This window comes from Eschrichtius robustus, chromosome 16 (assembly GCF_028021215.1).
Source record: "Eschrichtius robustus isolate mEscRob2 chromosome 16, mEscRob2.pri, whole genome shotgun sequence".
NCBI classification, from domain to species: domain Eukaryota; kingdom Metazoa; phylum Chordata; class Mammalia; order Artiodactyla; family Eschrichtiidae; genus Eschrichtius; species Eschrichtius robustus.
The window spans coordinates 73,313,167-73,385,255 of NC_090839.1; the positions used below are offsets into that span (position 1 = coordinate 73,313,167).

The following is a 72,089-nucleotide window of genomic DNA, read 5'->3' on the forward strand; positions in this document are numbered from 1 at the left end:
GCTGGATGATATGATAGTTCTATTTTTAATTTTTTGAGGCATCTCCATACTGTTTTCCATAGTGGCTCCACCAGTTTACATTCCCACCAACAGTGCCCCAGGGTTTCCTTTTCTCCACAGCCATACCAACACTTGTTGTCTCTTGTCTTTTTGTTAATAGCCATTCTAACAGGTGTGAGGTGATATCTCACTGTAGTTTTTATTTGCATTCCCCTGATGATTAGTGATGTTGAGCATCTTTTTATGTACCTGTTGGTCATTTGTGTGCCTTCTTTGGAAAAATGTCTATTTAAGTCCTTAGTCCTTAGATTTTTAAATCAGGTTATTTGTTATTTTGATATTGAGTTATACAAGTTCCTTATATATTTTAGATATTAATCTCTGATCAGATAGATGGTTAGCATAATTGGGAAAAGAATTTGAAAAAGAATAGGTACATGTATACGTATAACTGAATCAATCTGCTATGCACCTGAAATTAACAAAACGTTGTTAACTGTATGCCAATGTAAAATAAAAAATTTTTTAAAGATAGGGGAAAAAAAAAAAAAAAAAAGATAGTTAGGGGGCTTCCCTGGTGGCGCAGTGGTTGAGAGTCTGCCTGCCAATGCGGGGGACATGGGTTTGAGCCCTGGTCTGGAAGGATCCCACATGCCGCGGAGCAACTGGGCCCATGAGCCACAATTACTGAGCCTGCGCGTCTGGAGCCTGTGCTCCTTAACAAGAGAGGCCGCGATAATGAGAGGCCCGCGCACTGCGATGAGGAGTGGCCCCCACTTGCCGCAACTAGAGAAAGCCCTTGCACAGAAACGAAGACCCAACACAGCCATAAATAAATAAATAAATAAATAAATAAATAAATAAAAAGATAGTTAGCAAATATTTCCCCCCATTCTGGAGGTTGCCTTTGCCTTTTGCTGATTGTTGCTTTTGCTGTGCAGAAATTTTCAGTTTGATCTAGTCCGCCCTGTTGATTTTTGCTTTTGTTGCCTGTGCTTTTGTTGTCATATACTAAAAATTGTTGCTAAGACCAATGTCAAGGAGCTTTTTCCCTGTGCTTTCTTCTTGTAGTTTTAAAGTTTTGGATCTTCTATTTGAATCTTTAATCCATTTCCAGATAATTTTTGTGGGTTATATAAGATAGGAGTCTAATTTTATTATTTTGCATGTGAATATCCAGTTTTCCCAACACCATTTATTGAAGAGAGACTGTCCTTTCCCTATTGAGTATTCTTGGCTCTCTTCTAAAATATTAGTTGACTGTATATGCATGGGTTTGTTTCTAGAATAAATAATCAAGAGATTCTTTTTCATTGATCTGTGTGTCTGTCATTATGCCAGTACCAAACTGTTTTATTACTATAGCTTTGTAATAAATCAGTAAGTGTAATGCCTCCAGCTTTGTTCTTCCTTCTCAGAATTGCTTTGGCTCTTCAGGGTCTTTGTGGTTCCATACACATTTTAGGATTGCTTTTTCTATGTTTGTGGAAAATGCATTGGGATTTTGATAGGGATTGCATTGAATCTACAAATGCCTTTGGGTAGAATGAACTTTTAACAATATCAATTCTTTTGATCCACAAACACAGGATATCTTTCCATTATTTGTGTCTTCCTCAGTTTCTTTCATCAATGCTTTATAATTTGCAGTGTACAAACCTTTCACATCCTTGGTTAAATTTGTCCCTAAGTATTTTATTATTTGTAATGCTACTGTAAATGGGATTGTTTTCTTTACTTCTTCTTCAGATAGTTAATTGTTGTTGTATAGAAATGCGACTGATTTTTGTAGGTTGATTTTGTATCTTCAACTTTACTGAATTCATTTATTAGTTCTAACATTTTTTTTTTTTTTGGTGGAGTCTTCAGGATTTTCTGTATATAAGATTATATCATCTGCAAACAAAGACACTTTTACGTCTTCCTTTCTGATTTGTATGCTTTTTATTTATTTTTCTTGCCTAACTGTTCTATCTAGGACTTCTAGGACTCTGTTGAATAAAAATGTTGAGAGGGGACACCCTTGTTTTGTTCTTAATCTTATTGGGAAAGCTTTCAACCTTTTACTGTTGAGGATGATGTTAGCTGTGGGTTTGTCATGTATGGCCTTTATTATGTTGAGGTACATTCCTTCTATACCCAATTTGTTGAGATTTTTTATCATGAAAGGATGTTGAATTTTGTCAAGTATTTTTCTGCATCTATTGAGATGATCATATGATTTTTATCTTTCATTCTATTAATGTGGTGTATCACATTTATTGATTTGCATATGTTAAACCATCCTTGCATCCCAGACATAAATCCCACTTGATCATGTTGTATGATCCTTTTAATGTGCTGCTGAATTCAGTTTGTGAGTATTTTGTTGAGAATATTTGTATCTATATTCATCAGTGAAACTGGCCTTTGGTTTTCTTTTCTTGTAGCATCCTTATCTGGCTTTGGCATCATGGTCATGCTAGCTTTTGAAATGAATTTAAGAGTGTTCTGTCCTCTTCAATTTTTTGGAAGAGTTTGAGAAAAATTGGTGTTAATTCTTCTTTAAATATTTGTTAGAATTCATCAGGGAAACCATCTGGTCCTGGAATTTTCTGTGTTGGGAGGTTTTTGATTGCTGATACAATCTCCTTACTTGTTACTGGTCTGTTCATATTTTCTATTTCTTCATGGTTCAGTCTTGTTAGTTTGAATGTTTCTAGGAATTTGTCCATTTTTTCTAGATTATCCAGTTTGTTGGCATATAATTGCTCATAGTAGTCTCTTATAATCGTTTGCATTACTGTGGTATCAGCTGTAATGTCTCTTCTTTCATTTCTAATTTCAGTTATTTGGGTCCTCTCTTTTTTTCTTAATTAGTCTAGCTAAAGGTTGGTCAACTTTTTATCTTTAAAAAAAAACCCAGCTCTTAATTGTGTTATCTTTTCTATTGTTTTTCTGGTCTTCATTTCATTTATTTCTGCTCCAATCTTTGTTGTTTCCTTCCTTCTGCTAATTTTGGGCTTAGTTTGTTCTTCTTTTTCTCGTTCCTTAAGGTATAAAGTTTTGTAATCTTTCTCTTTTTTGGGGGGGTGGTTCTTGTCATTTTTTAAAATTTAATTTAATTTAATTTTTTTAACATCTTTTTTGGAGTATAATTGCTTTACAGTGTACAGTGGTGTGTTAGTTTCTGCTTTATAACAAAGTGAATCAGCTATACATATACATATATCCCCATATCTCCTCCCTCTTGCCTCTCCCTCCCACCCTCCCTATCCCATCCCTCTAGGTGATCACAAAGCACCTAGCTGATCTCCCTGTGCTATGTGGCTGCTTCCCACTAGTTATCTATTTTACACTTGGTAGTATATGTATGTCCATGCCACTCTCTCACATCGTCCCAGCTTACCCTTCCCCCTCGCCATGTCCTCAAGTCCATTTTCTACGTCTGCATCTTTATTCCTGTCCTACCTCTAGGTTCTTCAGAACCTTTTTTTTTTTTTTTAGATTCCATATATATGTGTTAGCATACAGTATTTGTTTTTCTCTTTCTGACTTACTTCACTCTGTATGACAGTAATCAAGACAGTATGGTACTGGCACAAAAAGAGAAATATAGATCAATGGAACAGGATAGAAAGCCCAAAGGTAAACCCACGCACATATGGTCACCTTATCTTTGATAAAAGAGGCAAGAATATACAATGGAGAAAAGACAGCCTCTTCAATAAGTGGTGCTGGGAAAACTGGACAGCTACATGTAAAAGAATGAAATTAGGACACTCCCTAACACCATACACAAAAATAAACTCAAAATGGATTAAAGACCTAAATGTAAGGCCAGACACTATAAAACTCTTAGAGGAAAACATAGGCAGAACACTCTATGACATAAATGACAGCAAGATCCTTTTTGACCCACCTCCTAGAGAAATGGAAATAAAAACAAAAATAAACAAATGGGACCTAATGAAACTTAAAAGCTTTTGCACAGCAAAGGAAAACATAAACAGGATGAAAAGACAACCCTCAGGATGGGTTCTTGTCATTTTAATTAGGTTCACCATGAAAAGCAATAACCTCAGCTAACCACTCTGCCCTCTTCTTCCACCTAACTCCCATCTCCCTTCACATGCATACAGCATAGACACCCCAAAACCCTCCTCCAATGATCCACCCCACTCCCATTGTGGGAAGAAATGTCACAAAATGAATTTAGCCTCTTTCATCCAACATGAAACAGGATGAATGAAAATATCTTTATGAAGAGTTTTATGGTGCTATTATCTTATAGTGGAGTCAGAGGCAGAGATAGAGGCTAAGGCTAAGTGAAGCCCAGGGATCTCTTAGAGATCAGAATTTTCTGGGGGGGCACAGAGCCCATAGTTTGCCCAGAAAGGGGGATATGAATAAAAGGATAGGAACTAGGATGGGCTAGACTGAAAGTTTTTCTGAGTACTGTGAGGATAAGGACACCTAAAAATTTATTCTCCTTCCTTTCCCCATGCATTCTCCAGCTCCCAGGTAGAAGGGTAGGGGGACTCCTGAGCAAGGAAGACTCACCGGGTTTTATCTGTGATTCCCAGAGCTTTAGGCAGGCAGTGAGTGGGGCACATCCGCTGGTGCTGCCTGCCCTCTCCCTTCAGCTCAGGGCTGCTTCTCTCTGCCCGTGAGCACTAGGTCCTACAGGTTGTCAGATAGTGATACAATTCCCTTGACCACATCACTCTCATCCACCACTGCAAGTCGGTGAACCTCTGCTTCCACCAGCCTATTGATGATGGTCTCCAGAGTCTCATGCAGGTAGCACTTGAGGACACATTTAAAGTAATGTGATTGACGTTGCAGGGCTTTGGCTACAGACACATCTAGGTTGTTGTAGATCTTTTCTGCTGCCTGGTGGATAGCATCAAACTTGTAAAAGATGTTTACCACATGACCTTTCTCATTCACCACTGGCAGGGCTGAGAATTGATGCTGTACAGAGATGCCCAGAGCCACATACAGCAGATCATAGCAGTGTTGGCATAGAAGCTGATTTGTAGCTCTTCCAGAGACTTAGACATGAACTCTGGCTTGGGAACTTAGTGATAAACAATTTGAGGAACTTGAGACTGCATTTGTGGATGAGGATATACAAGATGTTGCCTGATTCTGGGTTAACAACTGGCAGCCTGTGGATCTTGTTTTGAATTAATGAAGAGACAGCATCAAACATGCTGGCATTAGGAGAAATGCAGGCAAGTGGTTTAAAGAAGTCCTGTATGTACACCTTCCAAGTTTCTATCTTGTGTTCTTCCAACTCATAGATCTGTACCAAGGCTGATTTATAGTAATGGTGCAGGATATTGATGAAATTAGTGATAGTACACATGCCCACAAGTCCTTGCTTTTTGCTATCCCAGAAAGGGGCAGCTTGTATACCATTAGTCACCAAAGCAAAGAAAGCTTTCATCACCTGCAGGGAAGTAGCAAATACAACCAAACTGGAGCTTGTGATAATCAAGTCATAGCAGCAAGAGACTCTATAAAGGAAGTGTATATGCTATTGTTAGATTCTGGGGTCTCTTGAGGATGCTCATTTTTCCGGAGTTGGAAACTCTCAAGACGTGGCCATCTCCATTGCAAGAGGCACTGGCTGGGTTCATTCACTTTAGGAACCTTGCTTTTTTTTTTTTTTTTTTTTAAATAGAGATGTTTATCGCATTATACTTCCCTCTTAGAACTAGTCTTGCTGTATCCCATAAGTTCTGGTATGTTGTGTTTTCATTTTTGTTTGTGTCAAGATATTGTTTGGTTTCTCTTGTGATTTCTTCTTTGACCTATTGGTTGCTCAAGAGTGTGTTGTTTCATTTCCACACATTTGTGAATTTTCCAGTTTTCCTCTTGTAACTGATTTCTAGTTTCATATCAGTCAAAAAATATACTTGGTATGATTTCAATCATCTTACATTTGCTATTTGCTAGGCTTGTTTTGTAATCTAACATATGATCTATCCTGGAGAATGTTCCATGTGTGCTTTAGAAGAATGTGTATTCTGCTGCTGTTGGGTAGAATATTCTATACATGTCTGTTAGGTCTATTTGGTCTAAGGTGTAGTTCAAGTCCAACGTTTCATATTTATTTTCTGTCTGGATAATCTATCCATCATTGAAAGTCGGGTACTGAAGTCTCCTACTCTTATTGTAGTGTTGTCTATTTCTCCCTTCACATCTACTAGTATTTGCTTAATATATTTAGGTGCTCTGATTTGGGTTGTATATATATTTACAATTGCTGTATTTTCTTGATTAATTAACCCCTTTATCATTATATAATGACCTTCTTTGTCTCTTGTTAACACTTTTGACTTAAAGTCTATTTTGTCTGATATAGGTATAGCCACTCCTGCTCTCTTTTGGTTTCCATTTGCATGGAATATATTTTTCCACCCCTTCAGTTTGAGCTTGTTCATGTCCTTAAGTCTGAAGTAAGTCTCTTGGAGGCAGCATAAAGTTGGATTCTGTTTTTTAATCCATTCAGCCACTTTGAGCCTTTTGATTGGAGAATTTAATCCATTTACATTGAAAGTAACTATTGATAGGTAAGGACTTAACTAATGCCATCTCATTGTTTTCCAGCTGTTATGTAGTTCCCTTTTTCCTTTCTTTCTCTTTTGCTGTCTTTCTTTGTGAACTGGTGATTTTCCATAATTGAATGCTTTGACTCCCTTCTCTTTATCTTTTGTGTATCTACTGTAGGTTTTTGCTCTGTAGTTATCACGAGTATTAAATAAAACATCTTATAGACGTAACAGTCTATTTAAAGCTGATAACTTAACTTTGACTGCATACAAAAACTCTTATTCTTTTATTCCCACCCTATATTTTATGTTTTTGATGTCACAGTGTACCTCTTTTATATTGTATATTCACTAACAAATTATTGTAGCTATTGTTATTTTTAATACTTTTGTCCTTTAAACCTTTATACTAGAGTTAATTGATTAACACACCACCATATTACAGTATTAGAGTATTCTGAATTTGACTATATACTTAACCTTTACCAGTATCTTTTATATTTTCATATATTTTCATGTTATTTCATTTCTGCTTGAAGAACTCATTTCAGCATTTCTTGTAAGACAGGTTTAGTCATGATGAACTCCCTCAGCTTCTGTTTGTTTGGGAAAATCTTTCTCTCTCCATTTCTCAAAGACAACTTTGCTAGGTAAAGTATTCTTGACAGTTTTTTTTTTTCTTTTAGTAATTTGAATATATTATCCCACTTTCTTCTGCCCTACAGAGTTTCTGCTGAGAAATTCATTAATAGCCTTATGGGGGTTCCCATATAGGTGAGATTTTTTTTTTCTCTTGCTGCTTTAAAATTTATCTCATTTTCTTTGATTTTAGACAATCTTATTCTAAGTTGTCTTGGAAAACATGATTTGGGTGTTGAAATTTTAGAGTCACCTATTAGCTTCATGAACTTGGATGTCCAAATCTCTCCCCAGGTTTGGGAAGTTCTCAGCCATTGTTTCTTTAAATAAGCTTTCTTTTCCCCCTTTCCCCCTCTTCTTCTGGGACTCCAATAATGCATAGACTGTTTCTTTTAATGGTATATCACGATTCACATAGGCTTTCTTGACTCTTTCATTCTTTTTTCTTTGACTTCTCTGACTGGATGATTTCAAATGATCTGCCTTCTAGCTCACTAATTCTTTTTTCTGCTTGGTCAAATCTGCCAAAGCTCTCTATTGAATTCTTCAGTTCAATTATTGTGTTCTTCAACTCTAGAATTTCTACTTTTTTTTAATACATAGTTTCTGTTTCTTTGTTGAACCTCTCATTTTGTTCATGCATTGTTTTCCTAATTTCATTTATTTGTATATCTGTGTTTTCTTGTAGTTCCTTGAATTTCTTTAAGAGGATTATTCTGAATTCTTTGTCAGACAGTTCATAGATCTCCATTTCTTTAGGGTCAGTCATTGGAGTTTTATTAGTTTCTTTTGGTGGTGTCATGTTTTCTTCATTATTCATGATCCTGTGGCCTTGTGTTGGTGTCTACACACTTGAAGAATGGCTTTATAGACTGGCTTCAGTAGGCAAAGCCCTTCACCAGTCAGCCCATCCAGAGATTCTAGGTGATATCCATAAGTGGGCAGGCCTGGTGCCTGGGTCAGCAGGTGGGAAGACCTGGTGCCTGGGTCCTTGGGGGTGGACCTGGAGCCCGGATTCACCAGGCAGGCCTGGTGCTTGGGTCTGCAGTGATGGGTCTGGGACCAGAGTCTGCATGGTTGGACCTGGATCCTGGGTCCACAGGGGCGAACCAGGTGCTGGGGACCACTAGGGTGAGCCCAGCATCTGGATCCACCGGGGCCAGTTGGTATTTGTCCAGTGACTGATCTGTAGACTGTTGGTCTTCAGTAGTAGTGTGAATGTATCCCAGCAGGTACACAAGATGATCCACTGGGTAAGGAAGGAAAATAGTGGAACTTCTATTTTTATTTATTCCTTACCTCATTCCTTTTCGTTTCCATTTCATGAATGTTTTGTAATATACTGTATGTTAATTCAGTAGTACACATACATAAACTATAAATAAATACACACATTTGCAGGGGTGCAGGTTCAAATGTCTACTGCTGAAGTGAGTGTTCAAAAGAGTTTAGAAACCGTTGCTCTAAACCACCACCTTCTACTTTCTCTCTTTTTTAATTAATTAATTTATTTATTTATTTTTGGCTGCATTGGGTCTTCGTTGCTGCACGTGGGCTTTCTCTAGTTGCGGTGAGCAGGGGCTATCCTTCGTTGCGGTGTGCAGGCTTCTCATTGCAGTGGTTTCTCTTGTTGCAGAGCACAGGCTCTAGATGCACGGGCTTCAGTGGTTGTGGCTCGTGGGCTTTAGAGTGCAGGCTCAGTAGTTGTGACACGTGGGCTCAGTAGTTGTGGCTCGTGGTCTCTAGAGAGCAGGCTCAGTAGTTGTGTCACGTGAGCTTAGTTGCTCCGCAGCATGTGTGATCTTCCTGGACCAGGGCTCGAACCCACGTCCCCTGCGTTGGCAGGTGGATTCTTAACCACTGCGCCACCAGGGAAGCCCCTACTTTCTCTTCAGAGAGAATATAACTGATTAACTTACAGCTTCCTTAATTACCAGTAGACCTAAAGATATATTCTTGCCACCTTGATAGAGCTGTGTTTTCTAAGTATCCATAAAACAATATCCCTACCAGTTCTTAGCGCCAGTGAATTTAGAAATTTTACTTATTATCATGGATCTCACTCTCCGATAGTAAATTGGAGAGGGTAAAATAGAGAATGTATTCCCTGTGCCTCATGAAGTTAACTAGTTGCTATTATAGATGCAATAAAAATTAATTCTGTCCTCTGGCCACCTGAGAATAACATTTTAAGGTAAGGAATTGCCTATTCATTGAGGCATAAATCAATAACTGGAGTCGACTAATGATAGACCAGGGAACAATCAGGTACAATGTAGTAAATTATGTTCCGTCATCTTATAATTCTTAGTAACTCAGCTGTCACTCTAGACATTTTTGCATTTTTGTCTGGAGAATGGAAAGAAATAAAATTTAGGCTGATATTACAGACAAGGTAAAAATCTGGGGTGTGGGTGGAAGGAAAGCCTTCATAGAGGAGACTCTTAAATTGGGTGCTGAAGGGTGAATGAAAGCTCACAAGGGTGACGTGAGGAAAAACGGAGGGCATTCCAGACAGAAGGAACAAGATGGGCACAGACACAGGTGGAAGACCTCTTCTCTGGGGAATGGAAGGTAGTGTGGCCTGGCTGGGGCATACAGAGGCTGTGTGCATTTGTGAGAGAGTACAGGAAGGGGAGGTTGAAGAGGCAGGGTGGGGCCAGGTAATATAGTCCTTAAGAGTTAGACAAGCCTGGAATCAGATTCCTGCTCAGCGTCTTACTAGCTCTGTGATCTTGAGCAAGTACCTCTGTAATATTCATAATTCCCTATCTGTAAATTCATAATAACAAACTAGTACCTACCTCCTAGGGTTACTGTGAGTTTGAAATAAGAGAATCCCTTTTAAATGCTTAGAAAGGCACCTGATCACATGGCATCATCTCAGTAAATAGAAAGTGTTGTTGTTGCTATTGTTATTGTTATACTAATAACAACGTGTGTGTGTGTGTATACACACTAATAACGACTATTGTTTTATATGAATCAAGGGACTAGATTATGAAGTGGCTTATATATCATGTCAAAGAGTTCAGGCCTTTTAGGTCAGTGTTTCTAAAATGTGATCAATTAACCTGTAAAACTAATGGTCCTCAAGCAGCTTCTGTGGCGCAAGTAATAAAAAGATATGTTCTTTAAAATTTTATGAATTTGAAATGGAAGAAAAATTATCAAATACCATTATGTTCTTAATAATGGTTCATGCATATGGATGGATCAAATTGGTCAGACACTTAACAAGGTGTAGTTAAAATCAGTTACTAGGATATAGTTTATTTTAGCTATATCATTGGAATATTATTGTTTATGTGTGTAAAATTTGCATTTTTTGTTGTTACTATTGTGTTATGGCTCTGATTAACAAAAATAGATTAATGACTAAAAAGTGGTTCATTGAAGTATAAAAGCAATGATAAAAACAGTAGTATAAACTCTACAGTTCAGAAGCATAATTAGTGAACAGGACTTCAGGATCTATTGGGACAAGAGCATCTGTGAACGTGATGATTTCACCCAAGCAGCTGAAAGGGAAAGTGGGAACGGGAAGTGTGGCTATGAATATCTAAAAACTGGATTTTATTGAACAAGGGATTTATCCCCCCTTGCGCACTCTGTATTAGAAAACTCTGTCAGAGAGCTTCGTGATGCTCTCAGAGATTTTGCATCATTTCCAAAATAGCATAACCTTATGGGTCAACCAGTAGTTTTTCTGGGACCAAGCACAAAATAATATTTTCTAGTATGAAATTGATTAATTTTATTTCTAAGTGCAAAGATGCCAAGGCAGCAGCACCAACAGATACAAGTCATGCTATGGCCAACATGCTTATAAAGCCAGCCTCAAATTCAGGACAAATAAAATGCTGAGAGAGAAAGCCAAAGTAGCCATAAGCAAACCTAATGTCAGGATAGTATGCTGCATAGCACAAATGGCACACAAAGATGGTGGAACTATTACTGTTGTACTGATGACAGCCAATATTTTGTTTTACAGTTGAGTAAAACCACTTGTGGGAAAAGAATGAACCAGCTTTTTGCATCTCCGTGGTAGCTATATGAATGAGAAAGACATAATTTATAATTTTGAATTCTCATTATCAATTAATCTAATATTTTTGTGAGATATGATGCAGGTTAGAAGTGTATTTGAGATAATGCTGATGGAGGACCAGCCATGTGTCCAGCAAAAAGAGGTTTGGTGTGTCAGTATCTATTGCTACAAAAATGTAAAACAACTACAAACCCTAGTCACTTAAATAACAGGAATTTATTAATCTCATTAGTCTGTAGGCCAGTGAGGTGGTTCTTCCCATCTCAGCTAGGCTCATCCAGGTGTCATGCTAAAATGTGGGCAAGACCAGCTACATAATTTGTGGAGCTCAGTGCAAAATAAAAATGCATGGCCCCTTATTCAGAAGTTATTAAGAATCTCAAGGTCATGACAGCAGAACATTAAACCAAGCATGGGACTTTTCTTAGCGCAGGACCCTGTGTGACTACAAAGGCCCCATAGCCATGAAGCCAGTCCTGGCTGTGGGTGCTGTGGGCAGCTCTGCTCCTCTCAGCTGGGTTCTTTCATGTGTCTGGGTATCAGCATGACTAGTCTGGGATAGACTTGGCTGGGACAAGTGGGGTAACTCTACTCTATGCATCTCATCTTCTAGCAGGCTAGCCCAAGCATGTTCTTATGGCAAAGGCAGAGGAGCAAGAACGAGCAAGCCCAAACATGCAAGCACTTTTCAGGTCTCTGCTTTGTCACATTTGCTACCATCCCACTGGGCCCCAGCAAGTCCCATGGCCAGCTCAGATGTAGAGTGTGAGGGAGCTACCACACTGTGACAAAGGGCATGGACATAAGGAGGGATGAAGAATTAGGGCCATTTTTGCCATGTACCTCACTTGACTACTCAAAACTAGTTGTATCCAGGTGCTAAAATTGCACCCTGTTTTATTTACCAAGAACAGTTATGCATGCTGATCTTCACTAAGTGTTGAAGAAGTAACAAAAATTGTTAGCACAATCAAATCTCCATCAGGGAGCATATGTCTTTCCTGTGTGTTTTGTGAAGAAATGGGCGGCGTGTACTAAAACTGTTTTTCCACCCTAAAGCATGCTGTCTATCCAAGGGGAAGGTACTCATGTGAATAATTGAAAGGAGGGAGGAGATAAGACTTCTTTATAACACCAGTAATGCCAGGGTAAGCCAGAAACCATAAATCTGGTCCTTGTCATCATTACCAGTGTTGTAAGGAAATGTTACCTCAATGATTTCAAGTGGGTGTCAACACGCCCTGGGCAGTAGCTTGAAAAGCTCAAACCTCTCACTTCAGGCCCAACCTCTTAGGACATTCAGTGCCAAGGATAAGATATCAGGAAGTTGAACTGTGGTGAAGAGGCTTTGTTAGCAGGCATTGACTCTTTCCTAATACTTGATTTTTTTTCATTTTCTGGAGAAAGACATCAACAACATATTATTGGGCATATTTAAAAACCATTCACTATGCCAGAAAACATGGAGAAATTCTTTCCAGAGCTGAGCCCAAACAAAAAACATTAGAAATTCATTTGCAACTACCATCCAAGTTAAAACATCCAACCATCCAGCCTTTGAATAAGATATATTCTTTGACTTACCTGCTTGTAAAAGTGGCCTTTAGTGAAAGACTTCACAACTGTTTCTAGGTATAGGTCCCATCCAAATATACACAACCATCTGTAGGGCCACCAAGCATTTGCTGCCCATAATTCTTAGTTATGCTTTCTAGTTTAGCAGAACAAAATAAATGGAATCTGTCATTAATCCAGATGCACATATATATGTGTGTATGTTATATACTTTAATGATTGATTGCAAATAGCAGTATCCCTTTCGCTGACTTGATATTTCTCATCATCCTACTTTTGCTATTTCAACTCTCTCTACCCAAACTCAGGATCTGAGTATATTTGAATACTTCTTTTTAGTAAGCCTGGTATACTGCACTATCCAAACTCTTGCTACTTGTTATCCAGAATTCAGGTACCAAGTATATGTATCCCTTGCTATATGAACTTGATTTCCAAACTCAAACTCAGGAGATAAATAGGCTTGGATAACAAGGGATACTTGAATATTATTAATTTTTAAGTTAATTTATACTAAATTTATTATTTAAAAATTTTATGAATGTTTACCTAAAGTTGGAGGTTTTCAATATGCTCCAGACAGCTAATAAGTAGTTATTAGACACTGAAAGTTTAAGAAACACTGCTTTCCTTTAGGGAATGAGGGGTCATTGAAAGATGCAAAGATTTTAAACAGAGGGGAAAATATAGTCAGATCTGCATTTTCAGAAGATTACTCAGGTAGTAATATAGTGTTGAGTTTGGAAAATGGCACATAAAACTCGATGCTGGCAGACTTGATTTTAATCTTTCTACAAATACTCGCCAGTACTGAACGCCAGTAACAGAGCTCAGATTTGGGGATGCAAAAATGGAAAGACTGCAATGGGCCTATTGTCCTGGATCCAGCCTAGTGGGAGTGATCACTATTCAAACAAATTACCCAAAGATTAAATTACAATTGTGCTAAATCCTGATGAAGAATGGAGATAGAAACCATTCTTAGAGAAAGATGAGACATGGAGGTGAGAGAGGAAGGAATTAAAAGATGATTCTAGGTTCCTGGTTTAGAGCCTGAGGTAATTAATGAAGAAAAGGCATTTAAGAAGAGGAGGGTTGGCACCTTTTGATAATTAAGTTTTGGACATGATGAATTTGAACTGCCTCTCAGACATGTAGTATAGTTGTCCAGAAGGCAAGTGTGTATATAAATGTGGAGAGAGAAATCTGAGCTGCAGATACATATTTGGGGATATAGGATGGACTGGTAACCATGGAGATTGACTCAGCTTGTCCACTGTCCTTAATAGTTTCTTCTCTGGCCTCAGTCAAGGCCATAGACAACTGTTTCTGTAGGGCAGGATATTTTTCTTAACCAGTTTCCATCTCTTAACCTCCACTTTGAACCTACCCACTTTGGTTTAGTTTTTATTGTTTTCTAATGCCTTGAATCTATATTTCCATTATGGAATTTTTTTTTCTCTTTGGTTGCCCAGCTTCCATTCACTCTACTTCTGCTAACAGCTTCTGGGTTTTGCCTGAGGCTCCAGCTCTCCCCCATACTTTCATCCCATGTCGTTCTGGCAATATTGACTACACCCTGAGTTTGGGGCAGGGGGTGGGCATGCCTGTGATGTAGGCCTGGCCAACCAAAGTCTCCTGGTCACAGTGATTAGCTCAGGGTTAAGCACACGATCACAGTAGAAGAAAAGAGATGCCATGAAGGTTTTGCTGAGATATCTGGCATAAACTCAAGAGTTCTTTCCCTCTTAATATAAACCTAAAAGCACATAGGGATAACATTTCTACAGCAGTCCTGTAGCCACAAGGAATTTGAGAACAGAGCCAATACCGAGATAGGAAACCTGAGATATGAAGGAAACTTGGATCTCAGTGATCTTGTTGAGTTCTTTTACTTTGAGAATTTAACCCATTAACATTGATTGTGATTACTGTTTCCTCCTGTTGAATTTGTTTAGTTTTATTCTTTTAGTACAGTGGTTCTCAGATACATATGTCCCCATCCCAGAGATTCTAATTCATTTGGTCTGGGGTGTGCTCTGGCCATCAGTATTTTTAAACCTTCCCCATGTTGTATATGCAGCCAGGTTTGAAAATCCCAAATCTAGCAGTCACTCTTGATTTTTTAAATGTTTTTTTATAAAATACCATATGTACAGAAATATAAGACACTCAGGGAAAAAAAAACATAAAGCAAACAAAATTTAACATTTTTACGTTGAGAAATGAAATATTTCCAGCACCCCAGAAGCCTCCTACATGACCCATTCCAATTCATCTTAAATCTCCTGTCAGATATCTTCCCATTAGTATCTAGACTGACTTTGCCTCTACAGCCCCCTTGGAATAATTCAAGCCATAACCTACTTTCAAACCCTTTCCTGCCCCCTCCAATGTTGAAATCTTATGAAATTCTAGTTCCAGTTTTTAATTTTTCTCACAATAAACATATCCACATTTATTTAGATATAGTCATAAGTTTTACTAGTGTTTATAGACACTATGTTTCTTGTATCCACCACTCCTTTCTCTAGAATTTGCAGTGTTGGAAGCTGGAGCGTTGTTAGTCCAAATGAGAATCCCTGTTCTTATTTCAGGAGCCAATTCTTGGGATTTTAAGAGATGCGGTAAATGTACTGCCAGACCAGGTAGTTTATATTCTAGGGGTAGAGATATTCTATCCTTCTTTGTAGGTAGCTAAGTATGCTCCGGGGCACTGCTTGCCTCCTTCGGCTGCCCCTGCAGTTATTCTGAAGCATCCTACCTTGGAGAGCTACCCATGTAGCAATGACAGGACCAGGCACTGGGGACAACCTTTTCTCTTCCTCCCCAACCTCGGTCCCTATTGTTATGGAGACCCTGTTAAGAAAGGCTCTACTTCCCCATCCAGGCCAGCCTTCAAGTTTAGAGCCTTCTCCAAGAAAGGTATTTATTCCCCTGTTCAAAAAGTAGTCCTGGGGTCTTTAACCTGGGAACTTTATCTGCCTTGAGCTGCCAGCTAGAGGGCGATGTCTGATCCAGCCAGGCCAAATGCAGCCCTGTATTTAATTACTTTAACAACTGTCCAGGTGGACCTCTCTCTCTCTCTTCTATTTGTTTACTCTAATCTTGGATTTCCCCCTGGATTCCTTGGGAAGAGCTACCTTCCCTCAGGAGTGTTTAGTGTCAAGTTTCTCTACCCTAGTTTTGCCGTTGATTGGAACCCTTATATATTCTATCTTACAGGAATTCTTCATCATTTCTGATTTACTAATAGGACTCTTAGTTTTGGCAATTATAGATCTATATGCAAAATTTGCCAGACCATATAAATATTTTATATATAAATAATATATATTAAATATAAATGATTTTGTATATATAAATAATGCATATTTTTCTGTCATTTTAGTGGAATTTTGGAACATGGAAGGTAGATACCTGTGCTGAGAAAATAAAAGGGTGAGACTGGCATAAGATGGCATCTCATAGGGAACAGCCGTATTTTTAGCATCTAAATTTGGGCCTTAGTGAGTACAAGAGTATACTTACAGTTACTTGTATTTTAATTAATGCTCAATTTGCTAAATTTGTAAATGTAAAAACCCAATTTTCCCTAAGCCTTTAACATATAACTCACAGATGATTTTGTTGTATTTATAAGTCTTATCTAAAGTTAATGACTGATTTTCATTTGTTCTTATATCAGTGCTAACTTAGCTTGTAAATTTGACATAGTAAATTCTCCTAAATATTTAACATCACTTACAAACTTGATTAATAACATTCCCTTAGCTTTGGCATTTTTAACCACAATTACAGATTTGATTCTCTTCAGTGCTTCAAATGTCTGACAAGGCAGACTTATAAATGAAACAAACAAAATTGCTAAGCACTGAAACACTATTTACAAACCTAATAAATCTGAAATTGTTTACTAATCCAGAAGTTTTTAAGCGTTCAGTTTTAGTCTAAGTCAATCAAATTCTCTTAAATATTTTTTAATTAAAGTCACAAATCTTCTTACATCAATCAAACTCTCTTAACCCAACTTTCTGCCTGCTTCACCTGTTTGTACCCTGGCAACTGAAGGTAGCAGAGGAAAAACATGCACGATTAAGCTTATTGGTTTTGCTTTAAATTTATGTCCATAAATCTCCAGTAAGCTCCTAGTACTGCCTCTAATATTACATTTCCCTAATATATTTACTCTCCTGTTTTCCCAGGTAGCTTTTTTTTTTTTTGAAAAAAGGAAGGATGGTTATTTATTAGCCTTTTTTCACCTTTTGAAATTTTTTTTTCTTTTGGCTGAGTCACACGGCTTGCAGGATCTCAGTTCCCGACCAGAGATTGAACTGGGATATGGCAGTGAAAGCCCGGAAATCTAACCACTAAGCCACCAGGGAACTCCCTAAGATGATTATTATTTTTAATTATGGTAAAATACATAATAACATAAAATTTACCATCTTAACCATTAAGTGTCTCAGGTAACTTTTCACAACTTGTCTCTCCCTACTCTCAGTGGATGATCTCATTTACTAAGTAATTGTAAACATTAGAAGCAATTAGAAAAGAATGATTTTTCTTCTTCCCACTGCCAGATTTACGAGGCTACCTACATCTGTGCCCTTTGAATCTGCTCTCCCTCATCCAAAAGTGGAAGAACTGTCTGTACCAATCTCTCCCCCTGAGGCTTGGATCCTGTCCCTCTCACCTGCTGAAGGACTGTGGGCCCATCATTATCCCCATTCTCTCCTCCACTCATCCTTTCCATCACCATGCAAAAGTGCTGTCTTTAAAAAGCAAAAAGACTAAGTTTTCTTTGGCTTTTCCTTTCCTTCCAGCTACTTCCCCATTATAGGAAAAGTCCCTCCAAAGAGGACTACACTGCTTTCTCACCACTTCACCTCATATTCCCCATTCTCTCTTTAACCCACTCCAGTACTGCCCCTAAGCCCCATGCTTTAGAGGACCCCACTCGGGCCCCCCTCAGGCTATGCCCCTTCCCACAAGGGGAACACAAACCTTTGGACTTGCCGCCTCCCCAGACCTCACTCAGGATGCCTAGGACCCTGTCTAAATGGTCCCAAACCAGCTCCCAGGGCCTATTAGGGGCTGTTCCCCAGATCCAAGGGATGTGGTGTATATATCTCTATGCCTCAGAGATGGCTGTTGACTAGGGTGGAGGGTTGGGGAAGCATGCGTAGGTGGAACTTGGATATTCAATCTGGAGGGAGAGAAGAAAAAGCTGGGGGAGCAGGTCAGGGTACCAGTTCTCTCTATGCCAGTTCCTTCTGGTAAGGAACTCAAGGAGTTGGAGAATTCTAAATTTGAATCTCGCCTTCCAAAATGTAATAAACACAATAATATTTTATTTAGCAGTTTGCTCGATTGATAAAATTTAAATCTCAGCAGCATTTGACACAATGAATCACTTTCTTCTCCTGTGTTCCACAGCCCCGAAATCTTGGTGTGCCTCCTGTTCCCTCTCGGTTTGGCCCGTTTCTTTGTTCCTCCTCCTCTTCCCACTTACCCTAAATATGCCCCAGGGTTCAGGCCTCAGACCTCAACATCACTCCACTTAAATCCTTTCCTTTGTTATCTGAGGTCTCATGTCCGTAAATACCACCTGCGGCTGGGGTCCCCAACCCCTGGGCCTCGGACCGGCAGCGGTCCACGGCCTGTTAGGAACCGGGCCGCACAGCAGGAGGTGAGCCGTGGGCAAATGAGCGAAGCTTCATGTGCCGCTCCCCATCGCTCACATTGCCTCCTGAACAATCCCCCTCAACCCACATCCGTGGAAAAATGGTCTTCCACGAAACCGGTCCCTGGTGCCAAAAAGGTTGGGGACCGCTGACCTACGGGCTGATAACGCACTCCTAGTTTCCCTGCTTATCACCACCACTTGGGTATCTAATAGGCACCCCAAATTTTACATGTCCAAACTAGAATTCTTGATTTCCCTTTAACAAACCTGTCCCCCTGACCCCAGTATGTTCCCATCATCCACCCAGACGTTTGGTCCAAAGTGCTACATGTTTTTCCTGATTTCTCACGGCCTCACATGCCACACCCAGTCAAGGCATAGGTAAGTTCTTTGGTTCTGTCTTCATAACCTGTCTTCAGACTAGTCACTCCTCTCCAATTACACTGCTACCGTCCTCTTCCAAGCCAATATCATCTTCCACCTGGACTCTTTAAGGGGCCTCTCAACTGGCTGGCCTGCTCCCACTCATACCCCTCCTCACTACAGACTACAAATTCTTTTCTCTTTTTGGCTGCGCCTCGAAGCTTGAGGGATCTTAGTTTCCCGACCAGGGATCCAACCCGGGCCCCTGGCAGTGAAAGCGCTGAGTCCTAACTGGTGGACTGCCAGGGAATTCCCAACAGACTACTAATTCTTACAGCGGCCCCCATGGGCTTTTAAAAACCATAAATCAGACCACATGACACCCTTGTTCAAGACGTCCCAAAGACTTCCCTTCACATTAAAAATAAAATCCAGACTCTTCCACATGGTCTACAAGGCCCTACGTGACCTGACATCTGCTTTACTTTCTACCTCCTCTCCCCGTTGCTCACTCTGTTGCAGCCGTAGTGCTGCCTTGCAGAGTCTGGAACACACCAAGCTCGTTTCTGCCTCTGAAACTTTATACTCTCTCTTTGCTGTGCATGGATGCTTTGCTTCTGCATGGTTTGCTCCTTCATACATTTTAGATCTCAGTTCAAATACCTCCCCAGAGAAGTCTTCGATCCAAAGTACACTCTCTTTCGTGTCTATCACCTTAACCAGGTTTATTTTCTTCATAGTATCAATTACTTTTTAAAAATTGAAGTGTAGTTGATTTACAATATTATACTAGTTTCAGGTATATGAAACTAGTATTCAGTAACGATTCAGTATTTTTGTAGCTTATACTCCATTAAAAGCTATTACAAGGTAATGGCTATAATTCCCTGTTATCCAAAATAACCTTGTTGCTTACCTATTTTATACGTAGTAGTTTGTATCTGTTAATCCCATAACCCTAATTTTTCCCTCCCCCACTTCCCTCTTCCCTTTGGTAAACCACTAACTCATTTTCTATATTTGTGAGTCTGTTTCTGTTTTGCCTATACATTCATTTGTATTATTTTATAGACTTCACATATATGTGGTATCATACAGCATTTGTCTTTCTCTGAGTTATTTCACTAAGCATAATATTCTCTAGGTCCATCCATGTTGCTGCAAATGGCAGAATTTCATTCTTTTTTATGGCTGAGCAATATTCCATTGTGTGTGTGTGTGTGTGTGTGTGTGTGTGTGTGTGTGTGTGTGTATGACATCTTCTTTATTCATTCATCTGTTGTGGGCACTTGGATTGCTTCCCTGTCTTGGCTGTTCTTATAAATAATGCTGCTACTACATTGGAGCGCATGTATCTTTTTGAATTAGTGTTTTTGTTTTTTCTGGGTCTATACCCTGGAGTGAAATTGCTGGATCACACGGTAGCTCCAAGTTCTGTTTTTAGAGGACCCTCCATACTGTTTTCTGTAGTGGCTGTGTCAATTTAAGTTGCCACCAGCAGTGCACCAGGGCTCCCTTTTCTCTGTACCCTCTCCAACATTTATTATTTGTAGACTCTTTTGTGACACCCATTCTGACTGGTGTGAGGTGATATCTCATTGTAGTTTTGATTGGCATTTCTCTAATAATTAGTGATGCTGAGCATCTTTTCATGTGCTTGTTAGCCATCTGTATGTCTTCCTTGGAAAAAATATCTATTCAGGCCTTCTGCCCATTTTTTGATTGGGTTGTTTGGTTTTTTTAATGTTGAATTGTATGAGCTGTTTATATATTTTGGATATTAACCACTTGTCAGTCACATCATTTTCAAATATTTTCTCCCATTCTGTAGGGTTTTTTTTTTTTTTCGTTTTGTTGATTGTTTTCTTTGCTGTGCAAAAGATTTTAAGTTTAATTAGGTGCCATTTTTTAAATTTTTGCTTTTATTTCTTTTGCCCTAGGAGACAGATCCAAAAAACTATTGCTATTATTTATGTCAAAGAGTGTTCTGCCTATGTTCTCTTCTAGGAGTTTTATGGTTTCAGGTCTTACATTTAGGTCTCTAAACCATTTTGAGTTTATTTTTGTGTGAGGGAATGTTATAATCTCATTGTTTTACACGTGGCTGTCCAGTTTTCCCAGCACCACTTGTCGAAGAGATGGTTTTTCCTCCATTGTGTATTCTTGCCTCCTTTGTCATAGATTAATTGACCATAGGTGCATCAGTCACTTTTGAAATAATATTAGTTGTGTATTTGTTTGTTCTCTGTGTCCATCTCTGAGTAGAACTTAAGCTCACTTAAGGCAGGGATGAGATGCCCAGTACTTAGAATAGTGTGAAAATTCAAGCAATAACATTTCAAAATAAATGTACATTAGATAATAAAATTCTTTTAAGTATTTCACGCACCTCAAATAATATGCAAAAACCACAAATTATCACAAGGGCCGTGAAAACTTTCTGCTGAACCAAGGGGTTCAAGTTGGACCTAAATAGGGTCATCGTCCCGATTCTTGTTTTTAGACTTTCCCATGTTTGTCAAGTCACTTCTCTAAGAGAGCAGATTATCATCTAAGGGAAACTGAGGTTACAAGTATGGGAACTTCAGACAGTGATTACAAACAGTAACGGGAGAAGTGGGATATGCTTTCCAGGGTGGGGCAATATCAGCCCCATTTTAACAACCTTGACCCTCTCTCATAGTTAAGCTGTATGTGATCTGCTCATGATAGATATCTAGCCTGTCTCTTTCACCTAGAATTTAATGTTAAATTCACAACATAAGCATCATTTATTCTTCACATTTAGCCAATTATTTATTTATTATAAATGTATTTATTTTATTTATTTATTTTTGGCTGCATTGGGTCTTCATTGCTGCACGCGGGCTTTCTCTAGTTGCGGCAAGCGGGGGCTACTCTTCACTGCAGTGCGCGGGCTTCTCATTGCAGTGGCTTCTCTTGTTGCGGAGCACGGGCTCTAGGCATGCGGGCTTCAGTAGTTTGTAGCACACGGGCTCAGTAGTTGTGGCGCACAGGCTTAGTTGCTCTGCAGCATGTGGGATCTTCCCGGACCAGGGCTTGAACCCGTGCCCCCTGCACTGGCAGGCAGATTCTTAAGCACTGCACCACCAGGGAAGCCCCTAGTCAATTTTTTTAAAAAAATCTTATTCTCCATACAACTTTTTTCTTTTTAATTTGTAAAGCTAGGATTCTGTATCTTTCACCTAGACTGTTTTACTTTTTATTCATGGGATTCTGTGCCTTTTTTTTTCTGGCCGTGCCACACAGCTTGCAGGATCTTAGTTCCCCAACCAGGGATTGAACCTGGGCCACCACAGTGAAAGTGCCAAGTCTTAACCACTGGACTGCCAGGGAATTCCCTGTGCCTTCTTTATATTGTACTTTCTCAGCTATCTCATAACTCGTCATTCCATGGACATTCCATTTGCTGATTTGGGGGGAAAACTATTGCTCTTTTGAGTGTTTATTTTGTAAATTTCCAGAACGCTCTTCTTATTGCTGATAGTTTTTGGATGATTCTGCTAGGTTTCATGCAAGGAAAGATCATTTTTGTCTCCTTGCCAAGAGCTATACCATGTATTGTCTCCATGGTTTTTTGTTTGGTTTTGCTTGAGCTTCCAGAAAAACATCAAATGATAGTGGTAGCTCATATCCTGGTTTAGCTTCTGACTTTAAAGAGACAACTCCGGTGTTTTATTGTTAAGTATGATGTTGACTGTTGATCTGAGATTCTTTGATCATCCATTCCTTAATTCATTACATATTTATTGGTCCCCAGCCAAGTGCATTGGATTTGGCAATATGTAGGGCACTGAGAGCCTTGGGGAATGCAGTTTTCATGGCGTGGTGCCAGCAGAAGCCAGATTGCAGTGGTTTGCAGAGAGGCATATGATGGAAACCTTCTTTAACATGTGCCAAGGGTTTTCATCAGGAATGGATGCTGAATTCTTTTTTATTTTATTTATTATTTATTTATTTTTATTGAAGTATGGTTGACTTACAATGTTGTATTAATTTCTGCTGTACAGCAAAGTGATTCCTTTATACATATATATACTTGCTTCTTTTATGCTAAATTCTTTTTTAATGCTCTTTCAGCATTTATTAGTTCAATTATTTTTTTCTTATTTGACCTATAGGGATGATTTAACATATTAATATATTTTACATTCATTCATTCAAAAAATATTTGAGTGCTTACTCTAAGCCAGGCATTCTTCTATTATTGTGACATTAAATTTGTGCTTTTTATAAAACGCCGTAGGCCTTTGTGATATCTTTAATATCAGTTTGTAAATAGTCAGTGGTTTTTACAATGCTGGGATAACTTCTACTTAACCGTGGTGTGTTATTCTTTAAATTTTAATTACTAAAGCAATAGACCTTATTATTAATAATTCAATAGATGCAAAAGCATATAAAGACAGAAAGTTCACATCCAATTTTCCGATATCCCAAGGGATATTCCCTACTGATAGATGTTTCTGGACCTTTTTCTTTTTCAGTTTTAATAAACTTTAAAAAATCATTTGCAAGGATTTTATGTAGGATTTTCGCATCGGTATTCGTGGTCACGGTACAGATGTCACAGTAGGAGAGCCACACCTGGCTCCACATCAGGTTGGCGTCTCCTGCTAAATGACACTTTGTTGCAGTCCTGACCCATCTGTTCTTTCTGGGCGACATGGCATTCCACCCCCAACCCCTGACTCTGGGCGTGCTGGGAGCCATGCGGAAGTAGCTGAGGTTCATTTGTTCACAGGGTATTTATTGAGCACTTATCCGACTCCACGGAACTTACATTCTAGGCAGGCAGCAAAAGATAAAATAAATAAAATGTACAGTATGTTAGATGGTGATAAGAAGTATGGAGAGAAAGCAGGGAAGGGGGATGGGAAATGTTATTGGGAGAGAGGGAACCATAATTATGTGAGGAGGTTGAGGGTCTTGCTGAAAGAGAATTCAGACAGCAATGAGAATGAATGTCTACAGCTACTTACCACAATATCCATGAATCCCCAAAATACCATGTTGAGCAAGAGAAGTGAGGCAATGAGAGTACATTCTGTACGATGCTGCTTATACAGAGCACAAAAGCAGGAACCCTGATCTATAATGTCAGAGTCAAGCCAGCAGTCATCATGGAGGTGAAGGAGTGTCTAGAAGGAGACCCAGTGGGAATTCTGGTAATGTTCTGTTTCTTAATCCAGGTGCTCTTAACACTTGTGTGTTCAGTCTCTGAAAATTCATTAGACTGAACATTTGTAACTGTGTGCATTTTCTATATAAATGTTACACATTAATAGTTGCATTATTATTATTTTTTAATTCAAAATTATCTGTCTCGTTGGTAGATGGCACAACCACCAGAGGGACCCTCCCTGAAATCTGCTGCCTTGTCTTTTTTCCTCAATACCTGGCACATTAAAGGGATTCACTACATGCGTGTGTTTGAATGAATAAGTGAGTCAGTAAACAAATGCATCTCTATAATCTCTAACTGGTTTTGTACCTGGCTTCCCTTAAACTAATCACCCTGGAGAAAACTGAAGCAATAGCTGTTTTTATTGTCATTTTTGCATTTTATTATTATTTTTATTTATTTTTTAGGTTTTATTTACTTATTTATTATTTATTTATTTATTGAAGTATAGTTGATTTACAGTGTCATGTTAGTTTCAGGTGTACAGCAAAGTGATTCAGTTATACATACATATATATATCTTATTTTTTTTCAGATTCTTTTCCCTTATAGGTTATTACAAAATATTAAGTATAGTTCCCTGTGCTATACAGCAGGTCCTTGTTGTTTATCTATTTTATATCTAGTAGTGTGTATATGTTAATCCCAAACTCCTAATTTATCCCTCCCCCCACCTTTCCCCTTGGTAACCCTAAGTTTGTGTTTTATGTCTGTGGGTCTATTTCTGTTTTGTGAATAAGGTCATTTGTATCATATTTTAGATTCACACATAAGTGATATCATATGATGTTTGTCTTTGTCTGACTTACTTCACTTAGTATGATAATCTCTGGGTCCATCCATGTTGCTGCAAATGGCATTATTTCATTGTTTTTTATGGCTGAGTAATATCCCTTGTATATATATGTACCACATCTTCTTTATTCATTCATCTGTTGATGGACATTTAGGTTGTTTCCATGTCTTGGCTATTGTAAATAGTGCTGCAATGAACACTGGGGTGCATATATCTTTTCGAATTGTGGTTTTCTCTGGATACATGCCCAGGAGCAGACATATATTTTTAAAATATCATTTCTGTCTCCCCTCTGCTTATATGAGAATAATAAATTCATTCAGCAGACATTCAAACACTTTTATGATTTAGAGTCAGGAGATCAAGTAAAATGAGGACAAAAATTTGTCCATTGGATTTGGCAACATGTCGGTTCTTGAAGGTGTTGGTGGAAGCAGTTTCACTCATGTGGCTGCAACAGATACCAGACGGCAGAGGTCTGAGGGGAAATGGGATGTGAGGAACTGGAAACAGTGAATGCTGACACATATTTCAAGTACTTTAAAAGTTAGGAGAGAATTATTTGGGGTTGATAGTTGTTTTTTTTTTTTAGTGTTTGTGTGAGTGTTTATCATGAAAAATGAGAAAAACTAGAGCATGTTTACATGCTAAAGTGGGAAATCAGTAGACAAGAGTAGTTTCATTCATTTACTTCTTCATTCAATCCGTCAGTCATTCATGCGGTCCACAACTACTTACTAAGTACCTGTTGTATCAGTTCCTGATCGTGGTAAAGAGCAGTGAATAAACTAGACACAACCTCTGCCCTCCTGCAGCTTACAGTCTATTAGGGAAGAGAGACGTTGAAGACGTAGGTGACAGAAAGAATGATGCTGGCATGGGCAGGGGCAGGGGTGGCTGCTGATCAAAGTACAAGGGGAAGAATTAGCATGGGCAAGAGGGATCTTTTCTTACAGTGAGACAGCAGTGATATCCCTTTCTTACAAAGGGATAAAACTGAAAGATGGATACAAATGTTGCTAAGAAAAATTATTAAAACAGCAGTGCGGAGCCCTCCTCTTAGGCGGGAGTGTGGAGACATACACTAGATCAGGTGAAACCAGGTAGGGGATGGTAGGCTTAAGCCAAGCTGTTCCCAGAACTTGGATGCTAGGTGAGACCTTAGAGATACCTAATTCAGCAGCTACACACCTCAGTTCACAAATCAAGCAGTTGTCAAGGGTGAAGACTGCATAGAATTCTGCAGAGTCACATCTGACATGAGGATCAGTAAGCCAGCAGAGAAGGTGAAAACTGCATGAAGTTTCCAGTGAAAAATCTCGAAGGAAGAGGCCATACTGGAGATGAGAAACTTTCTTGGCAAGTTTTCTTCCAGAAAAGCATAGATAGAGATTTTTGTTTCTTTAGCTGAACATGAGCTGATGTCATTGGTTTGCCTGTAGGGGCTTTGTATCAAAAAATGATTGTTTAACTCTCAGCTTAATGAACCTCACAGGATGGGAGATTTGTAGAGACCGAGACCAACCCAGAAGCCACCAGGTCCCTGTTTCCCATGTCACACTATTCCTCACTATTAAGGTGATGAGTTTTTCTTCCTTATGCTTTCTCTCTCCCTCCCTCTCTCTCTCTTTTTATTCTGAAAGTGGGTAATTAAATCCTCAATAAGTGTAACTCTATTACAGTCAAAATATCAAGCTTGCAGATTACTTATTTTTTAAAAATACTAATAAAAACAAATTTTCGCTGTCATTCCCTTGCATTCTGTTAGGCTTTCTTGAGTGGGGAAGAAAGGGATGTAATTAGCATCAAAAAGTTGCATTTGTGTGTGTGTCTCATAAGTAAATCTATATCACTGGCTATATTCGGGAGGGAGAAAAAAATTAAAAGCAGAGAATCACTAATATAATGCAACCCCTTCATTTCTCAGGTGTGAACACTGAGGCCCAGAGAGGTGATGTGATTTACCCAAAGTCATGCAACTAGTGGCAGAGCCAGGCCTAGAAGCCAGGTGTCCTGGCTCCCAAGACATTCCGCTGCCCGAGGAATGGAACAGGTAGTATCACTCACACTGGGGCCCATGGGTCAGTCCGTTCAGCCCAGAGCTGCCTGGGGTTCCAACTAAGGAAACCAGAGGAAGTGTCAGCTCAAAATTCTGACCACTGAATGACTCAGGGATGAAATCAAAACTGGGTAAGAGAAAGAAAGGGAGGTTTGAAACGTAACCCTGATGAGTCCAAGACAGAGGCCAATGGACCATGCTCCCATGGCAGTGGTCATCTTCTCAAGGTGGATCTAGCTCGCCGTATCATGTCCATCTTCAAATAGCAAGGTGGTGAGTCACCTTCTGGCCATTCTGACACCTGTGCTCTCTCCAATGCAATTCAGTGTTAGGAAAGTCAATGGCCGCTTAAAGAGGACAGTTGGGGAGTCGGGGAAAAAGGGAGTCAGGAAGACCAGTTAGGAGGCTTTTGTAGACACCCAGGAGGGAAATAATAAGGAAAGTCTGGCTGGTGGGTCTGCTGGATCAGTGTGACATCACCTGGGTAATGGCTGGTAAAGCTGGTCTGCAGTGATAGTGGAAAGGTGGACAAAAAATGAAATCCACATCAAAATGGGGAGGAAAATAGTTCCTGCTTTCATATATTAAGGAATGTTCTTAAGACCAGCATTGATAAAACAAAAACTACCTAAGATGCTATAAGTAAGATTTATCCTGTGTGTTATATGTTAATATGGGTACTAGTCACTGCTAATGCATATTAATCCCTCTGAGGAGTCTGAGTCATAGTTTCTTTTTCCTTTATTCAATGGTTATTTATTGAGTACCTACTATGTGCCAGGTTCTATTCTGGGTACTTGGAACACATCAAGTGAGCTAAACAAATGAATACCCTTGCCCTCATGGAGCTCAATCAGGGAAAAGTAGCTAAAGAAGCTAGTCTCTTGGGAAAAACAATGGAGAAGAAAGCTAGGAGGGAAATTGCTAATTGAAATGGTATTAATCAAAGTAAAAGCCAGAAAAAATAGGCTGAGTTTCACTGGGTTCCTCAGAGAGAGGTTTTTTTCTAGGCAGAGAGAACTGAGATAGCAGAATCGTCCCAAAGGCTCTGCCCAGATTAGTGGCTGTGATCTTGAGGCTCCTAACAGGACTGGACACCCAGGGACAAACTGCAACACAGGAAGCACTTGGAGAAGGACTGTGGACCCGGGCCAGGTGACGAGGTTCCGATCTGCAGACAGAACAGAGTGCCCAAAGGAATGGTCAGTTTACATGGGTAGTCGGACTTTAAGAGACCAAGCAATTTTGTCACAGGTGGTTTCAACACGGGGGTGTGGGGAGCAAGCCGTGGGAAGTCTAGGAGCACCTGAGATCCAGGTAAGTCAGGTAGGTGAGCATCAGTCAGTGGGCAGAAAGCAGGGCTGTGGTCACTGAGCTGAGATTCAAAGAACATTTCCAGCCTCTGGGAGGAATAAACCACATTCCAAGCAAGGCATTGAGACAGGGACTCAGTCCCAGGAGTGAAGAAGGCAGATGCCATCAGAACCAGGGCATAAGGTAGGGACTTGCTCACAGGAGCCCAGTTATAAGCTGGACCCTTCATCAAACCTGAGATGATAGCCAGAGGGACTGAGCCCCTGAACCTTTAAATCTCTCTCTGGATTAAGACTCCTTCCCACTGATGGGAAGCACAGGACCTGGTCTTTAGAGAAAGTAGGATGAGGAGGCAGGAAATGGGCACCACCTCCCCCCTCCCCCCGCCCCATGCAGAAGGAAGGAGTGGGGAGATCATGTCTGTGGCTCCTGTTGTCAGCAGGAATCCCCACTATTGCTTCCTTGGTTGCCATAGTATTGGATAGTTCCAGAGAGCCCTTTTTCCTGCATTAATCCAGGTATTCACTCCAAAACTCAGAGGATGGTTTTCTTAGCAGGACTGCTGATTAGGGCAGGCATGGAGTCCTTATCTGCATCTTAACTTAATCTTTATGTGGTTCTTTCAGCTACCACTTAGTCTCAGCGCATGCTGCAGTCCGCATTCCATCCCGTTTCCATCTCCCTGGCTTCTACATTTCTCACTTACTCCCTATTTGGAGGCTTAGCTCAACCTTCACATGGCTTGACACCACCTTTGCCTGATTTGACATCTTCCTCTGGCTACACTTCTGTAGTGGACATTCTGTTTGACTCTTCAACCCACCCCCCATTAGTAACAGCAATACAATTTGATCCACACACTACCACCGATACCACGTCGAGGTTGACTTCCAAACAGTCCTTCTGTCTCTGCACCACTTAGCCCAGAATCAAAGTCCCAGGAGTAAGCATCTGACTGCCCAAGTTCGTGGATCCTTGGATCTGGCTCCTTAGGCTTCCACAGTGTGGGAGCTGAGAGAGGTGGCAGGTGCCTTAAATTGCCCTCCTGTCAGACCTAATCACAATGGGTAATTCTCCCAGAGGGAGATCTGGTGCTAATCAGAAGGGAAGGATTCTAATCTGTGCTGTCCAATAGAATAATAATGCAAGCCACATATGTACCTTTTTTTTTTCGCTGATTTTTTAAAATTAATTCTTATTGGAGTATGGTTGCTTTACACTGTTGTGTTAGCCTCCACTGCACAACAAAATGAATCAGCCATACACATACAGACATCTCTTCCTTTTTGGACTTCCCTCCCATTTAGGTTACCACAGTGCATTAGGTAGAGTTCCCTGTGCTATACAGTACGTTCCCATCAGTTGTCTATTTTATATGTAGTATCAATAATGTATATGTGTCGATCCCAGTATCCCAATTCCTCCCACCCCGCCCCTTTCCCCCTTGGTATCCATACATTTGTTCTCTATGTCTATGTCTCTATTTCTGCTTTGCAAATAAGATCATCTATACCATTCTTCTAGATTCCACATATATGCGTTATTATACGATATTTGCTTTTCTCTTTCTGACTTACTTAACTCTGTATGACACTCTCTAAGTCCATCCACGTCTCTACAAATGACCCAATTTCATTCCTTTTTATGGCTGAGTAATATTCCATTGTATATGTGTACCACATCTTTATCCATTCCTCTGTTGATGGACATTTAGGTTGCTTCCACGTCCTGGTTATGGTAAATAGTGCTGCAATGAACATTGTGGTACATGACTCTTTTTGAATTATGGTTTTCTCAGGGTGTATGCCCAGTAGTGGGATGGCTGGGTCGTATGGTAGTTCTGTTTTTAGTTTTTTGAGGAACCTCCATACTGTTCTCCACAGTGGCTGTATCAATTCACATTCCCACCAACAGTGCAAGAGGGTTCCCTTTTCTCCACACCCTCTCCAGCATTAGTTGTTTGTAGATTTTTTGACGATGACCATTCTGACCAGTGTGAGGTCATACCTCATTGCAGTTTTGATTTGCAGTTCTCTAATAATTAGCAATGTTGAGCATCTTTTCACGTGTTTGTTGGCCATCTGTATGTCTTCTTTGGGGAAATGTCTGTTTAGGTCTTCTGCCCATTTTGGGGTTGGGTTGTTTATTTTTTTGATATTGAGCTGTATGTGCTGCTTGTATATTTTGGAGATTAATCCTTTGTCAGTTGCTTCGTTTGCAAATGTTTTCTCCCATTCTGAGGGTTGTCTTTTTGTCTTGTTTATGGTTTCCTTTGCCGTGCAAAAGCTTTTAAGTTTAATTAGGTCCACATATGTAACTTAAAATCTTCTAGTGCTACATTAAAAAAGGCAGAAACAGGTGAAATTAATTTTTATATTTTATTTGACCAATATTTCTAAAATATTATTGTGTCAACATGTAATCAATATAAAAAATTATTAGTGAGATATGTTCCATTTTTAAAATTTTATTTTATTGAAGTATAGTTGATTTAGTGTTTGCTGGTATACAGCAAAGTGATTCAGTTATACGTATATATATTCTTTTTCATATTATTTTCCATTATGGTTTATTATAGGATATTGACTGTAGCTCCCAGTGCTACACAGTAGGACCTTTATCCTACTGTTTATCCAGATATGTTCCTTTTTGTTGTTGTTTTAAGTCTTTGGAATTCAGGGTATATTTAACTCTCATGGCACAGCTCAGCCAGATGCTACATTTTCATTGGAAATATTTGATCTGTATTTATATTTACAGCTGAAAAAGTAGAATCACATTCCCAAGTTGTTCCAGACCTGCTTAAAAGTTTTCCAATTACTGAATCAAGTACCAAAAAATCACTTGCCTTTAATATTCACCTCCACATTGACAAAACAAATTCATCTTTATTAGAAGAATTGTTTGAAGCAAAAGCATATCAATTTCAAAGCTACGTTTGTCCAAGTTATGTTAATACACTGTTTCTTGCATCAACTCAGTGTTATTCACATGGAATGTAAAGGAGTATTGCACAAATTGAAAAGTAACTTTATCAATACCCACAAAAATTTTTCTTCAGATTTCTTCCAGTTTTTTGGTAGGTTTTGATAATTTACATAGTGCTGGTTATTACCATTTAAAGTATTATGTACAATGATTCATATTAAAATGTGTAAAAATTATTGATTTGCATTATAAAAAAATTTCAGTTTCAGTGCAAATCCTTGTACTTTTCTAGCCTGGTCACAAGGAAGCTTTTTCTCTTTCCTTAGAGCTTCAAATGTATCTCATTCATACACACTATGACATCAGTAGGACAACATAAATCATGCTGCCATTTTTTTAATCTTTGATTATTAAATATTTGGTAAGAATTTCTTCTCTTTCAAGTAAATCTTGAATTGGAATTGACAATACAGTAAATCTTTGTAAAACTCTTCCATGACTCAACCCATGAACGTAGATTAAGAAACAAGATCATCGTATTCATTGCTTTCTGTTCCTTTCCATAAACTGGTGATGATTCACAGCATTTGAATGCATACGCTGAGTAATTTTAACAACTGTATCCATAACACTTTCCATAGAGTTTGCTTCTGAAAGCGAACACAAATATTTTCAATATATATCATACGGTGGGATGAAGCAATAAGGGAAACATCAGTCTCTTGTTTTGAAATTCCAATAAATCCACATTTTTGACTGAACGTAGCTGGAGCACCTTCTGGCATGATAGAAACTGGTTCTTTTTTCATATCTAACTGAAATTCATCTTTATCAGATGTCAAAGATTCAATAATTCTAATCTACAGTTTTTGTAGAGCCATGAATTTACAATGTTTCTGTATACATTTGGAAGACCTTTATATACCCAAAGTATTCATTTGGCAGTGTCTCATGGCATGATTCAGCTAAAATTTGCTATTTTTCAAAATTTGAATTAATTTATCTTTGATAAATTCTTTTATTCTATGGGCATTTGCTTGGTGGCTTAATTGAAGCTTGTTCACTTGTTATGAAATACCTTTTTAGTCTCTTCTTCATAATTTTCTAACAGAATTTTCATAACTGAAAAAATAATTTCTTTTACCATCTTTCCATTAAAAATTGTGTGTGCACACGTACGTGTGTGCAAGAATCATTTTATAACTGGCCCAATTTGCAATCTCTGATTCTGTTAACACCTATTTAAAATTTTGTTGTTCAGCATTTTATTCTGATTTCGGGCAACTAATTTCAATGTTGTGTGTGTGTGTGTGTGTGTGTGTGTGTGTGTGTTAAAACATACCGAACATAAAATTTACCATTTTAACCATTTTTAAGTGTACAGTTCTGTGGTACTGAGTACATTCACATTGAGCAACCATCACCGCCATCCATCTCCAGAACTTTTAAAACCTTCCACAACTGAAACTCTGTACCCATTAAAGACTAACTCTCCATTTCCCTCTCCCTGCAGCCCTGGGCAAGCGCCATTCTACTTCCTGTCTCTATGAATGTGACTACTCTAGGTACCTCATATAAGGGCAATCATGCAATATTTGTCCTTTTGTGACTGACTTATTTCATTTAGTATATGTAATGTCTTTAAGGTTCATCCATGTAGCAGGTGTTAGAATTTCTTTCTTTTTTAAGGCTGAATAATATTCCACTTAAGCACATACCACACTTTGTATATCCATTCATCCATTGGCGGACAAATGAGTTACTTCCAGCTTTTGGCTATTGTGAATAATACTGCTACGAACATGAGTGTACCAATATCTGTCCCTGCTTCTGCTTCTTTTGGATATATACCAAGAAGTGGAATTGTTAGATCATACAGTATTTCTTATGTTAGTTTTTTGAGGAATTACCATACCATTTTCCACGGCAACGCACAGGGTTCCAGTTTGTCCACATTCTCACCAAAGCTTGTTATTTTCTGGATTTGTTTTTTGCTTGTTTGTTTGTTTGTTTTTTCAGTAATAGCCATCCTAATGGATGCGAAAAGGTATCTCATTTTGGTTTTGATTTGCATTTTCTTAATGACTGCTGATATTGGGCATTTTTTCATGTGCTTCACCAATTCTTTTTTGAATGTTGAGAGAAAACTTATCAAATTCAACTGTATATTTGCTGGAAATGCCTCAATATTTTCCACTTTATTATTTTTTTAAATGTTTGTTTCACCATAACACAGCGTTTTCATCTTGCTCTGCCACAGCAAATTACAATTGAAATTCATTGTGAAATTCGTGGCATTATCTTCTTCCAGTCCCTTTTTTTTTTTTTTTTTTTTTTTTTTTACTATTTTGGTCACTAGCTTCTGCAACTCCATTTGATTCTGCATCATTTGTACGCCTTCATTTTATACCTTTAAAATGGACTCCTACGTAAAAAAGTAATTGAATTATAATTAAAATAATACATATTTTGATTTAATTACTAACTGCAATTTAAAAGGTATCATGCAACTCATACTGTCTGCATAAAATATTCCAGTAAACACATTACAGTGATTTACATCAGTGCACAGAAAAAAATCATTCAAACTGAATCAGTCCATATACACCAATTAAATAGGTGATGTGTTTATATATCATCCTAGGAACGTGCACAAGTGGCCTACCTATACCAATGCATATGTGCCCTACATTATAACAATAAAATTTTATGCAATGCAATTATTTGTTTGTCCTACCAAAATTCAATATAACAAAAAAAAAAAACTTATTCTGATTCAGTTTCAAAATTTTAAAAATTAAGTAAAGCTAAAAATTTAGTTCTATTTCAAGTGCTCAGTGGCTATATGTGGCTAGTGGCTGCTGTATTGGATAGCACAGCTCTAGAAATACAAAACGACAACAGTAAATTGAGCAATTCCACTGCTTAGTTTCTTCCCTAAAGCTCTGTATATGGACACAGGAAGGCATATAGAAGGAAGTTCCTTGCAACATTGTAAACATTGTTTACAGTGGCCCCCAAACAGAACAATCTCATATCCACCAATTGGGTTATGGCCAAAAGAATTGTGGTGTATCCATTGTAAGGAATTTTATGTAGCAATTTAAAATAGATCTATGGTTAGATCTCTAAAACATATCACTATGTGGGGAAGGGGAAAAAGCAAGCTGTACAATGTGATGTCATTAAAAAAATACCACATTTTAAAATTGATTAGATAGATAGATGGATAGATGAGAGAAAGAGAGAGAAAGAGAGAGAGATAAAGATAGATTCACACCAGAGTGGTTACTTCTGTGCCTCTGTAGAGGGAGAGAGGAAACTTAGACTAACTTGGATTTAATGAGAAGAATGCATTCGTGTCTTACTCATGTAACTAAAATAATTTGGAAAAAAAGATCTTAAGAAAAGGAAAGCCTTGATAGAAGTGGAAAGATGAACAAAGACACCAATTAAATAGAATTAACTGCAATAGAGATTATATGGTGTCTAAGTAAGTATAATCACATGATTATAATATTTAATGAATATGTCAAAAGTAATTCTTCAAAAAGAAGATATACATATAGCACAGGGAACTCTACTTCACTTTGCTGTACAGTAGAAACTAACACAACATTGTAAAACAACTATACCCCAATAAAAAAAAAAAAAAAGAAGATATACAAATTATATAGTGGCCCTTCTGTAAACTGAAAATGGGAAATGCCAAACAGTGATCAAAACTAATTTATGAGGCTCGCCTCTACCAGCGTTTTGGAGAACACCCATCACCAGCTGCTATTGCATTAAAAGCCTCCAGTCTAAGGTCCCAACTGGCATCCAACCCCCTGACCTCAACGTTTTCCAACACATCAATTGTTTTTGTAGTTCCTACTTTCATATCTACTGTTCTTTTTCTTCTGCTTCCTTTGTTTCTTAAATATAGATGTTGATTCAGTGGCAATTAGGATCCAAACAAGTGGTGATGAGATCAAACGACATAACCTTTCTCAGGAAAGAGAGGGGAAAATATCTAAGTGTTTGGGATCCTCAATTTGCCCTTCTGTACCTAGAGAAACCCAATTTCAAATTAATAAATGCCCCAGTGCTAGTTGTTTGCCTTCCCATAGATCAAGTTTACCCCAGGGCCTACAGGACATGGATTGATTAATTTCATCCTGATCCCAAATTCCCCTCAGCCTACCTGACACTGATTGAGTTAAACAGATTAGTCAAGACAATTAAATCAGCAGAGCAGTTCGGGAATCTTCTTGAACTTTGTGTAAAAGTGTCCTGAAATTGGAGCTTCTTGGGAGCATTCGCTTCAGACCACTTCCTAAATTGAAATTGCATTCCACTTCCCTAAGATCACAGCCTTTCACTAAGACAGGATTATGGAAACTCTGAACTACCCAAGCGAGGATGTGTGTCTGGGAATAAAACAAATGAACAAATCTATAAAAAGTAGAACAGTAACACCAACAAAGGCAGAATGATTCATATTGCAAATGACAAGAGGAAAAAATAAACAAGGGAGCATTAACTTCAGAGAGTATAAAGTAAGATGACAATGATAAGATCTAACAGAACAGTAATGAAAAGACTTAACCAATCCCATTAAAAAACAAAGCCCTTTTAGATGAGATTTTAAAAATCTAGCTATATCATGTTTCCAAGAGACAAACCTATGGAAAGTGAATCAAAAGTGTTAAGCAAAAAAAAAAAAAAAAGGGGGAGGAGGGTGATCTAAAATACATCAGAAATATAAAAGTAAAAGAAACAGAACAGTAATATTAATTTTAGAGGAAAGAGGACAAAAAAGCATTTTGGACAGAGTATTATTTTATGGCAGAAGGTACAATCCTCCTAAAGGATAATAATATTTGTGAACATCTATGAGATGAAAAACAAAGCACTGCAGAAAAAAAATGATAAGAACTGTCAAAGAAAGTGAGATTCTACTTTGTGGTTTTAAATAGTTTCCACTATAATCGCCATTTATTTCTATAATATGACTTCGGTAAGGAGAAAAGTCTTAACAAGAGCTTTTCCTTAACTCCAAGAGAATATACAGAGTTTATATGCTGGCTGGGTTCATTATAATTGCATCAGTAAGAAAAATTAACCTCCCATGATAAATGTAGCTTAGAACATTGAGGAAACAAGCAAAATTCTCTACAACAAACACTCTAGCAAATGCCATTTCCTGTATCAAATATTTAATTTTTTAAGATTTTAGATTAACGGTCCTAGGAGTATTAAAATAATTTCTGACTTTAAGAAAGTTCCTTGCCTTTTACAGTTATCAGACTTAGACCAAAACTTAATTTTATGGTGACAGAGATTCATAAAAGTACATATTTAACTTAATTTTATCACTGGATTGTAAATATGTTTTTAACATGTTTTTTAAAAATCTATTTAAGTAAAAGCCAGTGTTTTGCATTCTCAAAAGAACTGGAGTCAACAGTTTTTTTATCTTAGAGCTTTCATTAAGTGCCTTTGAATTTATTACCTCAAATTTAAAGCAAGGCTGAGGCAAAGAATGTGGGGATTAAAAATAATTATTTCGGGGCTTCCCTGGTGGCGCAGTGGTTAGGAATCCGCCTGCTAATGCAGGGGACACGGGTTCGAGCCCTGGTTCAGGAAGATCCCACATGCTGCAGAGCAGCTAGGCCCGTGTGCCACAACTACTGAGCCTGCGCTCTAGAGCCCGCGTACCTAGAGCCGGTGCTCCAAGACGAGAGAGGCCACCACAATGAGAGGCCCGCGCACGGCAATGAAGAGTAGCCCCTGCTCACCGAAACTAAAAAGAAAGCCCACGCACAGCAACGAAGACCCAACGCAGCCAAAAACAAATTAATTAAAAAAAAATGTATTTCCAATAAAATTTTTTAAAAAAATAATTATTTCTATGGAATTATAAGAAATATTAACAAAAATAAAATTAAGCAAGAGATTAACAAGCTATTCTCATTCTGAAAGAACAAAATACAAGAAAATCAGGATTTGAATAAAAAATGATAACACGTCAGGTCAAATGAAAACGTAAATAAATTCCAAAGGCAGAAATTGTACAAGTCAAATTACATATTTGATAAAAACAACTATAAATGAATAATGTCAGATTACTGAAAAAATCAAAACACTTAGAATTTTTAAAAATCCCCTAAAAAATTACTTTGGGGAAAAGAGGAAATTAAAACTTTAGTTTCTGTTTGTGTACAAAATAAAACAAAAAGAACACTACCTTTCAAAACTGAGGAGAGAGAGGCGACCTAGTAATCAGAGGCAAAATCATAATTTTAAATGTTTTTATTAAGAAAGCATAAAAAGAAATGAAATAAATTTCTGATAAAAAGATGTTATGGGAAAGAACTAAATGAACTAAAACAGGAGGTAGATAGAATCAGTCATGACAAAGTCAGCCACTACTATATTAAACAATAGAGAAAAACAAATGTTAAATAAATCCATGAACCAGATCTTTGATAAGATCAATAAAATAAAACTCTAGAGAGATTTACAAAGAAAAAGAGAGTGCATATTTCAAAAATTGGAAATAAAAAAGGAGGTTTAGCCAGATATACAGTAGAGATTTAGAAAGACGTAAGAGAATATTTTGTTGTCTATGCTAATAACACTAAAATTTTTATATTATGGCGTTTTTTTAAAAAACAAAATGTATGGGGAACTATGATTATTAAGAGATTTTTTGGGAGTTCCCTGGTGGCCTAGTGGTTAGATTTCTGGACTTTCACTGTCACGGCCTGGTTCAATCCCTGGCCTGGGAACTGAGATCCCACAAGCCGTGCGGCCAAAAAAAAAAGATTTCTTAACACTTAGCGTTACCTACATTCCTGAAATATGTTAGGTTTTGTTTAGTAATATCTTATTTGAGATGTGATATTTATAAACGATCTTGGTATATGGTTTTTGTGACATGATTTTCATGTTTTGATGTGGCTTTCACAGAAAATATGAACGTCTTTTACTTCTGTGTGCTCTGATACAATTTACATAGAAGCAGAGTTGTCTATTTCTTGGCTATTTAGAAGAATTCCTCTAAGAAACTCTGAGCCTGGTGGGTCTTTGGTAGGGAGCTGGTTGATAACATTCTCAGTTTTGTTCCTGCTTACTGTTTTAAGATTTCTAGCATTGTATTTATTTTGGTACAGTTATTTATATTTTCCTGGAAAGTCATCTATTTCAGATTTTCAAATTTAATTGCACAAAGTTTTGCTAGATACTAAATCTTTTCATTTCCTCTGTATTATGTTGTTTCCTTCTCCTTACTTTTAATGTGTTTTTGGTGCTTTTTCTGTTTTGTTTTTGTTTTTTCTAATTAGTTCACTCTGTAGTTTATCTATTTCACTTTAACCCACCCCATCCCAAAGAGTCAGTTCTTGGATTAACCAACTGTACTTTTAAAATTTGTTTTGTTTTGTTTTGTTTTCTAATTAGTTCACTCTGTAGTTTATCTATCTCACTTTAACCCACCCCATCCCAAAGAGTCAGTTCTTGGATTAACCAACTGTACTTTTAAAATTTGTTTTGTTTTGTTTTGTTTTCTAATTAGTTCACTCTGTAGTTTATCTATCTCACTTTAACCCACCCCATCCCAAAGAGTCAGTTCTTGGATTAACCAATTGTACTTTTAAAATTTGTTTTGTTTTCTAGTTGATTCGTTTCTTTATGATTTTCTTCCTTCTAATTTCCTAGAATAGTTTGTTGTTTTTCTTCTTCTTTGAATACTAAATTCATTTGTTTTCTTTGCCTTCTTTACTAATGTATTTGTTTAAGGCTCTGTATTTTCCTCTTAACAATGCATATTTGCCATATGACACAGGTTTTGATATGTATTGACTTTATTTCATTATTTGAGATATTTTTTTAAAATAAATTTATTTATTTCTTTATTTATGTATTTATTTATGGCTGCATTGGGTCTTCATTGCTGCGCACGGGCTTTCTCTAGTTGCGGCGAGCGGGGGCTACTCTTCCTTGTGGTGCACAGGCTTCTCATCGCGGTGGCTTCTCTTGTTGAGGAGCACGGACTCTAGGCACACAAGCTTCAGTAGTTGTGGCTCACAGGCTCTAGAGCACAGGCTCAGTAGTTGTGGCTCACAGGCTTAGTTGCTCCAGGGCATGGGGGATCTTCCCAGACCAGGGCTTGAACCCGTGTCCCCTGCGTTGGCAGGTGGATTCTTAACCACTGCGCCACCAGGGAAGCCCCATTATTTGAGATATTAAGAAATTTTGGTTTAAAAATTTTCTTTGATCTCTCTCTCTCTTCCCACACTTCTCCCCCACCCAGGTGGGTGGTAGGTTTTTCCCTCCTAATTTTGTGGTTAATTTCTAGTTTTCTTGTGTTATTTGAAAATGGTCTGTAATACTTCTACTTTTTGAATTTTGTTAAGATTTTCTTTGTGGCTTGATACGCAGTCCATTACTGTAAAAATTCCACAGGACTATGAAAAGATGTATCCTCTATTATCAGTGTACAGCATTTGATACAAAACTACAAAGTCAACCTAATTAAATGTACGTTGAGGTTCTCTAAATCTTCATTTTTAATTTCCTTCTCTATTGTGGACTGGGAGAGGTGAGCTACATAAGTCTGTTAGTCCTTGGTGTCTGTTTGTAGTTGATGCTCTGATCATTTTGATACTGTCTTCAATTGTGTCCTCATATCATTGAAGTTTTAGCCTAATTGTGGTGTGTACACACCCTTTGTCATTATCAAATGCCCCTGTTGGTCTCAACTACCTCGTGTAATTCTAGATTCAACTTTGTCTGATATTAATATCATGAACCCAGCTTCCTTTTTGTCATCTTTACCTGGTATGTCTTTGTTCATACCTTTCAACCTGCCTGAGATATTTTGTTTGACATATTCTTTTGTTTTCAGTCAAAAGTTGTGTTTTGCTTTTTTGATCCAAGAAGTCTTTCTCTTTAAATTGCTTTTATAAAACTCCACATACGTTTACGCAAATAACAGATATGATTTGTTTTCATTCTCTCATCTTTTCTGTTTTTAATATTTTCTTTGTTTTCTACTATTTTGATACGAGGATTATATTTGTTTTGCTTCCCCTTACTTTGTTTCTGGTAATTTTTAGCTTTATAATTTTAGGTTGCCTTTATACTTTCAGGTAATATTTTAAAACTCCATTTCCTGATTTGTCAACTTTAGTAAATGTCTGTTGAGTTCCCCAAATAAAGGAAAATGGGTGAGCTTGCCGGGGTTCTGTTTTGTCAGTTTTTGCATTGGGATAGGGTGGGGCAGGCAGCAAAGGGAAACAGAGCTAGGCTGAGCCAGTGAGCCACAGTGGCTGCTGAAGGCTGGTTCCCGTTTTCTGCAGTTGTGTTAAATGCCCCATCAGAGGGCTCACTCCACCTCTGTTATCCCCTCACCCAACTTTCCCAGAGGTTCCTCCCACTTCCTTCTGAGCCAGAAGGCGGGGGAGAGGGGGGACAGGCACCAGGTACTTCCGCCTGCCACACACACCATCGGGAGACTTATCTGATGTACTGATATTTTCTTTACTGTCTCCTCTTCCGTCCAGTCCTTTTATGGCAGTGAGTAGTTAGAGCGAGGCGGTCAAGACCAGTCTATGTCTCCTTTCCTGCTTTCCTGCCACCTGGGATATACCGTGCCAGACCCTACCTGTTTTTCAGCTCTCTGGAAGGACACCGAGATGGAAGCAAGGAGCTTCTCCTCCCGTAGGTGTGGGAGACTTTCCCCCCAGCTGCTGGCTTATCCCCTCAGTTGTCTTCTCTCCAAATGGGGGGATATTACTAAGATTTTTCAGGATTTTCACCTTTACCTTCTACCCCTTCCTCACCCCTCTTCACACTTCCTAGGGTACAGGGCAGAAGCTGCCTGTTAATTGCATGAAGCTTCTGTATTTTTTTCCATTGACGTTTTAGAGCCAAAACCTGAGGTCATACATCTTCCTCTCTTCCTCTAAGTGATCCTGGTGGTTTTTTAAATCTAGATTTTGTTAATTTTTGTCCATTTCATTATGTTGGGATAGGAAAAGTCTATCTCTTTGCTTCTCTTCACCTTTGTATTCCAGAAGCTTCCCTTATTCTTTGCAGCATAATATTCTGTAGTATAAGTGTCCCGTAATTTAGCTAACTATCCTCTTATTGGTAGAGCAATTTGTTAATTAATGGAGCAAGTAATTAATGCACAGTGTGATAAGGAAGCAGGGAAACAATCTTGTTTGCATAGAACTGGTGAATTTTTAATTGATATAGTCCTCAAAGAAAATACTCTATCAAAGATCTTAAAAACATTTGTACTCTTTAATTCAGAAATACCATGTATAGAAATTTATCTTAAGATAATAATTATAGAAGAGCCTGATGGTTACTATGCAAGAATCTTTATTGGTGCCTTATATGGAAGAGCAAAAATGTTGGAAACAACCCAAGTATCTAACAATAGACAACTGGTGGAAAAAATCATGGTACATCCAAATGGTGGAATCTACACAGTCATTAGCTGTTGGGAGGAAGTGATGAAGAGAACTTCACCTTATTTGCAGAGAGGTACACTGCCAATTGTGTTTCTCATTCTACTTTCACTGGCCTTATGGTGAGTGGAAATGATTTCTAGATTCTAGCAGAAAAGTAACTCCCAGCCCTGGTTCTGGTAATGGTAGGACAGTTCTGTGTGTGTGTGCGCATGTGTGCATGCACACACACATACATGCTTACAAAGTAATATCTGCAAAAGTATGTAATAAGCTAGAGAAAATTGTTTTTACCAGCCTCATTTCCATGGAGAGCACTGAATTTATTTGAAAGAAATTTATTGATAAACTACTTAGAAGAAAACATGAGACCCCAAATAATCTGCATATGGTCAGGATTGCCTTACAAGAGAAAATAGAGGACTCTTTAGTTTATTCCAGAAGAAGTGAAAAGAGAGAATAGGGAGTGGGAAGATGTGTCAGGGGTCCCCAAGACCACCCTCAGGTTTGAAGATTTGCTGGGAGGGCTCACAGAACTCAGAAAAGCTGTTGTGTTCACAGTTAAAGTGTATTACAGTGAAAGGATACAGATTAAAATCAGCAAAGGAGAAAGGTACACAGGGCAGGGTCCAGGCACTGGCTTTCAGTTGTACCCTCTCAGTGGAATCATAGAGATACTGCTTAATTCTCCCAACACGACCAAGGAAGCTTACCTAAAGCTTTGATATCCATGGTTTTTGTTGGGGGTCAGTCATGTAGACATAGAGTGACTGTGTCACTGACCTTAGTTACTCAGTCTCCATCCTCTCCGGAAGTAGAACTAATACAGCATGGCCCAAAGCCCTCACCATAAATCACACGTTAGCATAAACCATCTGGCATGGCCCAAGATCCCAGGTATACGAAGACACTCTTATCAGGCAGGATATTCCAAGGGCTTAGAGGTCATCTCCCAGAAGCAGATCAGAGGCCAGTCCTTTTCTCTGATATGTGCATGGTTTGACCATCCCAAGCCTGCTGAGTTAACCCCAGAGTGCACAGAAGAGAAGGGTGAATAAACGTAGGGAGATATCAGAAGACTCTCCTGGAAAGAGTGTCCTGCCAGTAATCCCCAAATATCCAAGAAGAGCCTATAGTAAATCATGAAATCTTCCTGTATATGAAGGTCTTAGGAAAATCTGTGAGCAGGAAGAGTCTTGCATCGGAGAAAAAGTGTTTGTTTGGGGCAAGTGTGGTGGAAACAGACAGAAGCCAGGGGAAGTAAGCCACAGGACTCAAAGGAATCATGCACAGGGTTGCAGTCAGATTCTAACACCAGGAGAGCAAGAATCCGGGTGCAGAGGCTACTCTGACAAAGAGAAGGGGCAAACGTATTTTTAAAAACATCATTTCACTATCTTATTTGTATGACTCATTGTCCGCTACTTTTCCTAAAGTAGTGGTTTTCAGCCCTAGCTGTACGTTACAATCACCTGGAAAGAATTTTTTAAATGGCCCCACCCCAACTGAGTCAGGGTCTTTGGGCATGGGGGCTGGGTGTTGGTATTTCAAGAAAATTTCCTGGATGAATCGAATGCCTAGCCAGGGCTGAGATCCGCTGCTCAAAAGCGTTTGCATCATAGTCATAATGATGGTCTTGTTTACATGTTATCTTAAAACGGGGTCTGTCGACCTCCCCACGACTGACATTTTGGCCAGATAAGTCTTTGTTTGGGGGCATTGTCTTACGCATTTAGGCTGCATATTTAACAGCACCCCTAGCCTCTCTCCACGATACGCCAGGAGCACCTGCACTGCCCAGCTGTGACAATAAAAGATGTCTCCAGACACCACCGATGTCCCCTAGAGGGTCAAAATCACTTCTGGTTGAGACCCACTGCCTTCAAAGAATTATTGAAGGTGCCATTTGTAGAAAATTTTCTCAGGACCCAAGTCTTTTCCTGCTCCTCCTTTATCTGTTGACCAAATCTTTTTGATGTGGTGGTGCAGGGCAGCTGTGGTCCACGTTCAGTGGAAAGTTGTGAGCTGTGCTGAGAAAATGATACCTACCAGTGTAACTGGGAAATCTCGGTGTTCCTGAGAAATAGTGTTTAAAAGCACAGCCTGGAGGGAAAAAAAAGCATAGCCTGGGAACAAATCCTGACTCCAACATTTATACGCTGGGTTAGCCAGGTTTTTCAGTTAGCTTTTGCTAACCAAAGTGGCTCTAAAACTAACTAACCCCACTCTCTACTGCTCATGAGTCTATGATCAGCTGGTGGTTGTTCTGGTCTCGCCTGAGCTCACTGTTGTGTCTGGGGTCAGCTGCAGGTTGGAGAAGTGGCTTTGCTGATCTTGGCCGGGCTCTGTCACGTGCCTGGGCTGCAGCTGGAACAGCTGGACTCTGCCCTACCCAACCTCTCATTCTTCATTAGGCCAACCGGGCCTTGTGCACGTGGTGATGTCAGGGTTCCAGAAGAATGAGCAGAACCATGCCTGGCCTCTTGAGGCCTACGCTTGGAACTGGCCCATCGTCCCTTCCCTACATTCGTCTGGTTCAAGCTGACCCCAAGGCCAGTGGGTGGGGAAACAGATTCCGCTCTTGATGGGAGGAACTGCAGAGTCCCTTTGCAAAGTGACTACAGTGTGACAAACCCGGAGGGATGGAGAGTTGCGGTCATTTTTGCAATCTACCACATTTGGGCAGCCACTTAACCTCATTAAGGCGTAGTTTCCTCATCTGTAAAACAGGGATAATATTGCCCCGTTCAGAGTTGTTGTGAAGATTCGATGCCACGTGTATAGTGGTGCTTGTAAACAATAGCTATTTTACTCTCTTATTATTCTACTCTTTAATATATCTCAATGGTTGCACTTTACTCAGTGAACGAAATTGGAATTCCTTAGTACAACTAACAAAGCCTTTGTGATTTGGACCTTGTCGGCCTGCCCCTCCCCGCTTCCGTGACTCTGAACTACTTAAAGCTGCCTGATGGAGCGTGGTCAGAACGTGTGCCCCCATGTTTCACCCATGTCGTTCCTTCCACTGGGATGTCCACCTGTGTCCTTGGCGGCCTGAACAATTAGAAGCAGTTGAAATGCAGTCTGCTCTAGGGCCTACTTCTTGCCCACCCCCTTCCCCTCAAAGAAGAGGTAATTATTTGTTCTTAATTAAGGTCAGCAGTGATTTCAGGGGGACACACATGGAGCATAAGATATCACTGGACCATACAGTGAGAAATTCATTCCCCTCCAGTGATTTTCAATACTTCACACAGGAAAGTTTCATTTTGGTGCTAGCGTATCTTTAACAACCTCTTGCCAACCTCCTTTATGAACAGAGAGGGTGAGCCCGAGTCTCAAAATTTCAATAGGAAAAAAGTATTAGCTAGAATGCAACAGCACTGAATTGTTTCCATCACTTTTCTTTTTACAGTGACTTTCTTTCATGGCAAGTGATACTAGTTTTACATTTTTCATAGTGCTCTAAAATTTCCTTCAAAACCACATTTATTTGGCCAATAAAAAGGGAGTCAAGTTCAAGGGAAGAACCTGAAATAAAGAACAACGTGGGTGGTACTCAGGACAAAAATAGAGAGGGGGGTACCTGAGTGACAAGTTTGGAAAAAGTCCTGAAATACATTAGCTGTACGATCTCTTCTAACAAAGATCCTATTGCTCTTCCAGGATTCCCTAGTTGTCTGTGGAGTCATGCTTTTGCCTGACCCTAGATTCACAGCCAGTGAGGGCAACAACAAGGTCTTCCCAGTCTCTGACCCCAGCTCCTCACAAAGGCGCTGGTACCATTTAAGGGAGAAGAGGCAGTTGCCAGTGAGCCATAATCCTGACTCAGCTGATTTGTGTTATCCCCATGGTGACAGGAGGAGGAAGAGGAGGAGTAACAGTAGTCATTGTTATCGTAATAGTAAGAATAGTAACAGTAAGAGTACCAGTAGTAGTAAGAGTAATAGGTGGAATAATAGAAATAGTTGTAGTAGTAACAGAAATATTCACAGTAGGAAGAGTAGAGACCACTTATTGAGCATCTAATGAGGGTCAAGAATTGGGCTTAACTCTGTATGCATCTGCTCCCTTATTTCTCATCACAACCCTGTGAGGCAGCTACTCTTCTTACCTCCATTTCACAGATGAGGACATTGATCTTAATGAGGTAAAGTAATTAGCCCAAAGCCGCTCAGCTGGGAAGTAGCAGGGCTGGGAGTCTAAGGTCAGTCTGATTCCCAGGTTGGCCCTGCTCACGACCAGAGACATTCCTTCCACTGAGGTTTCCAGTGTGCAATGCTTTGCACCTTTCCGAAGGCAATGGGAATGCTGCTTCAGCAATTCATGTATAATTTAAGGGAATTCTGAAGCAGTTTGAATATTTAAATTATGTCTTATCAAGGTAATGTAAAAAATCTGCTTCTCTTCAATCTACAATTCCCAGAAATTCAGTAGAATATCTGAGAACTCTCCTGTTTCCATCTGCAAACACCCCCAGCCCCACCTGTGCCATTCCCAGCCTCTGGTCTCTCATTTACTGAAGAAATGAGATTCAGATGGAAAAATACCGGCACAAGCTTGACCGAGGTTCTCTAATAAAGACACTGTGCATCACGCATCAGCTGCTGCTGTTGCTATGGTGACAGCCACAATTTCTCCCAGACAGCTTGGGTCTGAAGGGAGGATGGACCCTAGGGGAACAAGTGGATTTCTCCAACCTGTCAGTCCCTCTCACCTTTCCCGTTTCTCTTGCCTCCCCCACTCCCACCAGCTTCCCCCCTGCTTCCTTAGATGACGCCGACAGAGGGTACCAGCACTCCCGGGCCATCGTAATTAGCATCTGGCTCTGAGCCCAGTCTTTTGGCAGCACATTCTTCACCTTCCTCACCAGCCAATCTCCTTTCTCCAGCATCCCTCCATCAGCACTGCAGCAGCTGCAGCACCAACAAACTCAGCACCAAGGTCACCACCAGAGCCAACAATGACAAAGCAACTACTTCCTCCCCAGGTGGACATTACACCAGTTAATGCCTCACTATCATCTGAGCCATTTTGTAGTAATAAATCTGTGATTCTGAACAAAGAGGGTGTCCTTAGGAGGACGGGTAAATGCTAACCACCAGTTCTTGGAGGGGCTAAGAGATTCACTTGGCTTAGGATTAATCAATTAAGTTCTCCAGGACAGAAGGAACAGAGCAAGGTGAGCATAAGATATCCCAGGAGGGTGAGGAAAGAATCAGGAAAGTTTGTGTACAACTGCAGCTTGGAGCCTGCGGTGCTGAGGATGGCGGTGGTGAGGAGGATGTGGATGAGGAGGATGAGGAAGGTGCTGATCATGATGTGACAATAGTACCATTTATTGTGTGCCAGGTACCGTACTTTCCAAGCATTATTGCATTTAATCCTCACATCGACTAAATAGTAGTATTTAGTAAGAACTGGCAGGTACTGTTACTGCACCCATGGGTATATAAGCCTAGAAAAGTTAAATATCACACCCTGCCTGAGGAAACAATCACAGAAATCCAGAATGTGGGACATTCTACAAGACAATTGGCCTGGATTCTTCACAATATCATTAACAAAAGGGTAGGGATATTTTCTAGAAAAAAAAGGAGAGTAAAGAGACATAAAAACCAAATGCAATTTGTGATCCTACTTGCACTTGATATGGAAAATAAAAACAGTCATTAAAGACATTTGAGGGAGGGACTTCCCTGGTGGTCCAGTGGTTAAGAATCCACCTTCCAATGCAGGGGATGCGGGTTTGATCCCTGGTCAGAGAAATAAGATCCCACATGCCACAGGGCAACTGAGCCCTCGCACCCCAACTAGAGAGCCCGAATGCCACAACTAAGACCCAATGCAGCCAAATAAATAAATGAATAGATTTTTAAAAAGACATTTGAGGGAGATTTGGTAAAATTTGAATATGGACTATATATTAGATGACATTAGGAAATCACTGTTAATTTTTGCTAAGTGTGAAAACGCTACGTAGGGTGCTTATGTTGGAGAATGGCCTTATTTTTAGGTGATACAGGCCAAAATATTTAGGGGAGAAGTGTTATGATGCCTGTAATTTACTTGTACGTATACTTACTCTGTGATGTTGTCCAACACCAGCAACCAATTCTCTGGTTCTCTGGACACCAGTGGGGTGTCCTACAATCCAAGGGCTCAGTCCCACTAGACTGCCCCACTTCAAATGCCAGTCATGAGCCCCAGTTGTCACCTGCACTTCTCACTGATAGCCTAGAAATTCAGGGGATTCCCACAACCCCCTCCCCAGGTTCAATAATTTGCTAGAATGACTCACAGAACTGAGGAAAGCACTTACATTTGGGGGCTTATTATAAAGGATACAACTCAGGAACAGCCAAATGGAAGAGATGCATAGGGCGGGGTGTGGGAGAAGGGGTGCAGAGTTTCCACGCCCTCTTCACATGTACCAGTATCTCTATGTGTTCACCAACTCAGAAGCTCTCTGAACACCATTATTCAGAGGTTTCTGTGGAAGCTTCATTACATAGGCAGGATTGATTAAATCATTGGCCATTGGTGTTTAGCTCATATCTCCAGCACCTCTCTTTTCCCAGGAGAAGGGTGAGACTGAAAGTTCCAACCCTGTCATCAAACCTTGGTCTCTCTGGGGACCAGCCCCATCCTGAAAATATATAGTGGCCCCCAGACACCAATCATCTCATTAGCGTACAAAAGACGCTCATCACTCCAGAGTTCCAAGGGTTTTAGGAGCTGTGTGCCAGGAACCTGGGACAAAGATCGTTTTTTTAATTATATCACCCTTATACGTAAGCATATATGGCAAACATAGCAAATATAGTAAAATGTTAACAAATGTTGAATCTAGGTGGTTCATCATTGGGTTATCAATATAGTACATCGTATATTACTGTATATTTATCATATATATCATAATAGTACTATTCTTTCAACTTTTCTGTATCTGTGAAAATTTTCATAATAAGATTATGAGAGAGGGTAGTAAAGAAAGCTTAAGTAACTTGCCCATGACCCAAGGTCACACAGCTATTAGGTGTCAGAAGTGAACTCAGATCTGAACCGCCAGGCTTCAAAGCTCATGTCCTGGGGGCATGGCTCCGCTGCCTTCCCAGAGAGAGAGGACAGGGCTTTGTTCACCTAGGGATGCCAGAGAGTTCCCTTTGCAGGGCCATGTCTCAGGCAAAGGTAAGGAAGAAGGTTGTGGCAGCATATGAGAATCCCACTGGCCCAAGCAGTGAAACAACCCTTCAGCAGCTCACTCAAGAAATATTTTTGCGAGACAACTAGGTGACCTTAACCAGCTAACAAAATGCAGCTGTGAATGAAAAAGGACCAAAGTTCCCACCTTTGTGGTAATTACACTGCATCCACTTTAGACTACATTCTCCTTAGCAGCAGAGCCTGGCATCAGATACCATCAAAACATAAAACAGCCTCGGAAAGGGAGTCAGGAATATGGACCATAATTTTGTAGCATTTAAAAAATATCTGTGATATCAATAACAACATCGACATTAGCAACAATATCAAGAGTGTTTTTTAAAAGCACTATGTCCAAAATTTACTTTCAACACTAGCCTTAACAATAAGCCTTAAAGGCTCCTGCTGAGATTTGTCACTTTCTCATTTAAGAAAATGAAGTTATAATAGACTTGAACTTAATAAATGTCTTTATTGTTTTATCTGTGCTTGGCTCAAAATTTAGCGCTATGGGCTAGCTTTGCTGGGTGTTTTTAGCTTCTACTGATAAGCCAGGAGATAGGCAGTGGTTCTCATCCTGGTTATACAGTATAATCACCTGGCAAGTTTTGACAACTGATAGTCAAGCACTAAGCTTTGGGGATTCTGAATAAAGTATGGTAGGGTCTAGTCTTAAATACACTATAGAAATAGAGTTAGTGACCTCCTTCTGCCCTCCTGCTCCAAATGTTGGTTGAAGCATCTACTCGGTCTTAAATGCATTCTAGGAACACATATGTAGATCAACAAATTAAACTAATAATAGATTATCAGTGAATAAAAAATAAAATGTTGGAACTTATGAAAATATTTAATAGCATGAGATGAATTACAAAGATGAAAGAGCTCAGAAGAAAATGTTTCTCCTGATACAAAGATTTACCGCAAAGAAGGCAGCATGTTTGAAAAACAGTCTACACTCAATGAGATAACAGGCCAAGAGTGAAAAAAAAATGAAGCAGATACAAAGGAAAACTTAAAACATCAACTGAACAAAAATCTTATTGGAAGCAAGAAAAGCAGAAATGATACAGGAGAAGGTTGTATCAATGCAACAAAAGAACTTGTGAAATGCAGAGGAAATAGGTCAAGAAGTGAAAAAAAAATAACAGAAAAAAGTGATCATGGAGCTTCTGAATTCAGTGCAGTGGGAAAGAACTGGCTGGGAAACTTAACACTAAAATTAATGATATAACACAGCAATGGTTCAGTCCCCAGAAACATTATCATGGGGAGGAGGAGAAGATGGAAGGAGCTACACAAATCCTCCTCCATGGTGCACTGTTATACATGATAAAAGTCTGGTTGAGGAACATCACGTCAGACCTGGATGAGTCTCTCCCAAGGAGTAAAGTCTACAGATTACAAATCATTTTTATTGTCCATAACATTTTGCAAAACTTGCCTGTTTTCAGGTCCTAAATGCAAGTCTAATGTCTGAACATATATTAATAAAATGAAACTGCGGGGATGGCACAAAATAAAAACAAAACAGCTCTTTGGATATGATTATTTGGGAAGCAAGTGAACAAGAAAATGCCAATGGCAAATTAGTTCTAGAACTTCCCAGCCCTGGCCACCTCTTTCTAAATGCTACCTCCCAATAGAAGGTCGATGCAGGTCAAATGCTAATGTTTAGAAATGGTCTACTTTTTATTTCCAACTTGTAAGTGATTCAAAAGTAAAATAGTATTAAATGAATCAGTGGGTCCACAAAGAGCAAGGTGCCAGTTTTCCTGGGTGGGATTAATAATTTGGGACTAGTTAGAAACGGACTTTGCAAGTAATAGAGCCTGGATTTCAGGTGGAGGTGGGGACATCCTTTTCTCTCCATTGCAACAGAGTGACACACAAAAGCAGATGAATTGTTCAGTGTATTGTGACAGAAGGTGACACCTGTAAAGGAAACTTTTTAAGCATTGTTTCTCTTAAAACACCCCTCCCCCCTCACCCAACACACATACACACACATATACAGGCTGGTCTACATCTGAACAATTATGTGAAGTAAATTTTTTCAAAAGGATCACAAGAAAGATTACGAAAAGACTGCCAAAGGAACCATGTCAGTCAATCCACTCAAATTCTCCAATCAACACCATCAATTTCATGCAGTTTTCTGACCCCAAGGGGAAGAAAAAAAATTAAAGGAGCAAGGCCTCTGGTGGACAGAAAGAACAAGTTTATACTGCAGCAGTCCAAAAAGATAGTTGGCGTGAGAAAAGCTGAGATTCTTCCTACTTAGATAGTAAATGCTTGAATTTTCTAAGAAAGATTCCATCTTGCTAAAGGATATGGACACATTTCAGCTTTGGAAGAGGATTCAGTTTAGATAGGAGATATTGAGTACCCATAAGGGATCTAGGACTTCACAGCACCTCAGCCTTTGCACTCCTGGAGACCTCTGCTTCTCTGTTGACTGGAGGTTACACAACCTCACAATCACAGATCAGAAAGATGTGTCCCCCCCACCCCGGCTTTTCTTCCTACTCTTTCCCCACTTGTCAAAAGCAATCCTATCCTTCTTGCCTAATAGAACTATTCCCAACCAAAGTATTAGGACTGAATGAGAAAGGAAGAGCTGACAGCCTCGCAGACACTAAAATAACGTCAAGGATGGACATTTAATTCAGATAATGCCTCGGTATTCATATATGTACCAATAGGATTAAGAAAAGTCAAGAATGATTTACTCTCACTATCTCTACTTCCTCACCCCTCAGTCACTCCTCAACCTTCTCCCTTCCCCACTTCTGAAGCTCTTCTCATCATGGTCACCAGTGACTTCTTTGCCCCAAGGGAGACATCTTAACTGGGTTTGACAGAGCTGCTCACTCCTTTTTCTTCCAATTCTCTCCTGCGGAATCCATGACACTCCCTCCCCCCCTCTCTGATTGCTCCTTTATCTTCTCTCTCCTTTTGCCTCCTCTTTCCTTTTCCCCACCTCATAGATGTTCCAATTCCTCAGGGTTCCACTAGCCTTCTTTCCTCTCTCCATTCATTGGTGTGGCTTAAATATCACCACCACGCCATTGACGTCTTGTTCTCTGTCTTGAGTCCAGGCATCGCTGAGCTCCTAGACTGGTGTCCATTGCCTCCTGGGTATCACCTCGTTGTTCCAGAGATTCTTTAGACTCAACACATCCAACACTGAGCTTATTATCCTTCCCTAAGTCTATTCCCCCTCCAGTTTTCTTCCTCTTGGGCAAGGTACCAGAGTCCACCAGTTGCCCAGCCTTGAAACATGGGAATCATCTTGAACTCCTCCCTCCCCCTCACTCACCACATCCTGTCACCAACAGACTGTGGTGAGTCTACCTGTTAAATCCCTTATGAATTGCATGACCGCTGTCTTGTTTCTTAGGCTCATTACCTCTCTAGTTGCCTTGTCTTGCCTCTGCTATATTGTAAACGCCATGAGAGCCTGAGCTTGGTCTGCCTTGTTCATCATTTTTTGCTCAGAACCTAGATTAGTGCCTGGTCACAGTACATAATTGTTGGGCTCAGTACTTGTTGAATGAATGGATAACTCCTTACACAGCTCCTGCCTTGAATTACCTGTGCTTCCTCTATTATCTTTCATCATATCCATTGTTCATGTGGTTGCTTATCTTTCCCAGGATAGGTAATGGCCAAGATGGTCCCCAATGATTCTTGCCTTCTGATATTCCTGCCTTTGTATAATCTTCTCACCCTTGCATGTGGGCTGGACCTAGTGAATCATTTCTAATGAATAGAATGTGGCAAAAGTGATAGGATGTCACTTCTAAGATTCAGTGACAAAGAAACTCTGGCTTTCATTTCTCATGCCTTCTCTTGCTTGCTGTCTCTGAGGGAAGACAGCTACTATGTTGTGAGCTAGCCTCTGGAAAGACCCATATGGCAAGGAACTGAGGAAGAACTTCTAGCCAACAGACAGCAAGGAGGCCTGACAACAACCATGTGAGTGAGCTTGGAAGTGGATTCTCTCTCACTTGAGCCATCAGATGAGACCACAGTCCTGGTCAACACATTGAGTGCAGGCTTGTGAAAGACCCTGATTCACAGAATCTGTGAGATAGTAAATATTTGTTGTTGTTGTTGTTGTTTTTAATTTTATTTATTTTTATTTATTTATGGCTGTGTTGGGTCTTCGTTTCTGTGCGAGGGCTTTCTGCAGTTGCAGCGAGCGGGGGCCACTCTTCATCGCGGTGCGCGGGCCTCTCACTATCGCGGCCTCTCTTGTTGCGGAGCACAGGCTCCAGACGCGCAGGCTCAGTAGTTGTGGCTCACGGGCCCAGCCGCTCCGCGGCACGTGGGATCTTCCCAGACCAGGGCCCGAACCCGTGTCCCCTGCATTGGCAGGCAGATTCCCAACCACTGCGCCACCAGGGAAGCCCATATTTGTTGTTTTAAGATGCTAAATTCTGGGGTAATTTATTGTGTAAAAATAAATAATTAAATCATGACCTAAGGCTTAATTTTAAATTACAAGCTCTAAACCTTCTAAGGGCCTAAATTAACTTGGTGTACCCATACTGTGAGTACAATGGAGTGGTTAAGAGAAACGAAGCCAATCTTTTGGTACTAATGTAAGGCGTTTACAACACTGGATTTTAGAAAGCAAGGTGAAGAACAACACTTATTGTAGGATATCATTCATGTAAAAGAAAAAAACTCAATACACAATATATTTTCTGTAGCTACAAGTAAATGTATGTAAATGCATGGAAATAAATCTGGAGGTAAACATATCAACTCATAGCCGTGGTTACCTTGGAGTAGTCAAGAAGAACTTAAACTTTGTCTATATTTTTTGAAACTTTAACACAAAGAATGTATTTATGTATAACTTTTAAAATTAAAAAAGTAAATACTACTTTAAGTGGAAAAACGCAGGCTTAGAGATTTTATTGTTCAAAGTGAAAATATATTTTTTAATTGGCAAAGCTTATTCCAATAAAACTCAAATAATATAGACTGTATAAAATATAAAATGAAAGTCCATAATTACCTCCTTGCCCCAATTAATAATCATTAAGTTTGTTTTATATTCATCCATATTTTCTTCTACATCTGACAAATAAAAATGGGATCCTATTTTACTTACTGTTCTGTAGCCAGATTTTTTTTCTGTTAATATCACTGACATCCTTCTATACTCATACATTTGGAACTACTAATTTTTTTTGTCTTTTTGCATGTCATTCATTATATACACGTGCTGTAATTAATTCAACTGCTAAAACGTAAGCTCCACGAAAATAAGACTTCATCAAACTTGTTTACTGCTAGATCCTTAGGGGCTAGAACAGTGCTTGAAGCTCCGTAGGTACTCAAAAAAATCCACTGGGTGAATTAATTTATCTAGTCAACTACTGATAGACAATTTGTTTGACTATAATAGAACATCTTTTCACACTTGTATGATTATTTTCTTGAGATAAATTCCTAAAGATGAAATTACTGGGTCAAAGGGATGTCTTAACATTTTGAAACATGTTGCCAGATTCCCCTGCATTTAGTCTTTACTGTATTGCATTCCTACCCATCAGTATATAAAAATACCTACATCCCCCACACCCTCACCAGTATGGGATATAATTCATCTCTGACATAAAGTTGTGATGGGATTCGCAACTACAAATAGCGTGTTGGGGAATTGAAGAGCAGATCCTTTGTGAGACCGGGCAGAATATAATGAGCCTACCATGCTTGGGAAATTAATTTAAATGAAGAGTGTGCCAGTCGGGGTCCCAGCAGGAAAGGGCACACTCAAATTAGGTAATTTAAAGGGCGTTTAATAAAGAAACTCTTTCCAAAGGAGGGCAGAAAAGGAGGGTGTCAGAAAACCATAAGTATCCCCAGGGACTAATTACATTGGGCTCTGTTATCACCCCTAGACCTGAAGGGGCCAAGGGGAAGAGTGACTACTGTAACCTGGAGACTGAGAAGCCCGTGTGAAAAGGGCCACCAGGCAGGAGCTGTGACCCTAAGGAGGTCACACCCACCCAGCAGGGAGGAAGCTGGAGGTTAAATCCTTCCAACTTTCTCCTCCCCCACTCACCTTCTCCAGCTCCCTATTGGTCAAAACCAATGGGAAGCCACAGGGCAAGGGAGCCCTGTGAATAGTCCATGTTTTTGGCCTCCCAGAGGCACAGGGCATACAGCATACAGTAATTGCCCAATAAGTGTGTCCCTGAATTCAGCCCTCACAACAATCCTTCAAGGTAGGCATTTACATTCCACTGGGAAAACTGAGGCTCAGAGAGATTAATTAATTGCCCAAGGTCGCACAGCTAGTTTTGGAGGGCTCCCAAGCCCTGTGCTCTGAAGCGCTGTGGAACTTGGATCTGAGGGCAAGTAGATGGTTGTCACCACAAACACTTCGTCAAATAATGAAGGCAGGATCCAAGGAGTTGTGGTGGCCTCGAAAGACTCTCCTGCAGCTTCTGTGACAGGTGAGGTGGTAGCTCAGGTGGGGTGCAGTGAAGAGTCGTGCTCTCAGCTGCAGGTCCAGCACGGCGTCCCCGGGGACACCGGCCTCATCACTGACGCCACCTGGGAGAGGTGGCAGGGCGCAAACTGCCCGCGTTCAAATCCTGATCCTCTCACCCACCAGCTGTGTAACCTTGGGCAGGTCCCAGGGACATCTGTCCTGCTTCTTGGTGTGTTAAGTGAGGATCATCATCGTACCTACTGTGGCGAGGGACCTCAGAAGTCAACACGCGTGGTACCCATCACCTTGTTACTCGCATCACCGCTAACTCGCAGGGAACTGCCGCTTCCCGGCCTCGCTGCCCTTCAAAGGTCCAGATGCTCGATTTCTACCTACTTACACTCTGCTCCGCAAAGCCGGAGGCGTCTTGTCCAGGGCTCGGCAACTTCCTTCCATCAGGGGTCAAACATTCAATATTATCGGCTCTGTGGGCGGTGCATCTCTGTCTCAAGTACTCAAGCCGCTGGCGCGGCGCCAAAGCGGCCAGAGCCCGCTGGCCAACGTGGGCGTGGCTGTGTTCCAATACAACTTTATTTAGGGACACGGAAATCTGAATTTCATATAATTTTCACATGTCACAGAATATTTTTTCAAATTCTTTTTCAATGACTTAAAAACGTAAATGCCAGTTTTAGTTGGCAGGTGCGTACAAAAACACGCAGCTGGCCAGACTTAGCTCTCAGTCTGGAATTGGCTAGCGAACCCCTAGTGTAGGCCCCTTCAGGCAGGACTGATCCCTGACAGTGACCGTGAAACCTGACTTTCTTCTGTAATCTCACAGCATCAGGACTGGGAAGGAACCCCACCTCTTCCCATTAGAGAGAAATCTACCGTGGGTACTGTGTGATCCAGCTTCTGGCACCCTCCATGCTGCTCGGTTCTGCAGCCCCTCTGGCTTCCAGTTCTTCCAAGGGGCCAACTCCTTCCTGCTTCGGGGCTCCCAGGGGGGCACTTCCCTCTGTCCTGAATGTGCCTCTGTCCATCTATAAGCTGCTTGATCTTGGGACTGTATTTGTCTTCCATCCTGCTGTACTTTCAAGGCCCAACATAGTGCCCCGCATGCAGCAAGTGCTCAATAAACGTGCATTGGATTTAACCCTAAAACAATCCTTCAAGGCGGGTGCTCTATACCACTGGGGAAACTGAGGCTCAGAGACACTAATTAACTTGCTCAAGGTCACACAGCTAGTTTTGGAGGCTCCAAAGTCCTGTCTTTGGCCATGCTGCGAGGCTTGTGGGATTTTAGTTCCCCGACCAGGGATTGAACCCCGGGCCCTTGGCAGTGAAAGCAACAGAGTCTTAACCACTGGACCACCAGGGAATTCCCAAAGTCCTGTCTTAAGTGCTATACTCTGTTGACCAAGAACTGTCCAAGCACCTCAAATTCTGATGCCACCATCAACAATCTGGTGACCTTGAGTGAGTCACAAGGACTCTGTGCTTCAGCTTCCTCATCAGTAAAATGGGTATGACAGTAACACAATGCCTTCCTCACTGAGTTGTCACGAGGATTGGGGGAGTTAATAGATCTTGCATGGCACCCAGCAAACACCATATAAATGTCAGTCCTTGTCAGCAGGGAGCCCCCAGCCGTGAAGGAGACTGAGGCCTTAGGTCCAGGCAGAAAAATGGCTTCCTCTTTCAGCCCTGGGGTGACACTGCCCTGGGGACCCAGAGCAGGCTGGAGTTGTCATTCAGCCCTTGGTGCTAAGGGTCCTTGGAGGAGAGGCCACTGGACATTTCTAAAGAAAACCAGGACCTCTTAGACTAGGAGGTGAGGCTACCCTGGCTTCGTGGGGGTTAAGTCCAACCAGAATGTGTTTATTTTCCCCTGTGTCTGGAAGGGCCTCTCTGGTCTCCATGGCAACGTGATTTCCTGTCCTGGTTTTCCCTTGGATGAGATACCTGCTGAATGCAGAGGCGCCTGGGCTAAAGCTTGGGGTGGAGGCCAGCTCTGAGGCAGGCTGCTTTCCCTGCCTCTCCCACACGGCCGAGTGGCCAGCCAGGGCCCCTGTCACAAGAGCCTTTGTTTACCAGTCCAGACATCCAACTTCAGGGTGACGTCATGGAATCCAGCCCGGAATCCTTGTTACGCCCCATTTTCTTTCTTCCTTTTCAAGTTTTTTTTTTTCCTCCTGAGGCCGAGGAAACAGGCCAGTTTGCAGAGAATATTTCAAAACCCTCTCGATCACAGGCCATACCCTGGGTATGGAAACTTCACTTACAATTATTCATTCATTCATTCACTGTTTCATTCATTCAGCAAACATTTGCATACTGGATCAAATGCCAAAACTGTGCTAGAGCTGAAGAAACAGAGGGGAATAGATCAGGTCTTCAGTCTTGAGGAGCCTCTCTACTGGAGAATGGAGAAAGGCATGGAAATAATCAAACATATACAGTATGGTGTCTCCACAAAGCCCTCTTCAGGGGTGGTGTGGAGTTGTGACGGGGAAGAAGCTCAGTCTCTGCCACCTGCCTGCTTTCAGGTTCAGCTCCTAAACTCCATGGCTTTAGGCAAATCCTAGCCTGCACCTCAGTCTTCTCATCTGTAAAATGGGGATGATGCTGGTACCCACTCGAGGGCATTACTTAGCGTGGTGTTTAGGAGTCTGCCTTCTGGAGTGGGACTGACGGGTTCAGGTCTCAGCTCTACCACTTACTAGCTCTGTGTCTCGGGGCAAGTTACTTACACTCGCTGTTAAATGGGGACGGTCCTGGTGCCCATCACATAGAGCTGTGTGAGGTCTACGTAAGTGAGTGCATGTACTTAGGACAGGGCTCTTAGACCTGTTGTGTTACTACCACTACCTCAGGGGACCCTGGGAGCCCAGAGGAGGGAGAAACGGGTCCCCCTGGAGAATTGGGTGATGAGCAGTGAGAGGGACCTTCCCAGAGGAGGTAGCATGTAGATAATTAGCTATCCAATTAGCTATACAGTTGGCCCTCCATATCTGGGTTGCACATATGTGGATTCAACCAACTTGAGATCGAAAGTATTTGAAAAAAAAAAAATCCAGAAATTTCCAAAAAGCAACACTTGAATTTGCCACCTACTGAGCACTGTACTGAATCCACATGAATGCCGTGATGTGTAGGCACGCCCTGCTGTGGCCTCGGGCCCCTCACAGGTCCTCAGTATCTCTCCAGAGCTCCTTGCTTGAGCATTGTTTGCCTCACCTCTTGTTCCCTTGCTCCTTGTGTTGTGTGCACCCTTTGTTTCTGTGAAAAAAAAAATTGCTTCTAAAGAGCAATTAAGTGGTCAAAGCAATCCATCAAATGCTAAGAGGGGGGGGCCTAAAGTGCCATCGCAACAAGAAAATAAAAATCTTAATCTTTTGAAAAGCAGCATGTGGCTTGCGGAAGTGGGAACAAGGTTGCTAAGAACGAATAAAGCATTTACACAGGGAAGCAGAAAGAAGTTGAAATTCGTGGAAGGGTCAGTGCTGGCCCTACAATGGCAAAAATGGTCTCTCTGGTTCGTGATAAAGTACCTGCAAAGCCTGAGAAAGCATTAAGTGTGTGGCCAGAAGACACGTCACAGAAGGATGTCCCTGATGGTGGCAAAATTATGTGTGAAAAAGCACCCAGTTGCTGTGAACACTACTGTGAGGGGCTTGAGGAGAGGGAGAGGAAGGAGATGCAGGCTGGCAGGGGTTGGCTGGCTGGCTTTGTAAAGCTGCAGCCTCAAGAACTTAAAAATCAGGGGGGAATCAGCATTGGCTGATGCTGAAGCAGCATTAGTGTTCCCAGGAGAGTTCAAGAAACTCAGAGATGAGAAAGGCTATCTTCCAGAGCAAGTTTTCTACTTGCTCTGGAAGAAGATGCCCAATGGTACCCACATGCATAAGCGTGCCAAGCATGTAGAGATGATTTAAAGTATACAGGAGGATATGCATAGGCTATATGCAAATACAATGGCATTTTATATAAAGGACTTGAGCATCCGTGAATTTTGGTATCTGTGGGGGGTCCTGGAACCAAACCTCTGCAGATACCTGGGGGACGAATGTATCTCCCTATACTTCCTTGAGGTCAGGGATTATATCTGCATTATTTCATCATCTTATCCCTACCTCCTTGCACAGTTCATGAAGCAGGGAATCAAAGAATGTGTGAATGGCCGAATGACTAAAGAATAAATCCAACCTGTTTATCGTGGCATTCAAGACCTTCTACAATTTGACTAAGACCCACTGTGATGGTTAATTTTATATGTCAACTTGACTGGGCCAAAGGGTGCCCAGATATTTGATTAAACATTATTTATGGGTGAGGTGTATCTATGAGGGTGTTTCTGGATGTAAAGATTAACATTTGAATCAGTAGATTGAGTAAAGCACATTGCCCTCCCCAGTGTGGGTGGGCCTCATCTAATCTGTTGAAGGCCTGACTGGAATAAAAGGCTGAGTAAGAAAGAATTCTTTCTCTCTGACTGTTTTTGAGCTGGGACATCGGTCTTCTGCCTTCAGACTCAGACTTAGGCCAGAACTTACACCATCAGCTCTCCTGGTTTTCAGGCTTTGGACTCAGACTGAAACAATACCATTGGCTCTCCTAGGTCTGGACTTCTCAGTCTCCATAATCCTGTGAACCAATTCCTTATAATAAATCTCTTTCTATATACAACCTATTAGTTCTGTTTCTCTGGAGAACTCTGAAACACTCACTTGGACTAATTCCTGGAAATTCTTCCCAGCCCTACCATCCTAGGCTCTAGTTGTAACAAACCTTAAGAAGTCTTGGCTGTATGGGCTGTTCCAACTTTCTTGAACATCTTTCATCTCTAGCAGATGAAACCCTACTCATTCATTTATTCATTTACTCGCATTTATTCAAAATAATAATTGTGATAATTGAAGGAGTAGTATACGGGGTGCTGTGAGATATATTGTGAAGCACATTGTGTTATTCCTTCAACACCCTTCCCACCTCCTCTCCACCATTCAGAAGCCACTAGAGGCATTGACCCTCAGCGCCATGGAAGCAGGTAAAGGGAGGAGCCTGATTGATAAAAACCAATTATGATACTACATCCTCCAAGTCAGTGATTGATTCAGAAATCCAGACCTAGGTCAACCAGAGCATGGCTTTCTCCTAGAGGCAGGGACTGATTTAAGAAGGGGAAATGACCCGACCTAGTCCAGAGGGAAGTGAGGCAAGGGCTCATGACATTTGAGAGAGAGCCTTAAGATGCATTGGTCTCTCCATGGAAACAACCTAAATGTCCATCAACAGAAGAACGGATAAAGAAGTTGTGGCATATATATATATATATATATATATATATATATATACACAATGAAATATTACTCAGCCATATAAAAGAATGAAATAACGCCATTTATAGCAATATGGATGGACCTAGAGATTATCATACTAAGTGAAGTAAGTCAGACAGAGAAAGACAGATACCACGTGCTATCACTTATGTGTGGAATCTAAAATACGACACAAGTGAACATACCTACAAAACAGAAGCAGACCCACACATATAGAGAACAGACTTGTGGTTGCCAAAGGGAAGAAAGAGTAGGGGAGGGAAGGATTGGGAGTTTGGGATTAGCAGATGCAAAGTGTTATATATAGAATGGATAAACAACAAGTTCCTACTGTATAGCCCAGGGAATATATTCAATATCCTGTGATAAACCATAATGGAAAAGAATATGAAAAAGAATGTGTATATATATATATATATATAGCTGAATCACTTTGCTGCATAGCAGAAATTAACACAACATAGTAAATCGACTATATACTTCAATAAAAATTTTTGAAAAAGGTATATTGGTCTCTCCTCTTCTGGACGTTGTTGAGTGAGGAAGCGAGGCCAGCATTGAAGCTGCTTTCTCTCTACGAGCCCATGAATGAAACCTACATAGGACTGAGCCAAGGTCAATGGAGCAAGAGCCACGGGGTCAAATCAGACTCTTTGCTGGATTCAATTCATGTCCACATTGTTTCAGTTGAAGGTATGTTTTCTGGTTTAAAAATAAATCCAGGAGCATCCTAACTGGTATAAACATGTAACATGGGGATCTAGCCATCAAGAGGCAACATAGATTCTTCCAGAAAAGAGTTACATGACCAGATCCAGTGCTTTAAAAAGAGCCCTCTGGTGGCAGTGAGGAAAGTGAGCCGGATTTGAGACTGAAGCAGGAGCATGTTGTTAGATGCCTGGTGTGGACATGGGTCAAGGACAAACTGAAGGAGACACCTAAGACTGGAGGCTAAAATATACACCTTGACAAGAATCAGTCCTCAGACTCCAAACGTTCTGAGATGGTGGGACCGTATGCAGAGCTGGAGAAAATTTAGGAATATTCATTCATGCATCCAACACAATTTTTGGAGCTCTTATGTGCCAGCACTAGGCTAGCTGCCAGAGATGCAGCAGAGAACAAGACGGACACAAGTCATTGCCCCTATAGAGCTGATGTCTCAGTGGAGGGACAAGCAATAAACAAAAAGAATAAATACACGGATAAAGTTGGTTAGGTGGTGATACATGCTATGAAGAAAAAAATTTTTTAAGGGAAAAGAAATAGGGAGTGTCAGGGAAATCATTCAGCCAGAAGTTCCCATTCCATGGTCTTCAAAAGTGAGGTTTTTCTCGACAAAAACCTTCAAGGAATGGTAACTTTCTGTATTATTTTGTGGCTGATAAGGTACAGAAACATCCTTCCTAGATAAAGTAACCCTAACATTGATTGGGTGCCTACTATGTGAAAACCAAAAGCATTGTTCCAATCGGTTCACAAATACTAGTTTACTTAAGCTCCATTTTATAGATAAGGGAACAAAAAGTGAGTGATGTAAAGTATGCCACCCAAGATGGCACGGTGGCAATAACTGTGAACCTGGGTTCGTTCAACACTGAGTCCCTTGTTTTGCTTTTTGACTGTATGATGGTAACTTAGGGAGTAACTCCGCTTAATCCCAAATAAATGTTTCTCAGCAGCTACAATTAGTAGTATTAGATAAGACAGCCAAAGAGAAAATAAATTTGTTATGAAAGCTATGTTTGATTAGATAAATGCAGTCTTTCAAATGTGTTCTGTGAGAGGAAATATAAAAGTCTCTGGAGAGTAAAGATAGGTCAGCCTGACCTCCAGACTTGGCTAGTCTTTTCACCAATATTCTGATTCCCTCTTGCTCCACTGCCCACATATCTCCTCCTTTTTGCTTCCAAATTTATAATCTCCAGGGGCTGCCTGGAGTTTTTGGAGATCTGGAACAGACCCAGAAAGGTGAAGATCTTTGATATTTGGAGCAATGAGTCAACCAGATTTCAGATAATGGGTTCCTTGTCCCTTTCTCAAACAAACAAACAAATAAAGCTCCATGTGGTTATGGAAACCCCATGTTAGAGACCCAAGGGCCAAAAAGCAAAGCAAAGGGTGCTCTGTGCATACCCTTCCTCGGGGCTACTTGGCTCCTCTCCCGCCCACTTGTTTTTCAATCATAAGTTAACTTGTTAGAAAATGATTTTAATTGTACACAGAATATATGAATATCTTTTCCTTAAAACAATTAATGGGGCTTCCCTGGTGGCGCAGTGGTTGAGAATCTGCCTGCCAATGCAGGGGACACGGGTTCGAGCCCTGGTCTGGGAAGATCCCACATGCCGCAGAGCAGCTGGGCCCGTGAGCCACAATTACTGAGCCTGCGCGTCTGGAGCCTGTGCTCCGCAACAAGAGAGGCCACGATGGTGAGAGGCCCGCGCATCGCGATGAAGAGAGACCCCCACTTGCCGCAACTAGAGAAAGCCCTCGCACAGAAACGAAGACCCAACACAGCCATAAATAAATAAAATTTTAAAAAAAGAAAAAAAAAGAAAAGAAAACATTAAAAAAAAAAAAACAATTAAAATGTAACAGGTAAGGATTAGTCCCCTTTAGTTGCCATTGCCAATCCTGGGCTCCCCTTCCCTGCCTCGGTTCAGTGTGCTTGGAGTCTATCCCTCTGGATGTTTTTCTAAACGTTTCTTTTTTTCTATAGAATCCACATACTGTTGCTGTCTATGTGCTTTTTAAAAAAAATAAAGTGTCATACTGTACATGTAATTCTGTAATTTTCAGTCTTTATTTAAAAGATAGTCAGCCCTAAAGATATGTGGACCCCAATGTTCATAGCAGCACTGTTTACAATAGCCAAGACATGGAAACAATCTAAGTGTCCATTGACAGAGGAATGGGTAAAGAAGATGTGGTACATATATACAATGGAGTATTACTCAGCCATATAAAAGAATGAAATAATGCCATTTGCAGCAACATGGATGGACCTAGAGATTATCACATTAAGGGAAGTAAGTCAGAAAGAGAAAGACAAACACCATGTAATATCACTTATATGTGGAATCTAAAAAAATGATACAAATGAACTTATTTACAAAACAGAAATAGACTCACAGACATAGCAAACAATGTTATTTATAGCTGACTCACTTCATTGTACAGCAGAAACTAACACAACATTGTAAAGCAATTATACACCAATAAAAATTCTTTTTAATTAAAAAATAAATAAAATAAACTTTAAAAATAAAAAAATAAAAAAGACAATGTTATGGTTACCAGAGAGGAGGGGGGGAGGGATAAATTAGGAGTTTGGGATTAACATATACATACTACTATATATAAAATGGATAATCATCAAGGACCTACTGTATAGCACAGGAACCTATACTCAGTATCTTGTAATAACTTATAATGGAAAAGAATCTGAAAAAGAATAGATATATATAGAATCACTTTGCTGTATACCAGAAACTAACACAACATTGTAAATGAACTATACTTCAAGTAAAAAAAAAAGAATATATTGCCAGCCAGCACCTTAAAAAAAAAAAAAAAAGATAGTCAACCCTTAATATCTAACACCTCACCCAGAACTGTTCTTAGTGAACCTTCTGGGAGGAAAACTAATATTTATCATGGTTCCAGTAGGTGCCAGACACTGCACTAAACGATTGATGACAAATCCTTGAGGTCTCAGATTTGAGCCAAAGCTGTATTTATTCTAGGGTGAACTGGCAAATATATTCCCAACTGAAGTATATTTAAAATAATAGTTTTAAAATAATAATAGTAGTATTATGAAAAATAATCATATAAGCATACTCATACTATGGCAAGATAATTTAGCCAGCTATTAATTCATAGTGTGGTCCCAGTGGATTTTTCCCTCCCTTGCTCCAAGAAGGAAACCAGACTTTGTGTTCTCTCACCTGAAAGGGATTGGCTGATATGGAGGAAAGCAGAAGGAACCTCAAAACAGCCCCCATCTCTGGCTTTGTTCTTCGAAATATTATTTGTTGCAGGACTTACGTTGGGTCATCGCTGAGGATGAGGGGAAAAGGCAGGTACCTTAGATGGAGGGGAGACAGAGCCATGAATACCGAGTGGAGCTGAACTGTCCCCAGGACTAGACAGACATGGGCCAGAGACTGGCGTGTCCCCACCCATGTCCCACCTCTTACAGCACCCTGGGGAGGTGGCAGTACCTCGGAGGGAAATGATTTCATGTGGCCATTTGGACTGTGGCCTGGGGCTCCCATCTTAGCCAGGGACCCTTTGTCCAAGCTCCACACAGCAGAAGCCAAGCCACTTATCTTTAAAAGCCCAACACATGGGCTCAGACAATGGTGCTAAATGCTCTGATCCAAGAGCAAGGCCCGAGAGCTCTGCCACGACCATCACCCACCAGCACGGGCAGCTGAGCAGGTCCAGTGAGCTGATGAAACTCCCAGGGTTTTACTTTGGCTTATTTGTTTGTTTATTTATTTATTCATTCATTTAAAATTTTTGTTTTGTATTGGAGCATAGTTGATTAACAATGTTGTGTTAGTTTCAGGTGTACAGCAAAGTGATTCAGTTATACATATACATGTATCTATTCTTTTTCAAATTCTTTTCCCATTTAGGTTATTACAGAATATTGAGCAGCATTCCCTGTGGTTCAGATAAAAGCCATGAAACACTGTGATATTCCTTGCACCTGTGTGCTGGGCCCTCTCAATGAATCCCACCGTGAGGGTGTTTCTTCTTCCCACTCCTGAAGCTGAAGAAACTGAGGCTTTTGGAAGTGAGGTCAAGCAGTTAGCAAGTGACAGGAGGGGAATTCAACTCGAGTTTGTCTGCTGCTGGAGCCCATGCCCATAACCATCCTAAGTTACAGTGCCTGACAGTATTAGCCGCATGCTTTCAGCTGCCAGTGACCGAAGCCCAATGCAAACTAGCTTAATTGAAGGAAGGAATGAAAACACTAATTTGAAAAGATACATGCACCTCAATGTTCGTAGCAATGCTATTTACTATAGCCAAGATATGGAAGCAACCTAAGTGTCCAGCAACAGATGAATGGATAAAGAAGCTGTGATATTATATATGTGTGTGTGTATGTGTATATATATATATATATATATATATATATATATATATATATATATATATATATATGTAAAATGGAATATTACTCAGCCATAAAAATGAATAAACCCTTGCCATTTGTGACAACATGGATGAATACAGAGGGTATTATGCTAAGTGAAATATCACATATTGTATAATCCCATTTATGTGAAATATCCAGAATAGGCAAATCCATAGAAACAAAAAATAGATTAGTGGTTGCCAGAGGTTGGGGGAAGGGAAGTGAGGAGGGACTGCTAGTGGATATGAAGTTTCTTTTGAGGGTGATGAAAATGTTCTAAAGTTGATAGTGGTGATGGTTGTACAAGTCTGTCACTATACTGAAAACCGTCGAATTATACACTGTAAAAGGATGAACTTTATAGTATGTGAATTATATCTCAATAAAGTTATTTAAAAAAGTAAAAATAATAGAAGAAGGGAAACAGTTGATGGCAGGAATGGGCAGAATTTCACTATTCCACTGCCCTCCTTATGTGTATGACGGTTTGAGAAGCTTCCTGGGAAAGACTTCGTGCTAAAGGTGCTTGTTCAGCTCAAAGATTATGCACCATCCCTGAACCATAGAGGCAGAGAAAAATTATTTTACTAATCCCATAATTTTCTGAGAGTGACAAGAAGTGGTGTGTACATGAATCTGGGCATATGCACAGACTGGCTGGTATTGCCAGTTGCTTATCTCTTATCCATTCCTCTCATTCTTTCCCATTTTGTTTTAGGCAGGACTGTGCCCAAACACCTTCCCATCCTTCCTTGAAGCTAGTGGTAGCCATGTGAAAGCATTCTTGCCAATGAGATGTAAGCAGAGCTTTGTTAGAGGTGTGGGGGATAGCTTTTGCTTTTGTATTAAAAAGACATGCTCAGAACAGGCCTTCCTGTTGACCCATCCCCCTTCTCTCTGCCTGGGTCTTGGACTTGATGGCTGGAGCTAAAGCAGCCATTTTGTGGCCAAGAGAATCACAGACCCTGACAACATTAAAATGCTAAAACGATGGTAGCAACTACCTACGTCAGGGTACCTTTTGATTTCTTTCTTTCTAATCCTCTTTCTAATATTAACTTACATGCTTGTTTCTCACTTATTTGTGAGAAAAACCAATCCTTATTGTTTAGGTCCTTGTTAAGTCAAATGTGGTCTGTGGACCTACAACATCAGCATCACCTGGGAGCTTGTTAGAAATGCATCATCTTAGGCCTGCCCCAGCTTCCAAATCAGAATCTACAAGATCCTCAATTGATTCAGAGGCACATTAAAGTGGGAGAAGCCATGGTTTCAGTAATCACAGGAGTGTGGCTGATTGCAATCTAACCGAGACAGAGGTTGCCTAGACTCCACAAGATTGGATTAGGTGCCTTTTTTTTATCAACAATAGTGGGAGATCATCACAGGCAGCTGGAGTGGGAGAGAAGGAGCATGGCGGGACAGCCAGGAGGACTGGTGTGGGGCATTTTCCAGATGTTTGTTAAATACTTTCATGGTATGTACTACATTCCAGGCACTGTGACAAGCGTCATGCCAATAGTAGCTTATTTAATCTCCATGGCAACCTCATGACTCATTTCATGGGTGAGTAAACTGAGGCACAGATAGGGTCAATCACGGAGCTGGTGAGTGGCAGAGGCAGGATAGGAACCCATGCATTCTGTTTCCAGAGTCTGTGCTTTCTTCCCTGGAGTCTCCCCACAGGATTTGGGGAGAATTTTAAGGGAGCCAAAGCACCTACAGAGAGGGTACAAAGTGGGTAAGTATTCTTTCGTGTTCCTAGTGTGTTTTGGGAGGCGTGGGCTAAACCTGCATGATCTCACTGCATCTTCAAAACTTCATTTCATCAACATTTATCTGTTGAGTGCCCAATGTGTGCCTCGAACTGGGGGTATGACGGTGGCAAGACCCTGCTCCTGCCTCCACAGACCTGGCAGGGAGACGGACAGGTAAAGAGTTCTGATGTGGTGCAGTTAGTCCTGGGAAGGGGGTAAGCGAAGCGGGCATGAGCGGGACACCTAATCAAGAAGAGCTTGCAGGAGACAGAAGAGAGCCAGACGAGATGCAAAGGATGACCAGGAGATATTCAGGCAAATCTGGCTTGTGTAAAATGTGCTTCTGAGGGAACAACCAAAACAAAGACCCAGAAATGAACAGGAAAGTAGCCCTGGACGGCCACTGACACCATCTCCTCAAGAGCCAGCCCTGAAGAGAAGAGAGATTAATTAATTTCCATTTTACAGATATGGAAGCTGAGGCTCCAAGAGGCTAAGCAGTGTGTCAAATTCTAGTGTTACACAGCAAATAAGTAGCAGGGACAGGCTTGAAGTCTACCTCTGACACCAAAGGCTATGGTCCTTCAACCACACTTCATACTGTCCCTTCTAGAATCAGGAACCCTATGCCTCCTGGTGCCCAGAGACTTAGACCAGCAGTAACTCCAGTATAACTCCAATAGCTGGGGTCAAAAGATATTTCTTGGGGAGGGTGGGAGGGAGGGAGATGCAAGAGGGAAGAGAAATGGGAACATATTGTATATGTATAACTGATTCACTTTGTTATAAAGCAGAAGCTAACACACCATTGTAAGGCAATTATACTTCAATAAAGATGTTTAAAAAAAAAAAAAAAAAGATATTTCTCAGGGTTCCCTGGCACCCTCCCCTTTCTCTTGTGATTCTCCTGAACCCTAATGGGCTGAGGATCTCCAGGGTAAAGGTGCTTGATTGGCTATGCTCAGTAATTAGGTTCAAGGCGATGGGTGATGTGCCAGTCTGGCTGGCCTTACCCACCCCTGGGGAATGTTACCCACCTATGTGTCTCCACCCTGTTCCCTGATCCCACACATTTAGACATTCGCCAACATGTTAAATATCTTTCTAGCTTCTTTGACAAACCACTGGTCTGCTTCCACCCCGCATTTTCCCGTGCCTAACAAGGGGGGCTGATGTGTTATCAGACAGATTTCTGTCTGCTCTTTGGATTTGTTTGACACTGACCCAATGCCGCGAGGCTACCAAGGGGAATCTAGTCATCTTAGGTTGAATTAATGAAAGCACAGGGCTCAGAACCAGGGAGGTGGACTTGGATCAGCCCTCACCGGCCAAGAACACTCAGTTCTGGGAGGAAGGTTGCCAAAGGCAGCCAGTTCAGAGGAGACTATCCAGAGAGGAAGAGGCTCAAAGCCAAAGTGTATGAGTAATATTGAAAGAATTGGGGTTGTCTGGCCCGAAGCAGGAATGACTCAGGAAGAAATGGCTCCCGAACGAGGCTGCAGGGAAGAACTGCGGGGGTCTTATCTCGACATCACTTCAGAATCTATTCCTCTTCTGGCAGCCGGGTCTTCAGGCTCCCAAGCCCCTCTGGGTTCCTCGCTCACTCCCCTTACTAAGCTCTAACTTTCCCCTCTCCTCAAACCCACGACCTTGATTTCTCTTCTCTTATTTTTACAAATGATTTTGCCTTCTTTCCAGAGAAAATTGAGGCCAGAAAGAAAAAAAAAATTCTCTGCACCATCAACTAATTAGTATCCGAACTCATCCTCTCCCCCTTCCTTCTGGTCTTACGGGAGGGAGGCTGGACTCCTTCCCAGGTGATTGCTTCCGCCCCGACTCTGGAGGTCATCCATCAACCTTGTTCCTATTTCTTCAGCATCTCCCACTCTGCTGGTTCTTTCTCCTCCTCCTATATGGGAAGTCGAAGTCTCTCCCATCCTCAGCAAGCAAACAAACCTCCCGCTGCCCCCGCTGGTCGCCTCCTTTCCTATCTTCTCATGCAGGTAGTCTTTATACTCACTCTTCTGTTCCCAGATTCACACATAAACTCTATCAAATCTTCAAGCCATACCATATAAGCCAGTGCTATTTAAGATACTGGACAATATTGGGTTGAACCGTATGAAATTGACATGTTTCTGGCAACAGCTTTCTTGAGATATAATTCACATACTCTACAATTCACACGTTTAAAGTGTACAAGTCAATGGGTTTTAGTATATTCACAGAGTTGTGCAACCATCGCCATAATCAATTTTAGAACATTTTCATCATCCCAAGAAGAAACCTCAATACCGTTTATCTCCCACTCTAGTCCCCCAACTCTCCATCCCAGCCCTAGGCAACCACTAATCTACTCTGTGACTCTACGGATTTACCTATTTTGGACATTTCATGTAAATGGAATCATATAATATGTGATCTTTTCCCGAATGACTTCTTTCACTTAGGGTAATGTGTTCAAGATTCATTCATGTCATAGCTGGTATCAGTACTTCATTCCTTTTTATGGCCAAATCATATTCCATTGAATGGATATACACATTTCTTTATGCATTCATCAGTCGATAGACATTTGAGTTATTTCTACATTTTCACTATTATAAACAGAACTGTTAAAAACTTCTGTGTGCAAGTTTTTGGGTGGACACATGTTTTTATTTCTCTTAGGTGTATATTTAGAAGTGGAGTTGATGGGTCAGTATATATGGTAACTATATGTTTAATTTTTTGAGGAACTGATAGACTGTTTTCCAAAGTGGCTGCACCATTTTACATTCTCACCAGCAGTGTATGAGGGTGCCAGTTTCTCCACATCCTTGCCAACACTTGTTATTATCTTTTTGATTATAGCCATCCTAGTGCGTGTGAAGTGATATCTCACTGAGGTTTTTTTGGTTTTGGTTTTTTTGCATTTCCCACATAACTAATGACGTTGAGCATATTTTCATGTGCTTATTGGCCGTTTGTCTTGGAGAAATGTCATATAGATCCTTTGCACATTTCTTATTTGTGTTATGTGCCTTTTTTTTTAAATTGAAGTACAGATGATTTACAATGTGTTAAAGGTGTACAGCAAAGTGAATCAGTTATATATATATAACTATATATAAAACTATATATATGTATACACACACACGTACTTACATATTCTTTTTCAGATCCTTTTCCATTATCGGTTATTACAAGATATTGAATATAATTCCCTGTGCTATACAGTAGGTCCTTGTTGTTTCTCTATTTTATATATAGTAGTTTGTATCTGTTAATCCCAAACTTCTGATTTATCCCTCGTCCCCTTCCCCTTTGGTAACCATAAGATTGTTTTCTATGTCTGTGACTCTGTTTCTGTTTTGTAAATGACTTCATTTGTGTCGTTATTTTTAAATTCCACATATAAGTGATATCATATGATATTTGTCTTTCTCTGACTTACTTCGCTTAGTATGATAATCTCTAGGTCCATCCCTTTGCTACAAATGGCATTATTTCATTCTTTTTTAGGCTAATATTCCATTGTGTGTGTTTTATATTTATATATATATATATATATATATATATATATATATATATATATGAAACATCTTCTTTATCCATTCATCTGTCAATGGATACTTAGGTTGCTTTCATGTCTTGGCTATTGTAAATAGGGCTGCTATGAGCATTGGGGTGCATGTTTCTTTTCTAATTAGAGTTTCTGTCTTTTCCAGATATATGCCCAGAAGTGGGATAGCTGGATCATCTGGTAATTCTATTTTTAGTTTTTCAGGGAACCTCCACACTGTTCTCCATAGCGGCTGCACCAATTTACATTCTTACCAACAGTGTAGGAGGGTTCCCTTTTCTCCACACCCTCTCCAGCATTTATTATTTGTAGACTTTTTGATTATGGCCATTCAGACTGGTATGAGGTGATACCTCATAGTAGTTTTTATTTGTAGTTCTCTAGTAATTAGCGGATGTTGAGCATCTTTTCATTTAACGGTTGGTCATCCTTGAAGAAATGTCTGTTTAGGTCTTCTGCCCATTTTTTGACTGGGTTGTTTTTTTTGATGTTAAGTTGTGCGAGCTGTTCGTATATTTTGGAAATTAAGCCCTTGTTGGTCACACTGTTTGCAAATATTTTCTTCCATTCCGTAGGTTGTCTTTTCATTTTGTTTATGGTTTCCTTTGCTGTGCAGGGTTTTGTGTCTTTTTATTATTGAGTTCTAAGTGTTCCTTACATTGGTTTTCTAGATACAAGTCCTTCATCAAACATATGACTTGCAAGCATTTTCTTCCGTTATGTGGGTTATCTTTTCACTTTCTTGGTAATGTCCTTTGATGCACCAAAGTTTCTAATTTTCATGAAGTCCACTTTATCTATTTAATTTACCTATTTTGTTGTTGTTGCTTTGCTTTTAGTGTCATATCTAAGAAACCATTGCCAAATCCAAGATCATAAAGATTTACTCCTATGTTTTCTTCTAAGAGTTTTACGGTTTTAGTTCTTACATTTAGGTCTTTGATCCATCTTGAGTTAACGTTTTTATGTGCATAAG

The 72,089-nt window shown here is 40.2% G+C and overlaps 1 pseudogene; it reads right to left on the reverse strand.

Moving 5' to 3' along the window:
- Positions 1–4,626: 4,626 nt before the first annotated feature.
- LOC137750434 (5'-AMP-activated protein kinase subunit gamma-1 pseudogene) lies at positions 4,627–18,584 on the reverse strand (annotated as a pseudogene).
- Positions 18,585–72,089: the final 53,505 nt, after the last annotated feature.